At 34.1% G+C, this 71,319-nt stretch overlaps 6 protein-coding genes and 1 long non-coding RNA gene across 10 annotated transcripts; 4 read left to right on the top strand and 3 right to left on the bottom strand.

Annotated features, from left to right (window-relative positions):
- Nucleotides 1-11,745: 11,745 nt before the first annotated feature.
- Nucleotides 11,746-14,307, bottom strand: LOC126670511 (uncharacterized). The gene is made up of 3 exons (XR_007638743.2): nt 13,985-14,307; nt 13,796-13,882; nt 11,746-12,443 (listed from the first exon to the last, which is right to left on the bottom strand). It is a non-coding gene; the product is annotated as an uncharacterized LOC126670511 (long non-coding RNA).
- Nucleotides 14,308-35,803: 21,496 nt separating this feature from the next.
- Nucleotides 35,804-38,734, top strand: LOC126667153 (WAT1-related protein At4g28040-like). Its single transcript, XM_050360117.1, has 7 exons — nt 35,804-36,206; nt 36,310-36,378; nt 36,456-36,572; nt 36,661-36,862; nt 36,937-37,095; nt 37,858-38,006; nt 38,121-38,734. The coding sequence occupies exons 1-7, from the start codon at nt 36,025-36,027 to the stop codon at nt 38,341-38,343; spliced, it is 1,101 nt and encodes a 366-aa protein (XP_050216074.1). The 5' UTR covers nt 35,804-36,024; the 3' UTR covers nt 38,344-38,734.
- A 6,125-nt stretch (nt 38,735-44,859) lies between these two features.
- LOC126667156 (WAT1-related protein At4g30420-like) lies at nt 44,860-47,532 on the top strand. The gene is made up of 7 exons (XM_050360124.2): nt 44,860-45,228; nt 45,485-45,556; nt 45,638-45,754; nt 45,834-46,035; nt 46,121-46,279; nt 46,717-46,865; nt 46,943-47,532. Exons 1-7 carry the CDS (start codon nt 45,047-45,049, stop codon nt 47,118-47,120), a joined length of 1,059 nt encoding a protein of 352 aa, XP_050216081.1. The 5' UTR covers nt 44,860-45,046; the 3' UTR covers nt 47,121-47,532.
- A 1,249-nt stretch (nt 47,533-48,781) lies between these two features.
- On the top strand, nt 48,782-50,454 carry LOC126667155 (WAT1-related protein At4g28040-like). Its single transcript, XM_050360123.2, has 6 exons — nt 48,782-49,079; nt 49,160-49,276; nt 49,342-49,558; nt 49,628-49,786; nt 49,934-50,082; nt 50,161-50,454. Exons 1-6 carry the CDS (start codon nt 48,829-48,831, stop codon nt 50,324-50,326), a joined length of 1,059 nt encoding a protein of 352 aa, XP_050216080.1. The 5' UTR covers nt 48,782-48,828; the 3' UTR covers nt 50,327-50,454.
- Nucleotides 50,455-50,464: 10 nt separating this feature from the next.
- Nucleotides 50,465-53,777, bottom strand: LOC126667152 (WAT1-related protein At4g30420-like). Of its 2 annotated transcripts, XM_050360116.2 has the most exons (8): nt 53,430-53,777; nt 53,275-53,340; nt 52,869-52,985; nt 52,022-52,253; nt 51,761-51,919; nt 51,088-51,236; nt 50,834-50,954; nt 50,465-50,722 (listed from the first exon to the last, which is right to left on the bottom strand). In XM_050360116.2, exons 1-8 carry the CDS (start codon nt 53,615-53,617, stop codon nt 50,708-50,710), a joined length of 1,047 nt encoding a protein of 348 aa, XP_050216073.1. In that variant the 5' UTR covers nt 53,618-53,777; the 3' UTR covers nt 50,465-50,707. The 2 variants fall into 2 exon arrangements, with proteins under 2 accessions (XP_050216073.1, XP_050216072.1); XM_050360115.2 differs by having other exon boundaries at nt 50,465-50,954; nt 53,430-53,776.
- Nucleotides 53,778-57,604: 3,827 nt separating this feature from the next.
- LOC126667154 (WAT1-related protein At4g30420-like) lies at nt 57,605-60,066 on the top strand. 3 transcript variants are annotated; one of them, XM_050360120.2, is made up of 7 exons: nt 57,605-58,065; nt 58,143-58,202; nt 58,275-58,391; nt 58,899-59,115; nt 59,188-59,346; nt 59,427-59,575; nt 59,720-60,066. In XM_050360120.2, the coding sequence occupies exons 1-7, from the start codon at nt 57,884-57,886 to the stop codon at nt 59,916-59,918; spliced, it is 1,083 nt and encodes a 360-aa protein (XP_050216077.1). In that variant the 5' UTR covers nt 57,605-57,883; the 3' UTR covers nt 59,919-60,066. The 3 variants fall into 3 exon arrangements, with proteins under 3 accessions (XP_050216077.1, XP_050216079.1, XP_050216078.1); XM_050360122.2 differs by lacking the exon at nt 58,143-58,202; XM_050360121.2 differs by lacking the exon at nt 58,143-58,202 and having other exon boundaries at nt 58,257-58,391.
- Nucleotides 60,067-61,512: 1,446 nt separating this feature from the next.
- On the bottom strand, nt 61,513-63,576 carry LOC126669308 (tetraspanin-8-like). The gene is made up of 2 exons (XM_050362750.2): nt 63,012-63,576; nt 61,513-62,118 (listed from the first exon to the last, which is right to left on the bottom strand). The coding sequence occupies exons 1-2, from the start codon at nt 63,516-63,518 to the stop codon at nt 61,807-61,809; spliced, it is 819 nt and encodes a 272-aa protein (XP_050218707.1). The 5' UTR covers nt 63,519-63,576; the 3' UTR covers nt 61,513-61,806.
- Nucleotides 63,577-71,319: the final 7,743 nt, after the last annotated feature.

Below are 71,319 nucleotides of genomic sequence, written 5' to 3'. Positions count from 1 at the left end.
CAGCAGTCAAATTTAATAAATAAAAAATATATATTAAATTTTAGTGTGTGAAATTTATTAAGAATAATAAATATTTTAAAAAATAAATAGAATAACTAATGTATATAAGAAAAAGAAAAGAATGTATTATATATGAGAGAGAAAAATAATATGTAAGTATTATGTAAGAAAGAGAAAAACAATGTTGTGTAAGAGAGAAAATAAAGTAAGTATTATGTAAGAAAGAGAAAATAAATGTGTTGTGTGCTTAAAAAGTTAGGGGCCACAAATTGGACAAAAAGATAACTTTTCCCCTCACTTTTTTAGAAAACCGGATTCATCCGGTTTTGGTCAGAAACCGGATTTTTCCGGTTCAACCCGGTTTCTGACCGATTTTTTATTTACGGGATTTTTACCCATAACCGGACCGGACACCCGACCGGTTCCTGGTTAACCCGGTCCGACCGGCCGGTCCGGTCCGGTTTTAATAACATTGCATAAAAGAACTTTTATTTAAGTCCGGCATAAAAAAACGTTCATTTAAGTGATGTTTTTATACGGGAATTGGCGGGGCCAATCTTAGATGAAATGAGGTATAAGCAATTTTTAGAGAATTTGTGAAAAAAAAATATATTTTAACTTTATTTGCAAGAAATATTTTGGTTTTAAATTTTATTTTTTACTCATTTTTTTATATTTTTATTCGTACTCTCTAAATTTATAAAAAATACTTCCAGAACAAATAAAAAGTGATAAGGGACTGAAATGTCCGATGTTGATTTTTTGAGAAACTCGTCCGGTGACGAGCTAATGATCCACATGTTTGAATTCAAGCAAGCTAATTGAAGCGTAATTGACCGCAAATAGCCCATAAAAGTCCAAAGGGGTCACAAAAAGTCCAAGAAATTGGACTTCTTGCAATGCCTTGAAAATTTATGGGCCAATTTGTAGATTTGACGGATGAAATTGACCATACCCAAACTCTTATGGCTTAAGAAGTCCTTTTTGATACTTTTAAGCACCAAAATAGTTTTTTTGCCACCTTTTAATGGTATGCATAGATAAATACGAATTTAATCACTTAAATACCTAAGATAGACTTTTGACTGAACCCTAACATTTAATTACAAACTCCTAACTGAATTTAGACTATAGGAAACCTAACCTTAAACCCTAATCACTATATAAACTAACCTTAACATACTAATCAGAGGTGGCATAAGAGAATATAAATCAAACAAAATATCTAGCATAAACCCTAATTTTGCTAAGTGTTGGATGAACCACCCAAACCCCACACACATACACCACATTCGATCCCAGTCTAAATCAAGCTAATATGCTTGAATCGATCAAGAGCGAACTGTACTTTGATCCAGAGCTGAATTCTTCATCCGAATTGAAGACGAGCCAAGGAATCAAAACGGTATTTCTGAGGATCCAATACTCTTCTTTATCACTTTTTATTGTCATATGTCAATTGTATCTTAATTCTGTCTTCTAGGTTGCATTTAGCCGTTTTCAATAAAATTGCCATAAAATGCCACAACTGTTGTAATTGCCATGATTTGCCGTACTTTTGATACTAGAAATAAGATTTAGCATAGTTTTTATTGTTTTTATGTTCATATTTCGAACATATACTATTCCAGACCTTTAATTGCGCGTTTTGACTGTATTTGCATGTTTTTCGGACGAATCCTGAACCTTCTAACAAACTGCCTCGGACCAGCTTTTAGTGGCGCCTCCGCCACATTAATGTGTCGGCGCCGCCAGTCCTTTTGATGCTAGCGCTCTTTACTCCATACCTCTCCATATCATATATTTCCAGTTGTAATCAGTGTTTTTCTGTTTCTACGCTCATTTGAGCTTCGAATTGGGCCCCGTTTTTGAGCCCACATACTTGAAATAGTTGTAGGGTTTTATTTCTGTAACTTCCTAGACGCATCCCAATCAGCATCAGCCTGCCAAATCAAATCCAGTGGGCTGCCACATCATCATGGGCCTTGAAGCCCAAGTCCAATGAATCAGCAACTTCCAAACCTGATTCTGGGTTCATTCGGACTAGAAATTAACCTCGGTTTTGACCAGCATACTTGTATCGACAAGAGGAATAGCTTACATGTTCTTTCGGATCCCGAATCTGACCGCACAAACAAACAAACAGCAGACAACTGCTAGACACTTCAGATCTTCAAGGTTTAAAAATATTTCTTACCTTTTATGTATATCAACTGTATATGGGTATGTTTACATTGTTTATTGCTTTCCAAGAATATCCAGATCCACCATTTAACAAGGTTAATAAGAAAATCACGTTCTTAGCTTTAAATCCAGCAAACCGCCTAAAAAATCTTAGGACTGCGATGAAAGTGTAATTAGAGGTTGTATAAGCATTCAAGATGACAAAACTAAAATCAATCTCACATATATATCGGGTTTTGGCTTTGTGCATGCAAAATGAATAAAAACCACCTCTGACTGTTACGTGATAGAAACCCCAGGATTAGAAACTTGTTTTTGAGTATTTTCTACGTGCTCACATGCGAGTCCAGATCGAGTCATATGCATGTCATGTATGTTTTCCATTTTTTCCATTTTTAGTTTCCAGATTTGTTCACTTTCCAACATTTTATCCTATGGACTGTTATGCATGTTGAGATGAGATATTCTTTATATGTCATCTAAATCGATGTGATAAATAAGTCAAGTACAAGAGTGTTGGTAGTGTCCATTAACCCAAATTTTGGTCCAATGCACGATGATGTCACCCATAAGCGTGTGAGGTCGTCTAGTCGGTATACAAGACATTTCCTAACTAAGCTAGATGACGACTCCATTATTTTTAAATCCCACCAGATTCGAAGTCACCCATAAGACTGAGCGAGCGCCCCCGGTACCTGTTGGTCATTTATCAAAAGTGACAGTATCGCAACTTGTAGTATCCATAAGTACGGAGTCGAACCTACAAGCATGAGAGATTTGATGAGAATGATAACCGACTTTGAAACGCAATTCGTTTAGAAAACAAGCATTCAAATTCAATTAAATAACTAACAGAACAAGAATTTAGAAAATAAACAATTTAACTACTAACCAAGCAATTATCAAAGTAAAATAATCAACTATTAACCGGGTTAAACAAATGGGTAAAGAGATCTAGAGGTTGCTAAATCATTCCAAATGAATCCTAGGTAATTGGGTATGTTGAAAGTAGAAATGTAAATATGAAATTGTTGTGCATTTCTATTGATGATGAAGGTATATATATATATATACACACTAGGAGAAGTTTCTATTCTATTTTCTATTCTAGAGTCTTTTATTCTAGACTCTTCTATTCTCTAGATCTTCCCTCATTAATTACATTCTATCTTCAATTGATTACTTCATATTCTATATTATTCTAGATTTTTCTACAACACCCTTATTAATTATTACATTCTATATTTTTCTAGATTATTCTATAACACTCCCCCTCAAGCTGAAGCATAGATGTCAATCATACCTAGCCTATTACAGAAATACTCCACTCTAACTCCATTTAAAACTTTTGTAAATATGTCTGCTATCCGTTCTCCTGTCTTCACATAACTAGTAGTGATTAGACCATGTTGTAGCTTTTCACGAACAAAGTGACAATCAACCTCAATGTGTTTTGTTCGCTCATGAAATACTGGATTAGTAGCAATGTGAAGTGCAGCTTTATTATCACACCAAAGTCTTGTCGGGAAAGGCATATTTAGACCGATTTCCATCAAAAGTTGGTATATCCATATGATCTCACATGTTGCTTTTGCCATAGCTCTATATTCCAAATCCGCGCTTGATCGAGATACAACATGTTGCTTCTTGCTTTTCCATGAAACTAGATTCCCTCTAAGAAAAACACAGTAGCCTGTAGTTGACCTTCTGTCCATTTTAGAACCTGCCCAATCTGCATCCGAGAAGCATTTGATTTGAGTGTGCCCGTGATTTTGATAGAGAATTCCTCGTCCTGGGACTTCTTTTAGATAGCACAATATTTGTTCTATGCCTGCCCAATGATGAACTGTAGGAGCTGCCATAAATTGACTAACCACGCTTACTGAATAGGCAATATCGGGTCGAATTATTGTAAGATAATTCAACTTTCCAACTAGCCGTCTATATCTTTCAGGATGCTCAAACAATTCACCTATTGGTGCATTGCACGGTTTTGCCCCCAGTTTTCCCGTTTCCTGCAGTAAATCAAGGACATATTTACGTTGGGACAGAATAATACCTTTTTTGCTTCTCATTACCTCAATACCCAAAAAATATTTCAAATTTCCCATATCCTTCATATGAAACTGGGAATGAAGAAAGGACTTTAATGATGAAATGCCTGTAGAATCGCTCCCAGTAATGACAATATCGTCCACATATACCACTAACAAAATGATGCCAGATTTTGAATGTTTAAAGAAAACCGAGTGATCGGATTTGCATTTTCGCATCCCAAATGTCTCAACGGCTTCACTGAATTTTCCAAACCAAGCTCGCGGGCTTTGTTTTAACCCATATAATGATTTAAGAAGATGACATACCTTCCCAGACTCCCCCTGAGCAACAAATCCTGGTGGTTGCTCCATTGTAAACTTCTTCCTGAAGTTCACCATGAAGAAAGGCATTTTTAATGTCAAGTTGATGTAATGGCCAGCCATGTGTAGCGGCCAAGGAGATGAATATTCGAACAGATGCCATTTTAGCAACAGGAGAGAAAGTATCAGAATAATCCACTCCATAAGTTTGAGCATAGCCTTTAGCTACTAAACGGGCTTTAAGACGAGCCACCGACCCATCCGGATTAACTTTGATAGTAAATACCCATTTACATCCGATCCTTTTTCCCTGTAGGTAAATCAACCAATTGCCAAGTACCATTTGCATCTAATGCAGTCATTTCTTCTATCATGGCTTGACGCCAACCAGAATGAGATAAAGTCTCATGCACAGTTTTAGGAATGGTGATGGAATCAATAGAGGCAATAAAAGAATAGGAAGAAGGTGACAAATGATCATAAGATACAAAGGAAAAAATGGGGTAAGTACACTAACATTTACCTTTCTGAATAGAAATAGGAAGGTCTAAGTCGGGAGAAGAATCTGATGATGAAGAAGCCATAGGTACATGACATGAATCATTGGACACTCATCTTCTGGAATAGACATGGTGAATAGGTGGTCGCTGAATTAGTGGTGAGTGGACTCCGCGACTACTATACTGGTAGTCGTATAAATCAACCAATCATCATCCTCAGTCTGTTCTGAAGGAGATACAGGAAAAAAACGAGTATTTTCGAAAAATATAACATCGGTATATACCAAGTATCGATTAAGATCAGGACAATAGCAACGGTATCCTTTCTGAAGACGAGAATAACCAAGAAAGACGCATTTAAGAGACTTGGGATCCAGTTTTGTAACATGAGGACGAACATCTCTGACAAAACATGTACACCCAAAGATTCGTGGTTCGATAGGAAATAAAGGTTTGTTGGGAAATAGAATACTATAAGGAGGCTTACCATGAAGGATAGAAGACGGCATATGATTGATTAAGAAACAAGCGGTTGAAACCGCATCCGCCTAGAATGATTTAGGAACTTGCATCTGAAAGAGAAGAGCTCGAGCAGTTTCAAGGAGATGTCTATTCTTTCTTTCAGCTACACCATTCTGAGAAGGTGTATCAACACAAGAAGTTTGATGAAGTATACCGTTTTGAGTCATGTAAGTTGAAAAGAGTTGGATAAATATTCTTTTGCATTGTCACTTCTTAAGTTAAGCACAAAGCGATTAAATTGCGTCTTATTTTCCGCACAAAAATTAGTAAAATGTGAAAATAACTCGGAACGATTTTTCATTAAATAAAGCCAAGTAACACGAGAATGATCGTCAACAAAAGTGACAAAGTAACAAAATCCAGTTTTAGACACTACTGAATAAGGATCCCAAATGTCAGAATGAACTAACTCAAAAGGTCTACTAACCCGCTTATTGACTCTTGGACCTAGAAACACACGATGATGTTTGGCAAACTGACAAGACTCACAATCTAAAGTAGATATACTTGAGAATTTAGGATATAACTGTTTAAGTAGCGGAAGTGATGGATGACCTAATCGACAGTGAGCATCGAATGGACTGAGGGCGGTAGAACATGCAATTGGCTTAGGCACCTGAGTATCCAATATGTACAGTCCTCCCGATTCATGTCCTTTACCAATAGTCTTCTTCGTCATAAGATCATGAAAAAGACAATAGTCAGGAAAAAATGACATACAATAGTTTAATGCTCGGGTAAGTTTGCTAACAGAGATTAAGTTGAAGGAAAACTGTGGAAGATGTAAGACAGATGATAAGGAAAGGGATGGGGTGGCATTAATAGCGCCTGAGCCAATAACACGTGAGGATGATCCATCTGCTAAACTAACGGTGTTAGAAGAGGATTATGGTTGAAAAGAGGAAAATAGATTGAGGTTACCTGTCATATGATCTGTAGCACCAGAATCAATGACCCATTTTGATGAAGAGGAAAGAAGACATTGACTTGGATTACCTGAGCCAGCAATAGCAGTAATAGGCTGCGAGGGGGACCTTAATGTCTCTTGATACTGAGAGAACTTAGCATATTCATCTGCAGAAACCATAATTGTCTTATCATCCGGTTGAGTAGACGAAGTTGTAGTTGCAATATGCGCAGACGAATTACGTTGAAGCCTATTTTGCAGTTTCTTGCAAGCTCGTTTCGTATGTCCGGGCTTATGAAAATAGTAGCACACAACTCCCCCTTGTTCTTGTACCCGATTACTTGAACCTCCCCCTTTATTAATGTTTTTGCTGAAACGCCCGGAATCAGAATTTCGACTAATAAGGGCATTAGTTGGCTGAGATGGAGCTGTTGATGGGGTTGATTCATTGCGGACCACCCTACTAAAATTTTCCTTCAGCGTCAGAATTTGGGGACTGGAAAGAATTTGAGATTTTACTGACTCACGAAGATCGGAAAGAAAACTCATTACAATTATTTGTTCGTGTTGAGCATGTTGGACTGTCACGTCAGGACTAAAAGGCAATAAAACATTAAGCTCCTCGTAGGTACTCTTGAAATCCATAAAGTAAGCAGTGAGAGAAAGATCTTGCTGTTCAGTACGATGAAAACTTTGACACATATCATATATACGAGATATAATGCCTTTACCCGAATACATACAGTCTAGATAATCCATTAATTCCTTAACATACTTACAGTGATCAATGAGAGGAAGTGTTTCATTGTTAATTGAGTTCCTTAACTGCAAGAATATTCGGGTATCATCTGTAAACCAAGCTTCTTTGGTAATGTCATCCGGAGGATTATCTGTCAAGTGATAAGCCTTGTTGATACTTCGTAGATAAACACGTTGCTCCATCCACGAAAATTGGACTAATTTAATTTTTGATCCGTAATTTTCGTTGTTGCCGGGATGATATAAGTGGTGACAGAAACGGATTTGGAATCACTCATGATGCCAAAAGTATACAAATTTTTTTTTGAAAAAGATAGACTCGGAAAATGACGACTCAAGAAACCTTCAAAATCTGCTCACTAGGGCAGAACGAAACTTGAACAGATTGCTCACTGGGCAATTTCAAAATTTCAGTAGAAAAGAGGAAATTTAAAATTTTTCAGATTGCTTTGTTACCATGTTGAAAGTAGAAATGTAAATCTGAAATTGTTGTGCATTTCTATTGATGATGAAGATATATATATATATATATATATATATATATATATATATATATATATATATATATATATATATATATATATATATACGCACTAGGAGAAGTGTCTATTCTATTTTATATTCTAGACTCTTCTATTCTCTAGATCTTCCCTCATTAATTACATTCTATCTTCTATTGATTACTTCATATTCTATATTATTCTAGATTATTCTACAACACCCTTATTAATTATTACATTCTATATTTTTCTAGATTATTCTATAACAGGGTCAAAAAGCGATATTGGTTCGGGTCAAGCTATCCAAAGATGTCAATTCCGCCCTCTCGAGTCTAAAATTGAAAGAACTTAAACTTGACTAATACACTGAAATCTAAATCGCTCTTGCATAATTAGATTTCGAAAATACTAATCAAGTCGATTAATCCGCAAACATAACAACCACCTAAGCCTTAAACCGGTCTCACATGATTAAGTCCTAAGCTTGTGCTTAACTAGGTCCGTTTAATTAAATAACTCTCATTCAATTAATTAAACACAAAACATATATTAAGATATCACTTTAATCTAAGCATTAAGCCAAATAAACACAACAAACTCTAATCACATGTTAACCCTAATTACTTAATCAACAAAACATGGCAATCATTAGCAACCCCCTAAATAAGGGGGTTTAGCTACTAACAACAATAACTGAGCAAGAATGAAAAGTAAGCATAATATAGAGATTTGTTACCTTGTATTAATAAATGGAACCCACAAGCGTTGAATAAGAAGGAAGATAAGAGGATGACAAGAGGAATAATAATCTTCAATAATAATAATACTTCTTCAATAAATAATCATAACCTTGAATCCACAATAAAAACTATAAATGTCACTAAGGGCATAAAGAATAAAATCTGAGAATAAAAGTAATGGTGGCTACAAGTTTCTCAAAGTGAGTGCCAACCCTAAAATGGGAACAAAATGATCCTTTAATAGTTTAAGGACATAAAAGGAATACAAATACATCCTATTACAAGTATAAATGAAGCCACCAATGAGAATAGACCAAAGAGTTCTCCACATGTGCTATTTCAGCTTTTCATCACGTGTCAATGAGGTGTTTCTTTTGAAATAAGGGTGTTTCTTTCGAAATAGGCTTAATTAAATCAGCTCTTGATTGTCCGAATGCTGTCTCGATCGAGACAAGCTATTTTTAGGTGTGTCTTGAGCAAGACACACCCTGTCTCGAACGAAACAGGCTTCTTGCCTACACTTCTGCTTTTAACTTCAGCTTTTCCCTCGTTATTCCTCGATTTGCACCTGAAACACTTCGATACCAAAATAAGCAACATGTGACTCAAATTACAACCAAAGTTTCTATAAAACGCTTCAAATAGACTCGCAAAATAGGGATAAATCTACACTTATCAAACCTCCTCACACTTAAGTTTTGCTCGTCCTCGAGCAAGAAATGAATCTCGCTATAAGAACCTACTAGGAGACTTAAAATAACTGAAACACAAAACATATTTTTGATTCCCACAATCATAAGTAAATGAATGTTTCTTTCCGAATGCAACAACCGCTAAAAATGCACACCAATGACATCGCAATTGCAAAAGCATAATTTAAAGGACTAATTGATTAAAAAATTGCTTACTCGGCACCCGAGTCGCAATAAATCACACTCTTGCGGGACATGTTGGAAAAGTTGAGTTCTCACTACGCTGAATCAAGGCATCTCTTATGCGAAATTTTAACAAAAGGCCATAAATCCTCACAAGTTTACACTCTAACGCTAATGTGTTTAGGGGAGTGCAAAAACAAACTTTTAAGCTCACAAAATGCAACACATCAATTCAGCATAAGCTTGATTATAATTCGGGACTCCAGCACTTAGTTCGGTAATTAATTTAAATCAAAAGGACTTTCTTTCGGCTGTATTGGGGTTAAGGGTAGAGGTTAGGTATTAGGTTAATTAACTTGATGATTTACTTGATTAAACGTTTCTTTCTTAGGTGATTGACTAGCTTTCAATTTGGTGTTTGTTGAACTCTTTGATTTTCTCTACAATCCACAATGTCTTGTTTTTCTGTTTTCTTTTTATTCTTCAGTTTTCTCTTTTCTTTTGGCTTTTTTTTCTAAGACAAAGTGTTTCTTTAAGCTTTTTGGTTCAATCTTTCATTCCTTAGCTAGCAACATCAGCTTTGATTTCATTACATTTGTACAATCATTTAAACATTTCATCAAGTTAAGGGTAGAAAGACGTAAACATATAAAGGTAATGTGATTATAGTGGGTTTAAAAAAAAGGTTAAGGCTCAAATTTGTGAAATTAATGGAAATTGGGGTTCTTTTAAGTGGTTTTCAAGAACATGTATTATTCCTAATGCCATTATCATTTGTCAAAAACTCAAGAATATGATTTTGAACGGATACAAGTCAAGTTCTAGGAATTGAATATGTAAATGAATCACACAACAAAGAAATTTAGGCTCAAAACTCTTAAACAAAAAGTTGTGTAATGCCAAATGCTTTATCTCCACATAAGTAAACCAATCATGCCTAAGTTCGAACTTAATTCAAATATAAAAGCAACTTATCATGCATCCGCATCAAGGTAACCATCATGCAACTACGGTTTCGAGAGCCAAAAAAATTAATACGCTATAGTACTAGTTAAAGTATAACCCTACAATTTGCGCTTCATAAAATGAACATTATCAACTATTGTTACAAAAGGAAGTTGCATTCAAACAATTATGATACGGAATCGCAAAACATGAAATGTATTTCAACAACCAAGTTCACCAGCATGCTATTCAACAATTTTGAGCTCAAGGCTAAATGATACAAGGCATCCCAAAATCAAAATGACATCAACTAAACATAAACTAAACCATGGAAAAATAACAAAAACGAGCAATTACTAAAAGACTAAACCCGCTAAAACACTAACGAAATCAATTTACTACCCCCTCCTCGCACTATTTTATTTTATGTCCACATTACAATGAAATAAATAAAAGGAAAATCGCATTAGTTAGGGTTCAGAAAACAAATCTCGCTAATGAAAACCGGGGGCTCCGGTGATGGCTCGGGTGATGGGTATCGCTCTCCGCCCGAGGCATTGAAGTAGCGCCTCAGGTACTTATCCTTTTGATTCAGCTTTGCCTTCATCCTGTCCCGCTCGTATCAGATGCGAGCTAACCCTTTCCGCTGATCACTCTGAATCTCTGTCAGTAGTCACGTCTACTCTGCCCAACCCTCACGGTTTTGCCGTGCTAACTCATCAAACCTGTGGTCAAAACCGAACCACTGAGCACCTCCCTGCTCACCCAAATCAGCCTCATTTGCTTGAGTCGATGAAATGACCGTTTCCTTACCCTTTCGCCTCACTTGCTGCTTCTCAGGCATCTGCCTCACTAGTGGTTGCTCAGGCTCCTCCTCCTTTGACAACTTTGCTAATAAAGCTGCATTCGCACCATGCCCATTGATCTAGCTAGTTTTATGATAATATGGCACCATTGCACCGTCCTTAACCAGTACAGCGATAGACAAATGGGTCGTGTCGATCATCTTGGGAGCTGTATACTTCATCTCTGAGAACTCATCCCGTGTATATGCTGCAAACTCATTAGACATAAAGTATGTCATCCAACCTAAAACAATCTGATGCTTAGTACAGTTCACATCCCCTAGCAATTGAAGCATGTGATATGGCATGTTAGCTCGGTATTCACGGACGCGTGGATGCCCTAGGGAGTTCAGTGCCACCATTTCCTCCTGAGCTACTTTGCTATACTCATTTTTTCCATAAACAGTATGTGCATTGTCACGACCCAATTTCATGAATCGTGACCGGCGCTAGGGTATGGGTATGGTTGTACCAAAACCCGTAGCAAGCCTCGCGGAAATCAAATAAACATTTAAACCTGCAGAAAACTGCTCGGGGGCAACCGAGACTCCAGCCTAAGTCTAGCAATTTATATTACAGTTCTAATATAAATAACTTAAATATCTGAAATATTCCACAGCATGCTTTAAATATAATATAAAGTGTTCCAGAGTAAACATGCCAATAATAAATAGTCGATCAAATTCGACAATCCCAAAGTGTAATATTGAATGTAATATATAAACTAGTTCTACTGCGGTCTAAGAGTTCGAAAACAGTAACTAGTTTAAATAACATAAAAACCTCCGAGGGATCAAAAGAATCGGAGTGGACCAGCTTTCAAATCATAAACCTGGAAAATTTGGGAAATCAACGGGGTCAGATATACTGAGATGAGTTCGCAATACTATTTACATTTATTAAGTTTAAAAACCGTTAAATCAAAACATTTTTATACTAATATATTATGATTATGGAAAGCAGTATTGAAATGATCCCAGCGTAAGTATGACATAGCATACCGATAAACCCAGAGTGGACGGGAACAAATCCTCGTCATATAAATATACCAGCGTAAGCAAGACTTTAGTCTGCCGTTTCCCAGAGTACTTGCTGGTGCACACAGTCTCGATACAAGCCTATCGAGTAGCTCGTTTCAATCCAGTTCCATAATCCGTAAAAACAGTTCACAAACATTTATAATATTAAAATACGATGCGGTACTTAATAAAGCGGTAAATAGCACTACAAACTCACTGCTTGCTTATCCACGTGATCTTGGCAAACAGCTAACCCTGCGTAGACTCCGAAGCACGAGCAGTCGACGGGTCTAAAATAATAAATAGGTTAAAATCCGTACGACCCCTAACTCTAAGATCACTAGACACCGCGTAGGACTAGCACAATTAAATAACCAGATAAATCACAGAGAAACACAATTCTCAATAAATTGTAATGCCGTAATTAATTAAAGACTATTGAGTTCTCACTTAAATCCAATCCGAAAATATTATTAAAATAATATTTAATTGATAAATAAAATCAATTCCTCAAATAGTGGGTTAGCCGAGTTTTTCAAAAAAACTACCAAGCTAAATCCACATGTCGGTGACCCAAGTCCAAACCGACCCACTAATATTCCAGAGTTTATAAACCACAGTTTATAATTAATATTAAATAAAATATTAATTAATATCAAAATAGAACTCAATAGCTTGAAACTCAAGTAATTAAATATTACTGGCAATTATTTCAATTAATTAAATAACAAACAAAGCAAAAATATAAATTTAATTCCAAAGGTATTCTAAGCCATAAATATCAATTTAACAATTAAATAATAATTAATAATAATTATTAATTTAATTTTTAAATATTCAAATATTATTATATTTTTTTTTTGCCTTAAAAATAATATAATTAATTTGACAAACTTTTAAATAAAATAAAATCCCTAATACTTATTTAATATAGTCAATAAAAATTTCGTATAACCATAATAAATTTAATATTTAATTTAAACTTAAAATATTAATGCCCAGAGAAATTTCAAATTATAAATAATATTATTATTTAAAACTCTAATTAATAAGTCGAAAACAATTTCGTAAATTAAAATCAAAATCAATTAAAAGTAGTTAAAAGATAAGCTTAGGGATCAAAAGATTTAATACACAAAACATCAATGACTTAAGTCACCATTTAACCAAAAAGCAACTATTATAACCAATCAAATGAAGCCAAGTCCTCATCTTCTCCAATTTGTAACCAAACATCAAGTTAACATGTTTAACAGAGCTAAAACTCCATAACCGTGAAGCTCAACACCAAGATCGATCAAACTCAACAATTTCTCATGAAAACAAACAACCCGTAACTCAACAATCATGAACCTTAACACCAAACATAGACGAAACAAGGATTTACAAAGTTACCTCAAGAACATACGTTGCCGAAGTTCAAAAAATTCAAAACCGAACATAACCAAGAGACAAATCAAAACTCGGAGCTTAACCAAATCACCATTTAACATACTAGAGACTCACAATCATAATATAACAAAACCAAAGCCTACCATGAAAGAATGATTTCGGCAGTGATCAATATTTCACGTTTCAAGTTCAGTTTATAACCGAATAAAACGATGAGACGGCGGCGATTAATACGAGTTCGTTTACGTACCGTTTGACGAACGGAAGGTGTAGATACGTAGATGCGTGAGTCTACTTTCACGGGAAATAAACGGAATTGATTTCGACCTCCGAACGGCTGCCAAATGAATTGAAATTCCAAGAGATCAATTTAAAACTCAAAAACAGAATTTACATAAACGCGGCAACGGTTACAGCAATTACGAGAAGGATAACGTACCGTTGTGTGAAAACTAAGCTCGGACTTGTAGATGGTTGAGTCTACAATCTCAGGAATCAAACGGAATTCAATTTAGTTCTGTAACGAAGGAAATATCAACTATGAACGGAGATGCCGTATTTGAACAAAAACTGAAACTTTGAAACCAAAAGTTTATCGATGGCAGCAAGAGTTTGGGGATGATTCTCACTGTCTAATCTCAGATATTTTCGTGAAAGGATGGAGGCTAGGGTAGTATGTAGTGTGGTGAAGATTTTCGGTTTTCAAAACGTTTTAAAATAGAGGAAGGATCACGAGGAATCCGGGGCTGAAGTTGAGAGAATCGTGCCTCTGCACGTTAAGAGCTGGTCTCGTTCGAGACCAGCAAAATTTCACAGGTCTCGAACGAGACCTGTGAAAGGAAGCTTCGGTTTGGCCAATCAAAGGTCCAACCGAAAGAAAAAGGCCCTAGGCCAAATCAAACCCAAAAAAATACCCTAACCCAAATCAAACCAACGAATAATAAATACGTAACGACACAAAGTATTTTCGAAACTCGCAAATTAAATATTAAAATTTTACGGGTTATTACATTCTCCCCAACTTATTAAAAATTCGTCCTCGAATTTAACACAATAAACACATAGCACTTAAAATACACAAACACAAATAAAGCTCACAAAATTTCACACAGCAATTAATTTCGTACCTCAAGGGAAAAGAAAAGGATAGCGATTCCGCATATCCAACTCGGTCTCCCACGTGCACTCCTCAACAGAATGGTTCCGCCAAAGAACCTTGACCATCGGAATCTCCTTGTTCCGTAACTTACGAACCTGCGTATCAACAATCTCAACAGGCTGCTCCTCGTAAGATAGCTCATGGTCAATCTCAACATTCTGCGGTACTATCACGTGAGAAGGATCAGAAATACACTTCCTCAACATGGAAATGTGAAACACTGGGTGAACCAACGACATATCTGGTGGCAACGCTAACTTGTACGCCACTGCTCCAATACGCTCAATGATCTCATACGGACCAACATACCTCGGTGCTAACTTCCCCTTAACACCGAAACGCACAACGCCCTTCATAGGCGAAACCCGAAGGAACACGAAATCTCCAACCCGAAACTCCATGTCTTTCCTCTTCGGATCAGCATAACTCTTATGCCGACTAAAAGCTGTCTCCAGTCTCCGTTTGATCAATGGTACCTTCTCTGAGGTAATTTGAATAATCTCTGCTCCCGAAAGCTTGCGCTCGCCAACCTCCTCCCAGCAGATAGGAGATCGACACTTGCGCCCGTACAAAGCCTCATAAGGTGCCATCTCGATACTAGCGTGGTAACTGTTGTTGTAGGAAAACTCAATCAAAGGCAAATGAGTATCCCAGCTACCCTGAAAATCCAGAACACACATCCTGAGCATGTCCTCCAAAGTCTGAATAGTCCTCTCAGACTGACCATCAGTCTGAGGATGAAAAGCAGTACTGAAATCCAATCTCGTACCCAAAGATTCCTGCATCGCCTTCCAAAATCGAGACGTGAAAACTGAACCTCTGTCTGAAACTATCGACACTGGTACACCATGAAGACTCACAATCCGATCGATGTACAACTGTGCCAACTTCGAAGCCTGATAAGTAACCTTGATCGGTAAGAAGTGAGCTGACTTGGTCAAACGGTCAACTATCACCCAAATCGAATCATACCCATGTCGGGTACGTGGCAAACCAACCACAAAATCCATAGCGATTCGCTCCCATTTCCACTCTGGAATAGGTAGCGGTTGCAGATATCCAAACGGTCTCTGATGCTCTAACTTTACCTGCTGGCAAGTCAAACACTTAGACACAAACTCTGCAACATCCTTTTTCATTCCGCTCCACCAGTACGTACCCTTGAGATCATGGTACATCTTGGTAGAACCCGGATGAACACTATAAGATGACTTGTGCGCTTCCTCCAGAATCTGGTCTCTCAAACCATCCGAATCTGGAACACACAGTCGAGAACCGTACTTGAGAACTCCGTCCGCCAGAACAAACTCAGAATTCCCATCCAGATGGATCTCATCCATAATCCGTTTCAATTGTGGATCCTCATCTTGTGAAGCTTTTATCCTATCAATCAAAACCGGTTGCACTTGCAACTGTGCCAACAAACAACCTTTCTGCGAAACCTCAAACCTGTAACCCGAAGCTAACAAACTATGCCACTCGCGAACCATGGGTCTCCGCCCAACCTCAGAAATATGGGCCAAACTGCCCGAAGACTTGCGACTCAACGCATCGGCTACCACATTAGCCTTGCCCGGATGGTACTGAATAGAACAATCGTAGTCTTTCAGTAACTCCAACCATCTTCGCTGCCTCAGATTTAACTCACGCTGATCAAAGATGTACTTCAGACTCTTATGATCAGTAAAGATCTCGCAAGTCGCACCGGACAGATAGTGCCTCCAAATCTTGAGAGCAAAAACCACAACTGCTAACTCCAGATCATGAGTAGGATAATTCACCTCATGCTTCTTCAGCTGGCGAGAAGCATAGGCAATCACCTTACCATGTTGCATAAGAACGCAACCCAAACCGATACGGGAAGCATCACAATACACAGTGAACCCCTCAATGCCAGATGGCAAAGCTAACACAGGAGCTGTAGTCAGAATCTCTTTGAGCTTCTCAAAGCTCGCCTCACACTTGTCAGTCCACTCAAACTTAACACCTTTCTGTGTCAGTTTAGTCATCGGTGCAGATATTCTGGAGAAATCCTGCACGAACCGACGATAGTAGCCAGCTAACCCCAGAAAACTTCTGATCTCGGTAACTGACCTCGGCCTCTGCCAATCCATAACCGCCTCAATCTTCGTCGGGTCAACCTTGATCCCATCTTTTGACACCACGTGTCCTAAGAAGGTAACTTGATCCAGCCAGAATGTGCATACCACTTCAAAGCAACACAAAATGAAATATCTTTTATGGCGTTTACCTTTGACACCTCAACGTTGTAGAACTCCTCGTCCGACAAAGCTTTCCAAATCTCATGCTCATTCAACCCATTCGGAATGCATTTCAGCCCTTCATTCCGCCTTTGACCCCTTCTCGCCAAATCCTCCACACTAACCCGATATTCCTGATTCTTAAGACGGAAGATTATGTCTGTGCTTGCTTTCTTATGTTTAATGAGAAAAAATCATCCACTTTTTAGCCCCATTTTCAATTTCACTTTGATGTTGTAATTTTGTCGATTGCACCCACAGTCACACCTTTAGTCTTCAATTTCACCCTCAAAATCAAATTGGACTCTTTTCCACTCGGAAAATATTCATAAAACCCCTTATAAAGTATTTATTTGAACGGTTAATTCCATAAAAAAATCACGATCTTTACACGAAATTTCATTTTAATCGCAACCTTAAAAAGTTGACATTTAAAGGCACGACCTTTCATTTTGTTTCAAATCTATCACCAAAATAAAATTCGGTATATTTTTCTGAAAAAAAATTACTAGTCCTACATGCTCTAGCCGAAAGATAATAATATTTGGTGTCGATTTATAATTTGGATCTTTAATTATTGGTTTAATGATAGATTTGAAAAAAATAATGAAAGATCGTGTTTGTATTTGGCAACTTTTAAAGGTCGTGATTAAATGAAATTTCGTGTAAAGGTCGTGATTTTTTATGGAATTAACCCTTATTTGGACTCTTTTTCACTCAAAAAACTAAAGTGAATGACTAGTTTGAATATTTTCCGAATGGAAAAGAGATTAATTTAGTAATTGAGAATGGAATTGAAACTAAAAGTTGCGAGTTGATAGGAGTAGAATTACTCCTATTTCCGAGGACTTTTTAGTATGTTTATTATGCTTTTATTCTTGAATTCAAACTCGTTTTGGTACTTATTGCTGTGTTCGAGTATTGCAGGCGTATGCATGGAAATAAATGATTTCTGAACTTAACGAAGCACTTTTGGATGAATTGGAAGAGTCGTGAAGCATTACAGCGGTTTTGGAGCTATTTTGGAGTAAAAATCGATTTTGTAGCGTCGCTCCTCTCCTTGTAGCGTCGCTCCTCTTGGTGTCGCGTCGCTTCTCTTGCTAAAGCGTCGCTCTGAAGTCGATATGAAGTATTTCACGTTGGAGAAGAGACGAGTTGCGCGTCGCTCCTCTCCTTGTAGCGTCGCTCCACCTACGAATTCTGCATGCTGACTTGACAGTTTTATCCATTACGAGTTTGAGTTGAACTATTAAAGTCCCGGGGCATTCTAGACATTACATGGAGCTCGAAATTAGACTAAACCCTACTTGTCTAAAAGTATAAATAGGAAACAAAAACATCTTGTAAGGGGTCGCACAGTTTACATTAGACTAAAAAAACAATAGATTAGCTTTATTTCACGTATTAGTTCATCGTTCTTCGATTTGATTACTCTTTGAGCTGGATTTTATTCTTCGATACTATATTGGGATTTTTATGCAATTAAGGTACGATAATTCAGAGAGATCTTTATCATTGTTTATCTTATCAATTATGAATTCCATATATTACATTGTTGGTTTATCTTTGATCATGAGTAACTAAACCCATCGTCGGGGATTATTGATTGAATTTATGCTTTATTAATTAATTGGTTTAATGGGTTTTTGTTATAATTGCGTATCGATTACTGTTCTTAATGCTTAGTTTAATTTGATCACCTAAACCATTGGCTTGTGTTTTAATTGTAACTTGAGAGAGTTGAATTGAAATAGACCGTGTAATCGACAACACAGGAGTTAACAACACGAGAGTGAATTAGCGAATGTGTGTTCTTTAGGTTTGCTTAACAAACTTCAATCAATTAATTATTTAGGTTAATTATAACACGAGAGTGAGTAGTTGCCTATTAATTGTTTAATTGACTGTTTTTGCCTGTAGCGGCTTGAGAGAGAGCTATAGGTGCCTTAGATCAGCCTGAACCGCAATTTGATAACGAAATCCATAAACCATGAGATTAATGGCATAAAGTAGATTAATAATCCCTGATCTTTCATCAATATTGTTTAAATCCTATTTTATTTTCAGCCTTAGTTTACTTTTATCTTTAATTGTTTAATTTCAGCTTATTAAATTCAAGTTTTAGTCTATTTAGTTTAATTACATCATTCAAATTATCTTGCTAACTATCCGAATCGAGTCTCCTAATTGGTTGTCTTCAGTAACTTTCCTTGTGGGTACGATATCCGGACTTCACAGTTTGTATTACGAGTTGACACTGTACGCTTGCAGTATTTTGCCAACAAGTTTTTGTACGCTTGCAGTATGGAATTAACCCTTATTTGGACTCTTTTTCACTCAAAAAACTAAAGTGAATGACTAGTTTGAATATTTTCCGAATGGAAAAGAGATTAATTTAGTAATTGAGGATGGAATTGAAACTAAAAGTTGCGAGTGACGAAATTGCGATGTTAGGGTGAAATTGAAAAGGTGAGTGGTTGTTCGATCGATATGCCTTTTTATAAAAATCTTTTTTTTGGCTTTTAAAATTATTAGGCTGATGCCTGTAAATTTATAATTTTTCTTAATAATTACTTTTTTTATTTAATTTTTTTTAAGTAACCTTAGTTTATTATTAATAATATTATTGTATATATTAGAATTTTTTGAATGTTATTTTATAAATAAGTTGAAAGAATTGATATTTATATGATATGTTATTTATAGACATGTTACTATAAAGACTTCACACTACGAATATAAAAGTTTAAGGAAAGAAATTGTATATAAGGAACTATATGAATTTTTCAAAATAAAGAATACACTTTTAATAATTAAGCACACCAATGATTAAAGAAAAATAATTAAATGGTGAGATAACCATGACTCAAATATTGATATATGAATCATATAGTTAAAAAATGTAAAAAATATGAAAATTAATTTATTAAAATACAAAATAATTATTAATTTATGAAAATAAACACAAATAAAACTCAACAAATTTAACTTATATGGATAAAAACTCTTTAAATTTTATATCGATAATTTTTTAATTTTTTTTATAAATTTTAAGTTCAATCATTTAAATTAAAGTAAAACTTAAATAGTAATAACTTATTTTATTGTAATACCCCAAAATAATTAATTAGCTAATTGGACCACGTGTCCAGTTTTGAGTCGCAGAAGTGACGATATCGGAAAGTTTTCCGATAAATAAGTTTTAGCAGGTCGGTTTTAGAAAAGGTCATTACGGAAAAAATTTATATTATATTTCAATTCTAAAGTTGGGATTGGAATTTAATGGAAAAACGATGAGAAAAGTCCAAAGTAGGGCACGGGGACCAAAGTGGTAATTTAGCCACTTTGTGTCGAAAATAGAAATATTGGATTTTGACGGAAAAGTGTTATATCGAGTTTTGTATTGTTTATCGGATATAAATAATACGTATAAGTCGTAATAAAAGAGTTTAACGATTTAGCTATGGACTAAATCGTACGAAAGAAAAGTTTGAAAAATAAATGGTAACAAGGAAAGAAAGAAAGGATTAAAGTGAGCTTTTAACCTTAACATATAAGGTTTTAGAATTTGAATCAGAAAGAAGGAAGAAGGATCCAGAGAGAGCGAGAGAAATTCATTCGATTACGTCGTTTCGCCGCCGTTTCTCCGTTCGACGTCCGATTCAAGCGATTTTCGCGGCCATCTCTTCGGAATTCAATCCTCTACTGATCTTGAGCTTTATTTCAAGGTAAATCTTCGGATTTTTGGTGCTAAAAGCAAGTTTATAGGCTGTTTTAATGAGATTGTGATTTTGGGTTGAATTTGACGTTTTCGAGATTAGTATAGCGTTTTTGAAGAAACCGTGATATGGGTATTGAGCGTGGGTATGCTTAGCACGTCGGGGTTGTGGCGAAACCCCGGAAAATCTGATTTCCGGGGCTGTGCACGTGGTACACGACCGTGTACCACGGGTGCACGAACGTGTACTGATGTACACGAACGTGCACCTAGCAAGGTACACGATCGTGTACTGAAGTACACGAACGTGTACTTCTCATGGTACACGAACGTGTACAATAAGTACACGAACGTGTACCCCTGAGGTGCACGAACGTGTACTCAATTGCACGATCGTGCACCCACCAAAACGCACACCCGTGCACCCCAACTCGCCTCCACACGTATGCAAACCGAAATTAACCTAGGCATGCGATGTTTTGAGGAATTTGACTCTAAAGGACGGGTTTCGGACTTTGAGAATCATTAATCTCGAGATTAGTTCGACGTTTTAGATATATAATAATAATGGAAAACGTCAAGGACGTTAAGCAATTCTCCATTATGAGAAATAGTATTCGCTAAGTCGTTTATACGACTAAAGTTATTGAATACGTAATCAAATATAAAATGAAACTAAATCATAAAACTTAAAAGTATTATACGTATAAGAATGCGAGAATCACGTCTAACTAGTAACGATTTATCAGACGTGTCAGCAAGTAGTGGAGTCAGTAGAGGCGGACTAGCGAGAGCATACTATCAAATCGATCATATCATTTCTTGGATTGCGGTCACTGTGAGTTGTACTTTTACTTTCATGTATTATATATATATTAAAATTATGTTATGAAAATATATATATTGTTTTCACGCATCGCATCATATACAATTAGTTGAATGTTATATGTTTATTTAATTTCTATATACGAGAACTAGTATGCGATCCGATGAAACTAGCTACCTATTGGGTGTCAATAGGCTGTGTGATCACCAGTATCGAGTCAGTCTAGTATGTTTATATTGAAAAATGACTTGACACAGCTGGGAGCTGTTGATGAGTATGAAATTTACGATTGGGATATGATTTCGATACGAGAGTGAACTCGGCTACGGTGTAGCCTGGAAGTTCCCGTATCTAGTGGCTGGGCCACCAGCGAGTTGGACTCGCAAATGATATTTACGATTGAATTGAATGATATATGATTATTCGAGAGATGTGTCGCATGCTAGAATAATAGTTTCACACGGATCAAATACCTGTTTATGTCTTTTATATTAATATTTTCTTGACATGCGATGCTATGTTTTTTTTATATTAATACTGTTAGTAAATGTCAACTCACTCAGTATTTCCCCAAATACTGACCCCTCACCTTTGATGTCTTTCAGGTACTTAGTTTGTGGACCTAGCTAGAGGCCAATTTTGAAGTCCAGAAGTCATCGGTATATGTTAGTTATGACTTCTGTGAATGCTGCAGTAGTGGTCCTTTGTCAATAGTATTGTAGCCTAGTCAGCAGTTCATTTTGATTGTATATATATCCACTGCTGTTATTGTTGATATGCATTTTGATAGGCTACGTGTTTTGTATATGATCCACGGCCCCAGATGCCGGTGAGATGTTTGAAACACTAACTGATGTATATAGTACCGCGAGGCCAGTTCGTACAGGGTACGGTAACTAGAGCCCGCGAGGTTTTGAAACAGTTAGTGTACATATTTGGATATATGTTATATATATGTATATTTGCTTCCGTTGTTGTTGTTATTTGTTTATATTATATTTGCGAAAAATTAATTGTGATTTTAGGCTTGCTACGGGTTCCGGAGCTACCACTCCCGTTCCCTAGCGCCGGTTGCGGCTCAATAGTTTTGGGTCGTGACAATGTTGGTATCAGAGCAGTTTGGTCCAGTTACCACTGCAAGTTTGTTTCAATGCTTGTTTGAGAGCAGTTTGGTCCAGATACCACTGCTAGAGTTGTCTGATTGCTTGTTGACTGGGAGTATTTGTCAGTAAGTATACCTAGGAACTACTGCAGCAAGAGTCAGACCTTGGTTGTCTGTAATTGTGTTATGTGTGCATTAGTAGTACGTGGCATTATACGCGCGAACCAGGACTATTAAGTTAGTAAGTGAATAGTATCTGTTTATACGAATGACGAACACAACTAAGTATTTATTGCTTATACTAGGAAATAGAAAGTGGTTATGAATGATTGAGATGGTAAAGTATTTATTACTTGCGCTGAGGTTATTAAGTGGATATTTGTTGCGAATTACGTGCGACTGGATTAAATGCTAATTGTTTACAGCATTTATAAGCTGATTTTGGAATTGCGTGTGAAATGGGCTCAGATGGTCGCTTACGTTCGAAATTGTTTCTTTTCAGCATTTCTGGGCAAAACGGAGCTCAGTCGCATGCTGATGAAGAACGGGAGGAAGCGCCTCCTATATTTCAAAACGGGTTTCATAATGAAGTGGGCGAACCATCTGGGGTCCATCAGAATTGATTCCACGCAAATCATGGAGCATCGCCAGAAATATATCAGAATGGTTTTATGTCTGTGTCGGAGATAGGTAGTTCTTCCAGAAACAGAGTTAGAGAACATTCGCCGGAGATTGAATACAGCGAAGAAGAGGAAGAGGAACCGGAGGAAGATCCGGAAGAGGATCTTGAAGAAGACCCTGAGGAGGATCCTGAGGAGGATCCAGAAGAAGAATTAGAAGAAGAAGCAGAAGAGGAAAATCCTCAGGAAGAAGAGTATGAAGAAGAAGAAGAGTTAGATGAATTAGATGTCGAGGAATACAGAGGTGACTATTTTTGGTCAAGTGTGCGGAGATACCGCAATTTGAGGGAAGATGCGGACATAGCTAACGGTCAGGCGCAAATAGCTTTAAATCAAGTTAGAAGGCAGATGCGTTCTTTTTCTAGAGGGATGTTGACTGTAGGGGCGTACTCTACTGATTTTCTGCGGATGGCAGAGGGAGTCCCTAATCTGAACGAAGACAATAGGACTATTAATCGTAGATATATCAGGGGTTTAGGACCTCAGTTTGATGAGCTGTATGAGCACGTGGATGAACATTTCAGCACGCTTACTACAATGGCCCGTAGGATTGAAACAGAGCATGAATGGTCGGGTGATCCGATACGACCTTATTACTTTAGACGTGAGTACCACCCAGATTACGTCAGTACGTCCTCCAGAACTACAACCAACCCTTATTTTGTGCAAAGAGGTGGACGAAACTCAGGTAGAACAGTTAGGGGTCGACATACTGGCATAGTTATTAGGGAACCTAACGTTCCACACCAGGCACCTCCAGGTATTAGTGATTTACGTGCTTTAAGTAATTGTGTTTATGTGTTTGCATTATTGTGTTTATATAATTGCTGCATTGCATAGTAGAATATCAGTAATAGGTTTTGCCTTTAGGATAATACCTCAGAAAGTGAGAACCTATAGGAAGCGCTGTTATTAAATACGTGCCTAATGAAAGAAGATATATATAAATATAACTTACAGAAACAATAATATGATAAACATCACATCATATAATTATCGCAAACGTAATTCCTATATTACGTTTTAGTATTTGAAGAAAGAAATGGATTGCTTACAAGAAGTCGATGCGGAACATCGGCACTTGCGTTTGTATCTGACGTATTACAGAGTGTCGGAAAAGTGGATATGGTGATTACAGTAATAGGGAATTTTGAATTTAATTGAGTTATCGGAGATATGGAGAAAGAAGTGATGTGACAGACGAACAGTCTGTAAATGACAGAAAATAACAGCAATACAAAAATTTGACAGCAGTACAAAAATTTAAAATATACTCAATAAGTATAAAGAAAGCCGTTAATAGTCGCAGAGCGTATAATCCAGAGTAAGACTTACGATTTTATGAAGATTTTGAAAGTTTTTATGATTTTTCAAGGTACGATTGTGCTCAGACATCACATGTGACATTGCATAACCACGATAGAAATGCATAAAAGAATGATTTTCAAAATTTTAGATCATGCATCATATCTTCGTAATAGAAAAAGAAACATGCGAGATTCTTATGAGGTTATTAAAAATAGGGAATTGTGACATAAAGGAGAGACATTTTTGACTGACAAGTCAATTAATGACTCGAGGGGATCTTTAAGGACTAATTAGAGAAAGTCAAGAAGATAAAAATACGGATAGTATCGGTCAACGAAGACGATCGTATAAGCTATACGGTTAAAGTCAACACAAAGAAAAGTACATATAGCAATGGGGAATGTACGAAGGATCACGATCAATAGAATAACATAAAATTCACAATAACTTAAACAAAGCAAGGAAAAATTGAAAGAAGCAAAGGAAGTATCAATCTCAACTACGTTGAGAAATAACAAGAACTAGCCAAGAAAGGAAAATGATAATTATAGACGATAGGAAAGATCATAACTGCAAGTTATAATTACAAGAGAAAATATTCATAGGAATATGTATAAAGTAAGTACGTTATTAAAGATGGAATCGACACATCGTAACCATTCACGTATAAGGAGTCGAGTAGCAATCTTATGGTTACTAAAGATGAAAGTAATGAAACGAGGGAACATTAGATTATAATTAGTGCCAACTAGGCAGCGATGATGCAAGGACTATAATATCAAGACTACGTCCAAGGATCATACTGTTTCGGGAAAGATAATAGATACGGCGAAGGTACCAGTAAGAGAATTCTCGACGAGGTGATAGCAAGTAATTATACCAAAACTGAAAATTATGAGAAGATGAGCAAAAGTTAAAGTACAAGAAGGGATACAACTAATATGTATTAATGGACGCTAAGGAAACTGTAAGAATAAGTTAAGATCCCAACAAGATTTATGAAAATTCGAGGACGAATTTTTTTTAAGGGGGGAAGAATGTAATACCCCAAAATAATTAATTAGCTAATTGGACCACGTGTCCAGTTTTGAGTCGCAGAAGTGACGATATCGGAAAGTTTTCCGATAAATAAGTTTTAGCAGGTCGGTTTTAGAAAAGGTCATTACGGAGAAATTTTTTATTATATTTCAATTCTAAAGTTGGGATTGGAATTTAATGGAAAAACGATGAGAAAAGTCCAAAGTAGGGCACGGGGACCAAAGTGGTAATTTAGCCACTTTGTGTCGAAAATAGAAATATTGGATTTTGACGGAAAAGTGTTATATCGAGTTTTGTATTGTTTATCGGATATAAATAATACGTATAAGTCGTAATAAAAGAGTTTAACGATTTAGCTATGGACTAAATCGTACGAAAGAAAAGTTTGAAAAATAAATGGTAACAAGGAAAGAAAGAAAGGATTAAAGTGAGCTTTTAACCTTAACATATAAGGTTTTAGAATTTGAATCAGAAAGAAGGAAGAAGGATCCAGAGAGAGCGAGAGAAATTCATTCGATTACGTCGTTTTGCCGCCGTTTCTCCGTTCGACGTCCGATTCAAGCGGTTTTCGCGGCCATCTCTCCGGAATTCAATCCTCTACTGATCTTGAGCTTTATTTCAAGGTAAATCTTCGGATTTTTGGTGCTAAAAGCAAGTTTATAGGCTGTTTTAATGAGATTGTGATTTTGGGTTGAATTTGACGTTTTCGAGATTAGTATAGCGTTTTTGAAGAAACCGTGATATGGGTATTGAGCGTGGGTATGCTTAGCACGTCGGGGTTGTGGCGAAACCCCGGAAAATCTGATTTCCGGGGCTGTGCACGTGGTACACGACCGTGTACCACGGGTGCACGAACGTGTACTGATGTACACGAACGTGCACCTAGCAAGGTACACGATCGTGTACTGAAGTACACGAACGTGTACTTCTCATGGTACACGAACGTGTACAATAAGTACACGAACGTGTACCCCTGAGGTGCACGAACGTGTACTCAATTGCACGATCGTGCACCCACCAAAACGCACACCCGTGCACCCCAACTCGCCTCCACACGTATGCAAACCGAAATTAACCTAGGCATGCGATGTTTTGAGGAATTTGACTCTAAAGGACGGGTTTCGGACTTTGAGAATCATTAATCTCGAGATTAGTTCGACGTTTTAGATATATAATAATAATGGAAAACGTCAAGGACGTTAAGCAATTCTCCATTATGAGAAATAGTATTCGCTAAGTCGTTTATACGACTAAAGTTATTGAATACGTAATCAAATATAAAATGAAACTAAATCATAAAACTTAAAAGTATTATACGTATAAGAATGCGAGAATCACGTCTAACTAGTAACGATTTATCAGACGTGTCAGCAAGTAGTGGAGTCAGTAGAGGCGGACTAGCGAGAGCATACTATCAAATCGATCATATCATTTCTTGGATTGCGGTCACTGTGAGTTGTACTTTTACTTTCATGTATTATATATATATTAAAATTATGTTATGAAAATATATATATTGTTTTCACGCATCGCATCATATACAATTGGTTGAATGTTATATGTTTATTTAATTTCTATATACGAGAACTAGTATGCGATCCGATGAAACTAGCTACCTATTGGGTGTCAATAGGCTGTGTGATCACCAGTATCGAGTCAGTCTAGTATGTTTATATTGAAAAATGACTTGACACAGCTGGGAGCTGTTGATGAGTATGAAATTTACGATTGGGATATGATTTCGATACGAGAGTGAACTCGGCTACGGTGTAGCCTGGAAGTCCCCGTATCTAGTGGCTGGGCCACCAGCGAGTTGGACTCGCAAATGATATTTACGATTGAATTGAATGATATATGATTATTCGAGAGATGTGTCGCATGCTAGAATAATAGTTTCACACGGATCAAATACCTGTTTATGTCTTTTATATTAATATTTTCTTGACATGCGATGCTATGTTTTTTTTATATTAATACTGTTAGTAAATGTCAACTCACTCAGTATTTCCCCAAATACTGACCCCTCACCTTTGATGTCTTTCAGGTACTTAGTTTGTGGACCTAGCTAGAGGCCAATTTTGAAGTCTAGAAGTCATCGGTATATGTTAGTTATGACTTCTGTGAATGCTGCAGTAGTGGTCCTTTGTCAATAGTATTGTAGCCTAGTCAGCAGTTCATTTTGATTGTATATATATCCACTGCTGTTATTGTTGATATGCATTTTGATAGGCTACGTGTTTTGTATATGATCCACGGCCCCAGATGCCGGTGAGATGTTTGAAACACTAACTGATGTATATAGTACCGCGAGGCCAGTTCGTACAGGGTACGGTAACTAGAGCCCGCGAGGTTTTGAAACAGCTAGTGTACATATTTGGATATATGTTATATATATGTATATTTGCTTCCGTTGTTGTTGTTATTTGTTTATATTATATTTGCGAAAAATTAATTGTGATTTTAGGCTTGCTACGGGTTCCGGAGCTACCACTCCCGTTCCCTAGCGCCGGTTGCGGCTCAATAGTTTTGGGTCGTGACATTTATGATATTAGAAACCAAGCTAAAAACATGCATTTGTTGCTTTTACAATCTACACGAGTTTTTTTTAAAGAATATTGTGCAAAAAATGCATCTCTAACAATGTTCAAATCAAGAATTTTTTGTAAAATTTAAAAAATTCATTTACATTACCAATTCATTCAAAGACCTTTTATGACATAGCAAACTATGCGACATATACGCTTATTAATGATGTCCAATAACATGATTTTAAAAGCAAGAATATTAAACCAAGTACTCCGCTTGAACCGTGGATAAATCATCAACATTACTTCTAATAGTTATATTTCTTGCAAAGAGCATAAAATAACTGAATTATAAGCAAACATTTTTCACGTATCCTTAAGAAACAATTTCTTTATCCACTACCCAAAATCAATTAACATGATTTAGCTTCAACAAATGATTCAAAAACTTTACCTTAACAACTTCTTCATTTGCACTCTCAGGAGTCCCAAGTTGAGCGCAAGCTCGATCCAACGTTGAAATTTCCAATTAACATGCATATAAATTATAGTTTAAGAAGACTATTGAATGCAAAATAACCTTTTTTTTTATCTCTAGTTCAATTTGATGCTTATGTCATTACAGAACATGTTGAGCTTACAATTTATAGAGTAATACAAGTCCAATTGTGCTTGTGATGAATTAACATTCACATAGAAGTCAAGTAGAGCGTCTTGTTTTTTGTTTCCAGCATAGAGGAAACCCTCATTATCCCATAGTCTCCATAGACCGTACAAACTTCAAGAGCATAAAAATATGAAAGACGAAAAGAAGCATAACAACAGTATAGATTGACATTTTATGTAATTAACAATTGATGAACAATGGAAAATATTGAAGGAAGTATAAAAGGAAGAGTTTAAAGGTAACAGTTTGATGGAAGGAAGAGCTAAAGGCAGAGATAAAACGTAGAACTGGAGGATTTAAAGTTTCGTAACAGTCCAATGAAAGTTTGAATATTTGAAGCTATTTTTGGTCCAAGAAAAGGTTGAGGAAACGAAAAACTGAAAGACATTGATGATTAAAAATTAGAGATAATTATACATTTGAGAGATGTTAAATCAAATGGAAAAGAATGGAAAACAATTGTCCATTTGGCTGATATAGGAGAGTCCAAATAGCTGAATATTAGCTAATACAAAATTGTAGCTTAGCTTTATAATATAGTATAGATTGTAGTCTAAGTGGATACCCAACTCATACTTAATCTATCATAGACAAAAAAATGAATATGAAATGAGTAAGTAAAAAGGATTCTAATGATATCCCTAAACTTTTATAATAAATACATTTGACTTTTATCAGAATTACTAAGTTGGAATTTTAAAATTTAATTGTCAAATTTTCACTTGAATCCATTGATAAATCATGAGTATGGCTGGTGATCAGAGGTGAAGTTAGAAATTATTTAAAAAGGAGACAAATATAAATATCGTTAGCTGTCATTAAAAATATAAGGTGGACAACTTACTAATTCAGCTTAATCATTACAAAATATTTTATATATTTTATTTTCGTTTTAAATTCAAACTTTCAAAATTTTAATTTTATTCTATTTTTCATTTTTCAGCTGCATATTATACCCATTTATTTAAATGGAAATAAAAAAAGGTTCAAAGTTACCTTCATGTTGGAATTCTTGATAGTTAAAAGGCATGACAGAAATATTTAAACTTTTTTCTACTCCAATTTGAACAAATGACTACAATTAGGGCTGAGCAGAAACCGTACCAGACCAAAAAATTGGACCGAACCGAACCTAAGTTCAAAGTTTGGGGCGGTTTTTCGGTTGAAATGGTTTGGTTTGATTGTAAATATTAAAAAGCATAGAGTGTGGTGTTTGGTTTGGATTTGATGGTTTAGGAACCGAACCGACCGAAAAACCGATGTAACCGAAGTTACAAAACGGTGTCGTTTTGGTAGGCACGTGTGGTATGTGTGGAGTACCTCTAACCCTAAGTGCATTTGACACCGTTTTATAAGGCTTTATAAACTCCTTTAAGTTTTTTTAACCTAATTTCCTAACCCTAAACAATCACCTCTCTTTAAGAATTTACTTCACTCCTCTCTCTGACCCTCTCTCTCATCAAAAACCTCTACCCTCTCTCTAAAACTGCAGCCGTTCTTCGCTTAAATCCTAATTTATGTACTCTTTCTTTCTGATTTACTCTAGATTATACTATAACTAAGCCATAAATGATTTTCCTTACTCAGTTTAGCCCTCTGAATATGAATCGATATAGATCCAACCTTTCGTTTGATGTTAGTCATGCGATTAAATGCTCAACTTCCTTTGTAATTCGTGAGTTTGGTTCCTTTTCTCTGCTTTCCATCTTTTATGAGTTATGTGGTTGTATTATTTTTGTTTGATGTTGGTTTTTCTACCTTTCATGTGTTCTCTGTGTTTAAAAATGGAGGCTTATGGAAGAGGTGAAAGCCTGATTTGATTTCTGAAAAGGTAAGAATAAAGGGTTTTTCGATCTATTTATTGTTTATGTGTTATGATTTCTATCCTTTCGTTTCGTATTCTTATTTTTCCTTCTATGTTTGATGGGTTTTTTTCCTCCTTTTTATGGTTTACCTTTGCAAATGGAGGCTTGGTGGAAGCCCTAAACTGGATCTCTATCATTCGAGGTGAATATTGTGTCCTTCATTTTTGTGTTCTGATTCTTTGTTTCTTTATTTACTTTCTGTGTTTGATGGTTTGTTGGTTCTGCTTTTCATGCTTGGTGTGTTAGACTGGAAGCCCTAAACATGATCTTTAAGATTCATAATCATTTAAATAAGGTAATACGGATCTCTAAACTTTCTCTGTTTTATTGATGGTCTTTGTGACTGAGTCTGTGATTCTGTGAGTTTGTGACTCTATTTGTATGGCAACCTGATCACGAATGTATGTTTTTTTGTCATGTATCATTTGGTTGGAGAAGATTCACAGTCTCTATGGATCATTGGTGTTCATTTATTTTGATTTGAGAACCACTAATCTGCTTTTTCTTTTAGAAGTTTGCTGCATCCTTTCCCTTGGTAAGTTCCTTTTCCTTGTGTTTGTAGTTTGTGTTTAGTTCATTAGTTCATTGAGTAGCATTTGATCCTGTTTTGTTGTGTCCTACACTTTGCAGATGTCTGACTCTGGACAATTTGGTGTTGCTGCGACTGGTGCTGATGATCCACTTATTGGCCTGCTTGATCCATTGCCCTTCCCTAGTGAGCAACAACCTGTTGTTGTTGATGATGATGAGGGCTCACCTCTGTCAAGTCTGCAGCAGGAGAAGGATGCAGCTGTGACTGGCAATAAGCCAGTGGATAAAAAATGAAAGCAGATTGTGGTAAGATCAAAGGTATGGGAGCATTATGAGCGTATTGTTGATGAATCAACTGGAAAATTGCTTATGTCTAAGTGTTTATACTGTGCTAGAGTATATCATTCTGACACTAAAATTAATGGAACTTCAACACTTAGAGCACATAATGTTGCATGTCTTAAAAATCCACATAGTAAAGAAACTAGCCAAGCTTTACTTACTTTACAACATGTGATAAAATGTGAGGAGGGGGTGAGGGAAAGGGGAAGTTGGGAACATGGAAATTTTCACAAGCGAATGTTAGAAATGCACTTGCTTATATGATTATAATTGATGAACTTCCATTTAGATTTGTAGAAGGAAAGGGTTTTAAAATACTGATGAATGTGGCTTGCCCTAGATTTAACATCCCCTCTAGATGGATTGTTAACAGAGACTGTTACCAAATGTATCTACATGAAAGGTTAAAGCTAAAAACTTTTTAAATAAATCAAAGCCAAAGGGTATGCATAACCATTGATACTTGGACCAGTATTCAAAGGGTCAATTATATATGTGTAACCTGTCATTGGACCGACAATGAGTGGAAGCTACATAAGAGAATTTTGTCCCTTGTTCTTGTTTGTGGTCACAAAAGTGATTATATTAGCAAAACTTTAGAAAATTGTTTGCTTGCTTGGGGTTTAAATAATATTTTTACTGTGACTATGGATAATGCTGGAAATAACAATACTGCCATTGCTGCATTTAAGTAAAAAATGATTTCATGGGGCACTGATGTTTCTAAGTGTCAGTATTTGCATATGAGGTGTATTGCTCATGTAATTAATTTGGTAGTTTCTGATGGATTGAAAGAAATGAGTTCTTCTATAAAAAAAAGATTAGGGACTGCATAAGATATATAAGAAACAGTCCATCTAGGCTTAAACAATTTAAAGATCTTGCTTTATAGGGTAAACTTAGAACCAAAAAATTTCTTTGTCGTGATGTTGCTACTAGATGGAATTCCACCTATCTTATGTTGGATAATGCCTGTTTATTCAAGTCTGTGTTTGATTCATATGCGGAAGTAAATGAGAATTTTAGGAATGACATGGTAGATAACATTCCTAACATTCTTGATTGGCAAATTGCAAAGAAGTTTGCCACTTGCTTATCTTATTTTTACATCACTACTCTGCGGATGTCTTGATGTTTATATGTTACCTCTAACATGCATTATTTGGAGATTTGTGGCATGTCTATTATGTTTGATGAAATGATTGCTAGTGAGGATGTGGAGATTAAACAGATGGGTAAGAAAATGAGAGAAAAGTTTAACAAGTACTAGGGTGATCCTTTAAAAATGAATAAATTGAGTTTCTTCTTTCATATTTTTGATACTACTTTTAAACTCAATGTTCTTTTGTTTTCTTTATGCAATCTATTTGGTAAGGAGCATGCTTCTGGGTTGTTTGATAATGTTAAGTTTGAGCTGAATATGTTGTTTGATGAGTTCTAAAGTGCATATTTGAGTGGGTTATCTGGAAGTGGAAGTTTTCAGCTCAGCTCCAGTCAACCTGAGGGGATTGTTTCTAATCATGTGTCAATCCTATCTGTGCCTCCTGCTGCTAAGAGGCATACATCATTGATGAAAGCCAAATTTGCTGAGCACAATAAAGAGCAAGAAGAAACTGGGCCAAGGAAATCTAAGCTGGAAACATATTTGAGTGAGGCATGTGTCGAGAATGATGATGCCTTTGATATATTAAAATGGTGGGAGCTCAATTGTGCAAGATTTCCAATCCTTTCAAGGATGGCTCGTGATATCCTTGCAGTCCCAATTTCTACAGTTGCTTCTGAATCTGCTTTCAGTACCTCAGGCAAAGTGCATGATTGTTTCAGGAGTTCTTTAACTCCAAAAATTATGGAAGCTTTGGTGTGCACTCAGGATTGGCTCAGAGCAGAAACCAGCCCTCTTGTGGTTGAGGAATGCCTTGATGAGCTAGAACCTTTTGAGCAAGGTTATACCCTCTACTCTGTTCTTTAATTTTTGATATTTTCAGTTGTTTAGCTTGTGTTTGTGTGGCTGCTAATCTGTATCTATTTTTTGATCCAGACTTGCCAAATTGAAGAAGTCTCTTAGACTCTTCATGAGTTCCATTTTGGTTTTGATAGTGGAAGCAAATGATCATTTGTGCATGTGCTGCTTTGGCCTTTCTGAAGTATCTTTTTCCCTTCTGAATTCTTTGTCCCTTTTGAAGTATCATTTTAAGAAGCTACTGGCAAACTGAAAAAGGTGGAAACTAAAATCTTTTCTATTCCTACTCTTTTTATTCAATCTTTTTACCTTAGCTTTTTTCCCGTTTTAATAGATCATTAAAACTTTTAATAGCTACTTTTCAATCATTTTCAAACTTCTGTTTATTCTGATTTCTTTAATACTTCATTCAAACATTTCATTGCTGCTTTTAATTCTGGTTGGTTTTAATCATCATTAAAAACTTCATGTTGCTGTTTTTAATTCAGTTTGAAACTCATTGCTTGCTTTGCTATTTATCCTCTGCAATTTTTTTTCCAATTTGAACAGCTTCATTTCAATTTTAACATCTCCTTTTCAGTTTTAAGATCTTTTTTTGGGCTATGATGATGCTTCCACCTTAACTAGCACATAAAGCCTTTTGATTTGCATGGTGAGGCTAATCGCAACCGTGCGAATCAGATCGCCTTATATTGATTAGAAAAAACTATACCTGAGCCCCATTTTTCAAAAACCTTTAGTGGTAAATAGTAAAACATAGTAGATATTAAACCTGAAAAGGGACTTGTTTAAATTTCAGGACTTAAGTCTTGTATTTAGCTACTGCTGATGGTTGCCTAATGCTTACATTTTGGATGGAAATACTTGATTTCTGCAAGCACTAAAACTGCTGGACATTTTAGTATTCAATTTTAGTATTTTATTTTGCATATAAGTTAACTTATTAACTTGTAAAGTTCAGGACACAAATTGTATGTAATAGTAATTATATGTTATTATTTTTTGCATACAAGTTCATTTTTGAGACTTGTATTCATTTGCTTCTTCATGTCTGTAATTTGTTAACAGATATTCTGATTAGATAATATTACTATTATTTAATTACTCAAGTCAAGTCTGTAATTTATTAAGTAACAGGTTTATACTTGTTATATTTAGTGTATCATATTGTTTTTATATACTCAATTCAAGTTGATTATAAAATCTTAAAAGGATTTTTTTATAATTTGGGATTTTATAAAATGGGTTCGGTATAAGCCCAAACCGAGATAAAAAAACCGACACCGAACCGAAAAATTATTTCGGTGAAAATTATTTTTGGTTTTTGGTCAATTTTAAAACGGTTTGGTTTCAAATATAATATAGTATGGCACCGAGGTTTTTGGACTTTTGAAAACCGAACCGAACCGACCGATGCTCTCCCCTAACTACAATTAAAACAGAAAATTGAGAAATAAAATAAAATTGACGATTTTGAAAGTTTGACCCATAAACAAAAAGTCGAAAAGATAGGATGTTTTTGGATGATTGTGCCTATAATTAATATTGTTTAATTATGTCTGTAACACGTTCTACTTTTTTTTTTAGTTCGGCTATCCGATTTTGAGGGCTTCGCCCTAACTAATCCGGATCCAACCCTCGTCGCGCACCTGGCATGGTGGATGAGTCTGCCAGTGGGGATTTTCTGCATTCACAAGACTCGAATCCGAGACCTTACTTAAGCGATATGAAGCCGCTTCCTATTTGGATCAACCCCCATTGGTCGTAACACGGTCTATTTAATAACAATCTTAGGAATTATTTTGACTTTAATAAATAGGCTTAATCACAGGAAAACCCCCCACCTTTTAGCCCCTTTTCAAATGCACCCTAACGTTGTAATTTGTCAGCTGCACCCTAATTCGCACCTTTGGTTTTCAATTCCACCCTCAAGTACTAAATTGATCTCTTCTCCATTTGGAAAATGTTAAAATAAATCATCAATTTTTAACTTTTTATGTGGAAAAGAGTTCAACGAGTACTTTATAAGCGTTTTTATGAATTTTTTCCGAATGAAAAAAAGTCGAATTTAATTTTGAGGGTGGAATTGAAACCCAAAGGTGCGAATTAGGGTGCAACTGACAAAATTGCAACGTCAGGGTGCAACTAAAAAGGGACTAAAAGGTGGAGTTTTTTTTGTTATTAAGCTTAATAAATATGACACCGGGTGCCATGTGTGCTATTATACTGAAAATTAAATCAACAACTAAGTATATACACACAGAATATATCGATTTGATCTCATGTAAGATTCTAAACGACTATATATAAATAATAGACAAATTATTTAATGAACGATTCTAAAACAGAAAGAAATCATCCGAAAAAACAGATTTTGATGAAGTTTGGTAGGAATTCCAGAGGTGGCTCCCATCAACTTCTACAATAGCTTTATATATTGGGATTAGCAGATTGTTTTGGTACCAATTCAAGAAAGTTATAGCAATTAAGTGTAAGAATGGATGCTCTAGAAACATACAAGCCAGCAATAACTATGATATTCTTACAATTTGTATATGCAGCTCTCAATCTGTTTAGTAAAGCAGTGTTCTTACAAGGAATGAGTCCTAGGGTTTTCGTTGTTTACAGGCATGGGATTGGAACTTTGATCATGGCTTCTCTATCATTTCTTGATAGAAGGTATGTATACTAATTAATCAGAGGCAGAGCAAGGGGCGAGATTCGGCGACCAACGACTCGCTTTTCTCTCCAAATAATCTCCAACTTTTCTCTGTTTTGGCAGGAGAAGTTCTTGCAAGCCTTCTTTGGGATTAAACGGATTTGCTTGGATTTTTCTTGCCTCGCTTTTCGGGTATTTTAATCACTAATTTAGTTACAGTCGTTGAGTTTTATGTTTATGTTCTGATTTGGGGTTGATGTAAATTGCAGGATAGTTCTGTACCAAAATGCGTACTTTGAAGGACTAAATATGGCATCTTCTACTGCAGCTAGTGCAATTCCTAATATAACTCCGGCCATCACATTTCTATTGTCAGCCATGTTAAGGTAATTAAACTCACTAATACATGAACTTCAAAATCATTAAAATAGATTTAATGTAATCACAATTTGTGTGTGATATTGACATTATTAGGTTGGAGAAAGTAAATATAAGAAGTTTGAGAAGTATAGCAAAAATTAGTGGTACAATTTTATGTATATGTGGAGCCATCTGCATGGCACTACTCAGAGGCCCTAAACTGCTAAATTCAGAATCTGGAGGTGATAACTGGCTCTTGGGATGTTTACTTCTCATCGGAGGCGCTTGTTTCTGGTCGCTTTGGCTTGTAATTCAAGTAATTAAACTAAATTTTTATACTAATTTATATTTTTATTAATTTTTTTGTTGTGACTATAATTTTTTTAGCAGGTATCAGTTTCAGCAAGTTGTCCTGATCCTCTGTATTCATCTGCTTGGTTGGGTTTTTTGGGTACAATAGAATGTGCAGCGGTTACTGTTTGTGTAGAAAAAGATGCTGCAGTTTGGAAATTGAATTCATATCTTGAAATGGGATTTTGTTTATTTGGGGTAAGCAACTATAAATACTTGCATCTTTAGATTTATGATTTTTTTTTTCTACTAAACACATATTGCACATAAATGAATGTTGAAATATAAAAAATAGGCCGGTGAGCTCTAGCCTAGTTAGCTAAGTTTCATTGTGCATCGCTCAGAGGTCTGGGTTCTACCCAAGTCTCTAATCAGTGGGCTGATTTAAAGTGTATTTTTTTAACTAATTATTTCCCGCTAACCCCGCTAATCATATTTCTGTTAAAAGAATGGATAATTGATTCTAAAAGTACCCAAAGTGTCATGCTTTTACAATTTTATGACTAAATTTTGATTTGTGTTATTTTAGTTATTAAACTTTAACTTTATCTCAATGAGTGGTTTTCTGGCCAACGGTACATAAGTAGCAGCTCTATTTCACTTTTTAATTTGAAACTTGCCGTGTATACATAATTTGACCTAAAACTTTCCAATATGAAATTATGCGTATATGATAAATTTTCAAAATAAATTAACTAGCAAATTGCGATTGCTACGTGTTAAAATCCAACAACCACGTATATATTTTGGCCGGAAAAATCATATTTAAAATAAAATCAAAGCTTAGTAAATAAAATGAAACAAATTAAAGTCAAGTCACTAGATCGGAGTAATATTCTCTTCAATAATAGATAATTACAAATATAAAATTTTAGAATTTGATTAGTAAATTTTTGTGCAACATAGCTAAACAGTACGTAAGTTCTGTATAATATGAGTAGTTTGTGATGTTTTGCGCAGGGAACAGCAGTTGCTATATCATTCTTTCTCCAGACATGGTGCATTTCTAAAAGAGGTCCTCTCTATTCTGCAATGTTCAATCCTTTGTGCACTGTTATAGTAGTCATCTCAGCTGCTATATTTCTTCATGAGCAGACGTATTTGGGGAGGTAATTAGTAATTAATAATAGTTTATGGACTATATCTAGCATTTATACCATTAGTTTACAACATTTTCTTTTAATAAAATTTTTCTTTATGTTTATTAATTTTGTGTTTCGCAGCCTCGTTGGTGCTTTAGTTGTGATAATTGGTCTATATATTGTTCTATGGGGTAGATCCAAAGACTCCGAGGAAATTCCGAAGAATAAGCATTTGAAGCAGCAAATTGATGAGTCAACAATTGTACAAGTGATCGTTGATGATTCTCTACACAGGAAAAATCAAAAAGCTGAATTGCATGAATCACTTCTTTCACAGAATCTGGCTGGTATTGATCAAGAATAATTAATGGGGCAAAGTATCATATTTTCCGCTGACGTTTGAGTTAGGGATCACCTATACCCCATGGTTCGGAAAGGTGCAAAACGGCCACTAATGTTTCTAAATGGCTTCTTTAGGCCACTAACTTTTTTAGAAAAGGGTCATATACGCACCTAATAGTATTCAGTATGGATGCCTAAAGGATCCTATTTAAAAAGTTAGTAGTCTGTTTGCACCTTTAGGAAACCACGAGAGCATATGTGATCTTTTGCCTAAATGTTAGGGGCAATATTTGACCCTTATCCCTAATTTATATGGTAACTGCTATGATTGTTTACCTAAAGCGTTTGGTAATTAATATTGACTGTTGATCAATAAAACTATTTGTTCAATGACATTGAGAAATATTATATCATCTCATATAGTATAATTAAAGGAAAAAGTAATATGAAAAGAATAAGCGAAATGATTTTATATACATAACTTTGACCATTTTACTAAATATATTCCTAAAAAGATTTTTGTTTTCTGGTTTGTCAATTTGGTATGTTTAAACTTAATTTAGAAATATATTTGTCAAAATAGTCAACATTATAGACATTAAATTTGGATAATTAATCTTGTGGATATCCAAACTATTATTTCTTTATCTTCGTGATCAAACTTTTTTTTTATGATGGTTACTAAATTTTAATTTTATTTTAGATGAGGTTTTCCAGCTATAAAGGTTACGCGGCACTGAGGCAGCCATATTTTAACTGAATTTTGTTAGTTTTATCTTGAAATCTTATCATATATGTATAAGTTTACCTTAAAAGAAAGTTTTTAAGTTAGATTATGCACACATGGAAACTTTTCAAATAAAAAAAAATCTAACTATCACATAATCATTTTTTGCTGAATAACCTCTCGTTAAAATAAAATTAAAGTCCTAAAATGTCATAGCTTTCACTTTTTGCAATGACTGAGCCTTCTGCTCTGCATTTGCAAAAGGACCAAAGAGAATCCCCCAGCATATGATAGATCAACCAAAAAAGCCAGATTAAAGGATGAAAAAATTCCATATTTCAAACCAGATAATTCTATGCCTGGAATTTCTTTTAAAGATAAGCTTTTACACTCAGCTTGAGTACGTGAAGAATCCTTAGACGACATTTATAAAGATTTTGATTTGGAAGAGGAAGATGTCAATATAGCTATCAATGATGGCCTTCCTTCTATTGCGTTTTCTCCAAGAATTCAGACCGCTATTCAAACCGTGGCTCTCTTCGATTCTCCTCGGAAGGAAAATTGGGTATAGAAATCTATGCGATCGCCTAGATGGTTGTGGTCATTTACTCAAGGTTTCGAAGTTATTGATTTAGATAAGGATTTCTTTCTAACCAAATTCAAAAGCAATTATGATGTCGAAGCAGTATTTACGGGAGGACCATGAATTATTTTAGGTAATTACCTCTCAACTCAATTATAGAGTCTTGCTTTTGATCGTATGAATGAAAACATTCAAATAATAATAGAAGCCACAAGATCAATTATAAAATGAAATCTTTGCCAAAAGGTATAATGTGTTAGAAATTACTTTACTTTCGGATTAAACCACAATTAAAAGGAATTATCGCTAATTTGGCACATATCAAATAAATGATGGATCAAACGGACAAAATTTTAAAATCATGGTAAATTTGGCAAATAGACTATAGTTATGAGTATATAAGAACATTTTACCTATTTACTTTAATCCTCCACTCTCACACAAACCTCTGCACTGCTACTACTGCCTCAACTATCACCGTCTCTGTGCCGCAGCTCGATCTGCTTTAGCATCAACAATATGCTTTTCTGTCGCTGATTAGCCAGAATCTGCTTCCGACAGCTGTTTCCACTTAATTCCAATCGCCATATTTTATTTATTTTGAGATATTGATGTAAATTCTCAAATTTTATATATTAAATTTTAGATATGTGAATTTATTGTGATTTTTAATTCTGCAAATTTTGATATTTTATTTATCTAATTTGATATTGAAATTTTTCTTTATCTAATTTTTTGTTTAATTTGGACTTATTGTGATTTTTAAATTTGATGTTTTGCTTATGCGATTTGAAATCTGTTTATTGTAATTTTAATATTTAAAATATACTTTAATCTAATTTATTGACCAGAATTCAATAGTGAAAAATCTGCGGCGGCAGAAAGGGGGCGATCGAATTAACTGAAGTGGCGGTAGGGTTAGGCATTAGTAGATTGGTGTCAAATTGAGATTTAAGAGAGAAGATGAGAGATAATATGAGATGAGTAAAGAAGTAAAAATAAAATTTTAATATCTTATAATTTAGTACGTGAAATAAAAAAAATTATATGACATGTTAACTGTTTATATTATATAATAAACCATTTCAAAAATTAAATAAATGTTTAAATATCTACAATTTTGAATATTTTGTCAATATATCGCTAAATATATAATTTAAATATTTTGCTCCATCAATATTGCAAATTGGGGCAAAATATTGAACCCTCACTTTCAATCTATTTTTGGACGGACACATAATTCTAATTTTATACTCAAATAATCCTTCTTAAACTGAAATTAAAAGTCAATTGTATAAAATATTATTTATAATAAAAATTTATCAAAATAGATTTTGAAAATAAGCATAGTTTGGAGTTAAGATATATTTGTTCCAATTTATGAAATTAATGAATCAAAATGTCTAAATTAAATTTATGGATCTACTTAACAAGATGAATAAAATTGTGAATATATAAAATTATTTTTCTAGATAAATTAGTCATTTAGCCATATACCTAATTAAATAGGCTATTCACTCATATCCCATATGGGCAAAAATTAATAAAATTAGTAAAAATAGATGATAGAGATGATTATATTATAAATTTGAAGTTTAGGGATGTTAGATTCGTTTTGAACTTTGGTAAAAGAGAGTCGTCCAGTATTATTCGTTTTGATTAATGGCTCGCCGTATGGGTTTTTGAAACCGGAGAGAGGGCTCTGTCAGGGTGACCCACTGTCGCCATACTTATTCATGTTCTGTATGGAAAGTTTTTCAGCGCTTCTTCGCCAAGGGGTTCAAACCAGAGCTATTACAGGTAGTCGGATTTACAGGGGCTCTCCAAAAACCAACCATCTTTTCTTTGCGGATAACAGTGTTCTTTTCGCTCAAGCAACATCTAGGGAATGCCATGCCATTAAGAGAATTATTTGCTCATTTTAAGCTACATCCGGCGAGGTGGTGAATTTTGACAAATCTGAACTTCTTTTTAGTGCTGGAGTTAGCCAAGGAAATCGCCACTCTATCCAGCAGACATTGGGTATCCAGGTTATGGAATACTTTAAGAAGTATCTGGGCATGCCAGCTATGATAGGTCGATCAAGAAAATCCATCTTTGCCTTTCTCAGAGACCGCCTGCATAAGCGTGTGCTAGGATGGAAGGAGCGCTTTCTGTCAAAAGCATGTAAACCGGTATTGATTAAATCCGTAGCTCAATCTATACCGACGTATATTATGAGTTGTTTTACCTTGCCTGCTTCTTTTTGTTCTAAGATGCGGAGAATTATTTCCAAGTATTGGTGGAGCGGAACGGATGATAAACGGAAAATCTCATGGATTAGTTGGAGTACAATCTGCAAGTCGAAAAAAATTGGAGGTCTTGGCTTCAAGAACTTTCGTGCGTTCAATCTTGCTATGTTAGCTAAACAGGCGTGGCGCTTGATCCAGAATCCAGCCTCTCTTTGCGCTAAAGTTTTTAAAGCTAAATATCACCCTAATGATGATTTTCTTCGAGCAACACCTAGGCGGGGTGATAGTTTTGTTTGGAAAAGCATAATGGAAGGGGAAGAAGATCATAGATTCGGGGATAGCTTGGAGGATTGGAGATGGGAAGCTAGAGGATGTGAGGAGGGACAATTGGATCTCTACTTCGAGTTATATCAAGCCGATTGGTTAGCTGAATATTGTGACGGGTTGCTTGGTTAGCTATTTTATTGATGCTCCATCTCGCTGTTGGGACCGGGATAAAGTGTTATCAGCTTTCTCGCCTTCAGAGGAAAATGATATTCTGAAAATCCCTATAAGCTATAGACTCCCTCCAAATAAACTGTTTTGGCCTTTGAATAAAAGTGGGTTTTATTAGGTCAAGTCTGGGTATTATTTGGCTTGCAGGATCGTTAACAGAGGGGCTGCCAGTTTTTCGAAGGATAATGATTTAAAAGGGTTTTGGTCTAAAGTGTGGAAGTGCTCGATACAACCAAAAATTCGTCATTTTGTTTGGCGGATTTGTCATAATTCTCAACCATGCAACGATAATTTGGTGAAGAAAGATGTCCCGGTCCTTAATCTCTGTCCTAGATGTGGATCTAATGTTGAGACAGATTTACATGCATTGAAAGATTGTGAGGAAGTGAAGGGTTTTTGGCTCTTATCTCCGTTAGGGCTGCGAGACGGTATTCAGGCTACTTTGATGGTCGACTGGTTGCTGAGTATATTTTCTGCTTTTAGACCTGATGAAGTCCAAGTGTTTTTGACCAGTCTTTGGGTTATTTGGAATGACCGTAATAATATTGTCTTTGAGAATTTTAGGGTGCCGTCCCAGCTGTTATTCCGGAACGTCAATGCTCTTTTTGACCATGCTTCTGTCCAGCAGGTCCATCTTCCTCGAGCAAACAATTTGTTGGTGTGGCAAGCTCCCCCTCCTAATTCTTTTAAGATAAACTCTAATGCCGCCATCTCAGTTAGGAAGAATTTGTCTGTCATTTCTGCGATCTGCAGATCGGAGTCTGGGTTAGTGGTGAATTGTGGTGTGGCTGTTTTACATGGGGTCGCTGATGTTGAGTTAGTTGAAGCGTACGCAGTTCGGTTTGGTCTTCAAATGTGTGATGCAGTCCCAGGGAACCGCTGGTTTGTAGAATCTGATGCTCAATCTGTTGTTGCAAGGCTACAGAACCCGTCTAGAGCTATGAACTCAGTTCAGCTTATTGTAGAGGATTGCTTGAAGTTAGTCGAGGATCGCAACGTTGTTTTTCAACATCTTCGTTGTGAGTGCAACCAAGTTGCTCATGCTCTTGCTAAATGGGGTGTTTTTTATGGAAAAGATTGTATATTTGACGGTGAAATTCCTTTTCCGGTCAATGAACTTATTGTTTCGGTTTGATTTCTAATAAAATCATCTTTTCCTCTCAAAAAAAGTATTATTAGAAAATGAAGTATAGTAACTTCAAAACACAGGTAAATTGGTAAGACGCTCTCTTATTTAAGTGAGGTTTTGAATTTAAATCATATTCAAATATGCATCTGTTTAAAATTTCCAGACAGAGTTTGCTTCTCGTAAGAAACTTATACGGCTCGAGCAAAAACTAGTATAAATGTGAAACGCTCAAACAGTATAAGCAATAATTATATAAAAAAAAAAAATGTGAAACGCTTAAGAATATTGTTTTATAATTACAATCTGTTTAAAAAACTTTATGTATTATGCATTAAAAAATAAATTGAAGTGTAATCCTTCAATCACAAATTTTAATATATTTTATATCTGATAAATGGGAAATGATATATGTACACACTCTCGCCTATGGAATTTCCAAATTGTTTAATTTATTCTCGAAATGTTAGACTTTAACGCAGATCGCGAAACACGTGATTTCCTTTGTAAATGCGAGTTGCTTGTTTACATTTTTTTATTACTTTATTTTATTTAGATTTAGTCAGATACTATCGCATCCGAATCCCGATCCTAACAGCTTGCACCGCATTTATTAATAATTTATTTTTTCTTATATTAAAACTTAAAAGTTTAATGCTCCTGTGTTCTTCCCGGCTAGAAATTTTAATTAATTAGTGTTAATATATATTATTATTTGAATATGAAATTATTAAGCAAAAGGAATTCTAAATGCTCCTCCAAACTTCTATATAGGGAATAAAAATTAAAATTATATATTATTAAATATATCATAGTCATTTAAACCTTTTATTTTTTTTCAAATCTATCACCAAATTATTTTCTGTTGTATTTTTACTGATTTGGCCACCGGAATCCGACAGATTTGAAAAAAATGGAAGGTCAAAATACACCGAAAAATATGGACGTGGTAAATTTAAAAAAAAAAGGTCATGGTTTTACGTGGAAACTTTTGAAAGTCGTGGTTAAAATGAAATTTCATATAAAGGTCGTGATTTTTTATGGAATGAATTTTATTTAGTTTCATAATAGTCAATGTATTGCTCAAAACTTTCTTCCTTTTTTCCATTATAAATCCATCAAAATAATATAAATAAATAAAGATTTTAACGAAAATTATTGTCCATTTGGTAATTTATATTTGTTGACATTCAAAATTAATTATCATGTATATTCAAAATGGTAAAATAATTAACATTTGTAGAAATTAGCATTTATATCAATTATAAGGAATTAGCGTAATTAGCTTAGTTATATACAAAATTAATTACTACCATTTATATTCAAAATTGGTAAGGTAATTACATTGTAGGAATTAGCATTTATACCAACCAATGTCAACCAATGGGAAAAAAATATTCTCCTGTATATATATCCATATAAGATATTATTAGATTCATATAAGAGATATAGTAGATTGTTATGATACAAATTCAAGAAAGCTATAGTAATCAAGAATAAATTTTTGATGAATATCAAAGTATATATTTGAAATATATATTTGCAGAGAGTAAAAGTGTAAGAATGGATGTGGTAGAAGCAAACAAGCCAGTGATTACAATGATTTTCTTACAATTTGTATATGCAGCGCTCAATTTCTTTAGTGAAGTAGTCTTCTTACAAGGAATGAGTCCAAGGGTGTTTATTGTTTACAGACATGGAATTGGAACTCTCATCATGGCTTCTCTATCATTTCTTTCAACAAGGTACTCTCTCTCGCTCTCGCTCTCTTATTTATCAGAGGAGCCGTGCGCCCGTCCTGGTCGAGTTGTTCGGAGACTCAAACTTTTTAAGAGAAAAAAGTTCTGATTTTAAGCTCCGCTTAAGTTGGTATGAAGAAATCGTCAATTAAAATTTCTTCTCTTACAGTTCGCCCTTCGGGCTAAATTTTCTAGTTACGCCAGTATATACATATATATTCTATTTCAAATTAATCTCTAGTTATTTTCTATTTTGGCGCAGGAGAACTTCTGGTAAAGTACATTCTTTGGATTTAAAGGGATTTGCTTGGATTTTTCTTGCCTCGCTTTTCGGGTATTTTAATGACTAATTCTGTTACTTACAATCACTGAGTTCTATATATATGTTGTGATTTAGGGTTGATGTAAATTGCAGGATAGCTCTGTATCAAAATGCATATTTTGAAGGACTAAATATGGCCTCTGCCACTGCAGCTAGTGCAATTATCAATCTAACCCCTGCCATCACATTTCTATTATCAGCCATATTAAGGTAAACTGTATCTTCATTTAGGTCAATCAGAAACAAAACTTTGTATACTAAAATCACAATCTGTGTCTAAATTTATTAGGTTGGAGAAAATAAATATGAAAAGCTTGAGAAGTATAGCAAAAATTAGTGGTACAATTTTATGTATATGTGGAGCCATCTGCATGGCATTACTCAAAGGCCCTAAACTGCTAAATTCAGAATCTGGAGGTGATAATTGGGTGTTGGGATGTCTACTTCTCGTTGGAGGCGCTTGTTTCTGGTCGTTTTGGCTTATTATTCAGGTAATTAAATTGAATTCTTATTTTAAATTTCACCCAGCTTATTATTTTTTTTCTCAGTATTGCTGATTGTAAATTTTTTTAGCAGGTCCCAATCTCAGTAAGCTGCCCGGATCACTTGTATTCGTCTACATGGACGTGTTTTTTGGGCACGATAGAATGTGCAGTAGTTACTCTTTTTGTAGAGAAAGATTCTGCAGTTTGGAAATTGAACTCATATCTTGAAATGGGTTTTTGTTTGTTTGGGGTACGTATGCAATTATATAGAACACTGAGTAATTATTTCATGCAACATTATGTCACGTTATTCGTACAAGTCAATGAGTGTTTGTGATATTGAAATCTTCAATTATTTTTTATTATTAGATATTCTAATATTACAAACTTCTCATTGATTTGTTGCATGATTAACACAACTGTTTTGGTGAATAATTATTCTAAAGTCTTTAGATTTATGCTTTTTCATGCCGATACATTTATTTGCACGGAAACAAAAGGAAAACAACAAAACCATATTTTCTTTAACCCATATTTTCTTTATAAATAGATTATAAGTATAAATTTTCAGAGTTTAAAAAATATTTTCAAAGAAAGTTAACATAAAACTCGTCAAGTTTCCGTACAAGCTAATGCGGTATATATGGATTTGATAGAATTGATGTAATTTTTCATGTCGTTACGCAGGGAACAGTAGTAGCGGTGTCGTACTTTCTTCAAGCATGGTGCATTTCTAAAAGAGGTCCACTCTTTTGTGCAATGTTTGATCCTGTGTGCACTATCATAGTAATGATCTCAGCTGCTATATTTCTTCATGAGGAGACATATTTGGGCAGGTAATTCGTAGTTGCATGACTTCATTGAAAAATTAATGGAGATTTGTAGTTAAGTTTGTTTATTTTGTTTTCCTCAGCTTGATTGGTGCTTTTGTTGTGATAATTGGTCTATATGTTGTGCTATGGGCTAAAGCCGAAGACGCTGAGGAAATGCCGAAACCGTATGATGAGTCGAGAATAGTACAAGTAATTGTCGATCATTCTCTACGAAACAAGAATCAAAAAGCCGGATTGCAAGAACCGCTCCTTTCATAGAAATCGTCTGATGTTCATCAGTATCAATATAAAGTGCTGATATAAATATAAATTGTTAAGTTTGAGGATAAATATAAATCTAAATTGCTGATATGCATGGATTGCGGAAAATGAGGCGATAGTCTCTGAATCGTTTGCTCGTCGGATTTATAATAATCTGATGACCTGGAATGAAATGGAGCCGTCACACAACTGTGCTATGACTTCCTTCTATACCGACATAGAATGTGTTACTCGCTTACGGATGCATAGGATATCAGGAATTAGATCAAAAGATACTAGGTCCTGTAACATATTTAACTCAAGGTATTTGCCATTATTATTAAATGTATCAATTTATCATAATACCTCAAATATTAATTATCATGTTATGCAAACACAAATATTAATTAATCATATTTTTTTCCATTAATTGCCGGTTTTCTTGGCATAATTTGGTACTTGCTGCTCAAGCTTTATAATATGTATCTTGTTCCTCTCGTCGTGTATTCTTTGATTATTGGAGTTTCCTTTAATGGTATTGTACTTTATGACACAATATGGTTTTTCCAAATTTGGGAACTATCAAAAAAAATTTGTGTCGCTTATCAGTTTTGCGAAAATTTAATTAACGACGGATTGACCCGTTGCTAAACCTAATTAGCGACGTAATATAGGTGATTGGCGATGGAAATATTCATCACTGATCACCTGTTTTCCAGTAGTGGAGCTTCTCGGAGAAAGAGCAGTAGCTTGCTCCTTCATCTGCTGCTCCTTCATCAGATTAGGAGCTAATCCATTGGAGAAGGGACAACAACTCCTTCTCCGATTCGCTGCAATGGTTAAAAAAAAAGCGATTATAGTTTGATTTTGATTTTATCATATTGAAAGATTTTTAATTTTTTAAAAAGTTATTAATAATTAATATAAGTTAAACAAAAAATTGTTTTTATTTATAGAATTGTGTGAGGAAGAAGATTTTTTTGTATTATTAATAACATTAATGTTAAATTAAAATATAGGATAAAAATGAAGGATTATCTTAAACTTTTTTCCAAATAAAAAAGGTCAATTTAATATTTTATATACAACTGAAACACAAAAAGACAAATTAGCATAAAATTAAAAAATTCTTAAGTCACGGTGCAATTGCAAAAAAAAAAGGCTACAGGAAGGGGAGTTTAGTGATTAGGCCAACTAATTTTGGACACAACTAAAACTCTTTTTGTTTTCAAAATAGAACAAATAGCCCTTTTTGTTTATCAAAAACACCTATCAATTGCTTATATGTCTCCCATAATCATATAAAAAAAAATTCAAAAATAATTTTAATGTTTAAAATGCACCAATAACTTGAGAGGCTGAGTGTCGAAAAAGTAAATTAAAAAGACTTAAATGCTTTTCCCAAAAGAAATGGAGGACCTTTTTGCACAATTTAAAAGTATTGAGGACTTAAAAAGCCTAATAATAACTTAAAAAGCTTATGTGTTCTTTTTAAATAATTAAAAGGGTTTTTTTGTATCTTTTAAATAGTAATAATAATAATAATAATATATTCAACACATGTACAGTACTGGAGATTTCACAGAATATTTTTAAATGGTGGGTACGAATTCTAGAGGTGGGTCCATCAGCTTCTACAATACAATTTTATATTGGGACTAATATAAATATTTAGTTGAATTATGAACAATATGAATTGATCAAAAATATCAATAGAAGTGTAAGAATGGACATGGTAGAAGCATACAAGCCAGCAATTACTATGATTTTCTTACAATTCGTATACGCAGCTCTGAATCTGTTCGGTAAAGTAGTGTTCTTACAAGGAATGAGTCCAAGGGTGTTGGTCGTTTACAAGCATGCAATTGCAACTTTGACCATGGCTTCCCTGTCATTTCTTTCAACAAGGGGCAATTCTGCTAAGCCTACCCTCGGATTAAAGGGATTTGCCTGGACTTTTCTTGCCTCTCTTATTGGGTATTCTAATCACTAATTTTTAAAAAATTTACTTAGTTTTTTTTATTAGTGTTCTGATTTAGGATTCATGTAAATTGCAGGATAACTCTGTACCAAAATGCGTATTTTGAAGGACTAAATCTGGCCTCTCCTACTGCAGCCAGTGCAATTCCTAATATAATCCCTGCCATCACATTCCTATTCTCAGCCATACTAAGGTGAGCTTCATTTAGGCGGATCGGATTAATTTCAAACATGTGTGTGATGGAGTTGACATTATTAGGTTGGAGAAGGTAGATATAAGAAGTTTGAGAAGTATAGCCAAGATTGGTGGTACCATCTTGTGTATAAGTGGAGCCATTTGCATGGCTTTACTCAAAGGTCCGAAACTGTTAAACTCGGAACTAGTCTTATCGCGTTCTGAGGGCGGAAATTGGGTGTTGGGATGTCTACTTCTCACCGGAGCTTGTTGTTTGTGGCCACTTTGGCTTATTATTCAAGTAATTATACTAAATTCTTGCTTTCAGATATTCTTTTTTTTATGTTTCTGATTATAATTGTTTATGTAGGTGCCGGTTTCAGTAAACTGTCCTGATCACTTGTATTCAACTGCCTGGATGTGTTTTTTCGGTACAATAGAGTGTGCAGTATTTGCTCTGGTAGTAGAGAAAGATGCTGCAGTTTGGAAATTGAAATCATATCTTGAAATGGGCTTTTGTTTGTTAGGGGTAAGAAATTATAGATACTAAGATCTTTACATTTGTGCCTTTTAAAATACTATACTGCGCGGAAACGGAAACAAAAAAACAGAAAACAAGACGTCGAACTATATAAGTTTCCGTAAAATGCGTGTAATTTGTGATGTTTTTGAGCAGGGAACAGTAGTGGCGTTGTCATTGTTTCTTCAAACATGGTGCATTTCTAAAAGAGGTCCACTCTTTACTGCAATGTTCAATCCTTTGTGCACTGTTATAGTAGTCATCTCAGCTGCTATATTTCTTCACGAGGAGACGTATTTGGGGAGGTAATTACTAATACTATGACTTCATTTCAATATTAATGGAAATTTGTAATTAAGTTTGCCTTATTTTGTTTTGCTCAGCTTGCTTGGTGCTTTAGTTGTCATAATTGGTCTTTACATTGTGCTATGGGCTAAAGCCGAAGAGGCCGAAGAAATTCGGAAACCAAAAGATGAGTCCAGAATTGTACAAGTGATCGTCGATCACTCTCTACGTAAAGCTGAATTGGAAGAACCACTCCTTTCCTAGAAATCGGCATGTTGATCAAGAATATAATACTTGGCTTGGATGTTTGGTTTAGTTGTTTCAAAATCAAATATAAATTGTTCGACTCCCAGCTGCTAATTTATAAAATCAGCAGTCATTATTTTTTTTAACACTCCTAAGTAAGCTCAAACTTTTCCGCATCTGATTCAGAACTATTAATTACAAATTTTGGGAATGGACAATTATACAAACCTATAATGGATACAAATGGTACAAGTTATAACAAATTACAATAGAATGTCTGAGTAATCCTTGGTCGTTTTGTTCTTCCATGTATGAACGGATCTGTTTTGTTGTAAATGCTACCCGAGGTTAGTACAGTGCGTCTAAAAGGAAGCATGCCCGAAAACAGGTTCTCCTCACTCACAATAGTTTTACCTGTAGAAAATATCATTCCGCAACATTAGCAGATTTGTGAGGAATAAGTGGCTCTTCCAAACCGATTGTAGAATTATTCTTCTCTATAGATTCATCTACTAATAGTCGTACAATGCTTAAATCGTCATTCTGCAGTTCCAAGTGCATATTGTTTTTACTTTCTTGCAGGTCGTCGGCTTTACCCCATAGCACCATATACAGACCAATAATCACAGCAAAAGCACCAATCAAGCTGGCAAAGAAAACATTAAAAGTTAAATGTATCATCAAAACAAATTACTAACAAGTTGATATAATGTTAAAACAATTTCACTGCCATCAGAATTTCATCATTTCGGTTAAGAAACAGAAGTCGATTTGTTTACCTCCCAAGGTAAGTCTCTTCATGTAGAAAAATAGCAGCTATAACAGTCACTATTACTGTGGATAAAGGATTGAACATTGCAGTAAAGAGAGGGCCTCTTTGTGAAATGCACCATGCTTGAATATAGAAGGCCAGAGCTTGCACAATTCCCTGATTCCAAAAAGTAATTTAAAGAAAAAACATTGTCCAGATCACATATTAGATTTTCCAAATGCTCGTATTAGACTTCAGTCTTATGTGTTGTACGGAAACGAAAGCGCTGAAACTTGAACTGGAACGAAAAAACAGCGAAACTGTTTTCTACAAGAATAAGTTATAACTTATAAATAAAAAATTTAGGAATTTTAGAAGCGTTGCCATTTATGTAAACGGATATACAACACCTAAACGTAGGACTCGATAAGTTTCCGTGCAACATAGGGCTTCAATTAGATAGCATTTGAAATTGATACGACTATCAAAAAAAAAACTCATAAACACCAGCATGATGTCAAATTCAAATATCTAAATCCTGATTCATGGAAATGACCGGCAACATAGGGCTTCACTTAGATAGCATTTCAAACTGATATAACTATCAAGAAAAAAACCATAAACAACATCATTATGTCAATTCAAATTCTAAATCCTGATTCATGGAAATTTATTCTTCAAAGATTAAGTATTTTGCGTACCCCGTATAAGCAAGAACCAATTTGAAGATAAGAAGTCAAATTCCAAGCTGCGTAATCTTTAGTTACAAGAAGCGTAATTGCTGCTGACTCAATTGTAGCCAATATACTCATCCAAGCAGATGAGTACAAGTAATCGGGACAACTTGCCGAAATAGGAACCTGTTATTCAAAAAAGAGATCATTCGTCAATGTATCATGAGCTAAAGAGTACTCAATTGAAAGGGTATATATGGTTTATAACTAAAAGGAGAATACATATACCTGCAAAATGATCCAAAGTGAATAGAAGCAACTGCTTGCAAAAAGAAATATGCATCCCAATAACCAATAATCGTCAACTTGAAGACTGATGAAAAGTTTTGGCTGTTGCAATTCTGTGTTTAGCGTCTGGTTACCTTTGAGAAATGCCATGGTAATGGCTCCGCTTACACAGAAAATTGTACCAATAATCTTGGCCAGGCTTCTCAAGCTTCCAACTTTTAGTTTTTCCATCCTAATCAAGTAACATAATTTCAGCTTCATACATGATTTTTGTTTCCTCTTTCTTAAATTTTTTCAATTTCTCTTTTAAAAACTAGTACTTTTATACATTTTGATTTTCCTAAACATAAATTATATTTACAATAAATAAAAGATACTAATTTTGGCAGCTTTTCTATTTAACACTCAAGCTAATTACTGTCCTCTATCTATTCAGAAAACTTTTCTGCATTTGTTTTTGTTTTCATCACCTTAGCTAACTACTAAAGCTGAAATCACAACCCATAAACATGATGTGTAACTTAGTTCTAATAATCTATGTTGCCTAGCACCGAATATGCTGAAAGGGAAATGACGAAACGGATAACAAGAAAACAATAAAAGAATATGTTATCAGAATAGACTTTTCGAGTTTCATAATCGTATCTAAAATGAAAACATAAACGAAACGCTGAAATTTAGGATTTGAAAAGATGCCGAGCAACTTAGCTAAGAATCATGGTATTCGGGTTTCACATAAAACAAACAACAATTACTAAACAGGGTTTAATGAGTGAAATTAACTAAAAAATCAATAATTTTGAATATGGTTTCTAATTTACTTTTTGATTATGTTCAATGCTTGTACCCCAAAATGGTAGCCATAACAAATGTGATCGCAGGGATGAGATTATTCATTGCACTTCCTACCGTTGAAGACGACAAGTATAGTCCTTCAAAATAGAGAGTCTGATTGGCAGTTAGCCTGCAAGTCAAATACATATAACAAAAGGAGAAGTTATCAGCAGAAAGAAAGCAACAACTGAATTATTAATGCTTAATAATCAAATAAATAATCTCAAGTTCAATAATCACTATCTATGTAGCACGGACACAGATACCAGAAACAAGACACAGACACGAAAAAACAGTGTTATTTTGAGGTTTTCTATACTAAAAATGAAGTCTCGTGTCCGAAACGCCAAGTTTCCGCCACGATAAAAATGAAACTAATAAATTTAAAATACTATTGTTAAAAATTAATAAGGGCATACCCAAGAGAAGCAAGAAAAATCCATGAAAAGCTCTTCAATTTCAAGGGAAACCTGCAAGAATTTCTCCTGCAAATCCAACATTAGAAAATATTTAGAGCATGAAATCAAATAGAAAAACAAACCCAGAGAGTGAATTTGGAATTAGGTTAAAAAACCTAGTTGACAGGTAAGAAAGCGGAGCTAAAATGAAAGCTGCAATGGCGTGGCGGTAGACAACGAAGACCATGGAGCTCAATCCTTGTAAGAGAGCAGCTCTGATGAAGATGGCGATCCCTGCATTCATCAACTGTAATCCGATTAAACCCGTTACGGGTTTGTAATTGTTTCCATCAAACCCGCCCATTTTTCAGTTTTTCTTTTTCTTCTTCTTCTTCTTCTTCTTCTTCTTCTTCTTCTTCTTCTTCTTTGTGCTATGGAGATTTCATTGATATGTTGTTGTTGAGAGTTGAACTAATTTGGATTGAAAAAAAACATGATAGAGATGTTAATGGTTATATCTCAATTTGATTTAAAGGCTGCATATTTAAATGAGCTTTTTATATAAAATACAGGATTTGGGCTAATCTTTACTTTTATACGGCCCAATCTATATCTTTACTTTTCACACCATCAATTTTATAAAACCTAACCTTTTCTTTTGGATTTCTTTTTTTTTTACCGTTTTCTTATTTTCCTTCTCAATTGGCGGTTTCTCCATTCTTCTCCGCCATTTTCGCTTCTCTTCTCCACGATTTTACTGTGTGTTATCTCCATTACTGCACGACTCCTCTTGTTTCTCTCATTTTCATCATTATCTCAACCGTTCTTGCTTATATAACAGTAAATTCTTTTGAGCTGTGAAAAAAAATTCACGATTTCTACTCCTTCGCTTCCGCCGTTCCGCCTCCGCCGTTTTGCCTCCATCGTTCCGCCTTTGTAAGAAATTTTAGATCTGAAATTTCTTATTCTTTTTTTTATTTTCAGATCTATAATATGTTTATCTTTTACTGTTGATTCACCATTAAACATGTATAAAGAGTATTTTTAAACAAACTAATACTTATTTCATGTTATATAAAATAATTTTGTGATTTTATATAATAAAATTCTGTTATTTCTGCATTTTTTTGTGTTTTGTTGTATTTATGCGTTTTTTTATTCTGCAGAACGATTTGTTGATGATGATTGATTGCTGAATTATTGTAATATTACAGTGTTGTTGATTTTATGTTGACTTTATGTTGATATTATGTTGATATCTACTGATTCTTTTTATTTGAACATTGACAAATAAGATAATATTGTCTGTGAAATAAACTTTCGTTGGATGAAATTAAACTGTATCGTAACTGTCTTTGTCGAAATTTAGTTAGGTATGAGAGGTGGAATGCAAAACAATTATACAAGTGCTTTTGAAGAAAGTGAGCAGCTGCAAAGAGAATTGAGGAAAAAAAATATTTTGAAATAGATTTTTTTAATTTGTGAACTGTTGTGTTGGTGTATATTTAATATAATTTTATTTTTATATGTAAGAATAATTTTATTTTTTCATTTGAATTATTGTTGTTGTTTTTTCATATTGTTTTGATTACTTACTCTGCTAATATTTTTATCTGATTCATTTATTTTAAACATTTTGTACCTTTGTTGTTCTTTAGTAGAATTACTACTATCATATTAACAAGTTATCAACATAATGTCAACATGATATCAACAATAAATGCTAATTTAGTCAAGATGTTTGTAAAATGAGAACATCGATTGATTTAAGCCAAAAACAATCAACATATTATCAAAAACATGTCAATAGCTCATCAATACAGCAATTTAAGACTAACTTTACTTTTCTTTTAATGATTGAAAAATCAACATGTTATCAACAGCATATCAACAACATATCAACATAAAATTGAAAATCAAAAAAAGTTGAAATATTTATCAACATAATGTCAACAATAAATCAACAGTGAATCAACAATTAATGCTAATTTAGTCAAGATGTTTGTAAAATGAAAACATTGATTGATTTAAGTTAAAAACAATCAACATATTATCAAAAACATATCAATAGTTCATTAATATATCAATTTAAGACTAACTTTATTTTTCTTTCAATGACTGAAAAATCAACATGTTATCAACAGTATATCAACAACATGTCAACATAAAATTGAAAATCAAAAAAAGTTGAAATACATATTAACATAATGTCAACAATAAATCAACAACGAATAAACATAAGGAATAAAATAAAACATAATTTTTTAAAAAATTGTGATAATCGATAAAATATCAACAAGAAATCAACAACATGTCAACATGATAATGCTAACATATCCTTATCTAATCTCATTATAATTTTATTTTTTTTAGTTTATTTCACGCACAAAATTATCTAATTTGTTAATATTTTTTTTTAGAATAAATTTTTTCAATGTTAAAATTAAGGAAATACGAACTGATTATCAACACAAAATCAACATAAAATCAACAACACTGTAATATTATAATATTTCAGCAATCAACCATCATCAATAAATCGAATTGCAGAGTAAAAAAACACAAAAATACAACTAAACACAAAAAAATGCAGAAATAACAAAAATTTATTCCATATAACCATAAATTTATATTACATAACATGAAATTAGCATTGTATTCTTAAAATATAATCTCTATACATGTTTAATGGTGAAAAAACAGTAAAAAAAATTGTAGATCTGAAAATAAAAAAGAAGAAGAAGAAGAAGAAGAAGAAGAACAATGAGTAAATTATAGATCTGAAATCAAATAGATGACGACGATGAGTAGAGGAGATGATGGCGTTGACGAAGATGACAACGGAGACGATGATGAGAACGATGACGGAGGAGCGGAGAAACAGAGGACGGCTCAGCGGAAGACGGCGAACGGTAAAAAAAGAGAGAGAAAGATGAACTGAGAGGAAGAGAGAATTGAATGATGAGAAGAGAGAAAATAAATGAAATTATGATTTGTATGCTGTTAGGGTTTAATATATAGAGTCCGTATAAAAGTTATAATTCAGCCCGCACATGGTAGTTTAGAAAACCCAAACCTGCATCCGTATAAAAGTTAAAAATTTGACAAAGTAGGTTGTTTGTGTAAAAAGCCCTATTTAAATATGTTTTTTGATTAAAATAAGGCCTAATCATCGAAAATATTTTGACTTTTCGCCCTTTTATGTTATGTTATGATATTAAACTTTTAAAATTTTCAGCTCGTTTTTCATTTTTAATTTTAATTATAGTCATGTATTTAAAATAAAATGTAAAAAAATTAAATATACTCATTATATCATTTTACATTTAAAAAATTTGATAATAAAAAGATAAATATAACAATATAAAAAGTATATTAATTTTTGTTATTTTAATTTGAATGAACGGTTATAATTAATACTAAAAATAAGTAAATTAATGATTTATAATTTGAATCGTAAAAAAAGCCAAAGAGTTAGGTCTATTTTTAAATGATTAAGTAATAAAATAATATTAATATTTAGTAATATTGATAGATTAACAGATTATATCTTACCGTCGTAGTACATCGTAGATCAAAATAATAAAAATAAAAACAACTGAAACCCTATATCGATCTACAAAAAGAAACGAAACAAAAATAGAAATTTAAAGATACAAATTTAACAGGTGACTAAAAAGAGGATGAATTCTAGTGTGAAGAATTCCCTAGCACCGATTGTATCCCATAACTTCTATTAGCCACTTATTCCGCCGGTAAGATACTTCAAACGATGAAAAGAAAGTCTTGAATCTTTAGAAACGTGAAGCTGAAGTTTGAACAAACACTGAAAAATTTTGAACGAATTAAGAATCTACAGGAAACCACGAACAAAACATACAAAAACACACCAAAACTCCAAAAACAGGAGTAATTTATTCAAACAAACAACAAAACGTTGAAAGAAACGAGTTAAGATACGATGATATCCGGCTAAAAACCGAAGATCACCGTCCCTTACGCTCGAAATCGAAGAAAATCGAACTTTCGCTCTTTAGAATATATTAGATTTTCTTTTACGAGAGAAATATTTATTAGATAGCATCTTAAAAGAAATTAACATAAAATATTGTAACTTGTGTAAGCAAGTATACCAAATTTGGCGTCCCTTCAACTCTAACAAAATCAATTTATATGGACCCACTAAATTAATTCACTGCTCAAATCAGTTCAACTATGATGTAATTAGTTCAATGATATTCAACTACCGATTTCAACATAGATCTATTAAATAATTACTTCACTTTTTTTATGCTTTAAAAATATAAATAAATATGCAAAATCAACATAAATAACAACTAGAAAATATAAGTATTTTTACTTCTATCAGAAATTCAATCGAACTCGACTCAAATTTTCCAAACCGATTTTGAATTCTTTTCGAATTAATCTGGAGCAAGTCGCGAGTACCTTTTCACCTCTAATTTTAACCAACCCATCTTACTTTGTGGTTTTCGGCGGCCATAATTTATGGCTCGTACGGTGCTAGACCACAGAGACAGAGCATCCCAAACTTAAATACTTGTACCGACAATTATTCCTACACATATATCTTGTTCAAATCCCAAGAATTCATCTAGAAGCAAAAATAATGGATATGGTAGAAGCATACAAGCCAGTAATAACTATGATTTTCGTACAATCTGTATATGCAGCGCTCAATCTCTTCAGTAAAGCTGTGTTCTTACAAGGACTGAGTCCAAAGGTGTTTGTTGTTTACAAGCATGCAATTGCAACTTTGCTCATGGCTTCTCTCTCGTTTCTTTCAGCAAGGTACTCTACTCACTAACACAATTTCTCTCTCTAATCTCTCTCTAAAATTCTCTAGATTTTCTCTGTTTTTTTGGCAGGAGAAGTTCTTCTTTGGGATTGAAGGGTTTTTCTTGGATTTTTCTTGCCTCTCTTTTTGGGTATTTTTCTTATGTTAATTACTGACTGTTTTTTTTATTAATGTTCTGATTTAGGGTCGATGTAAATTGCAGGATAGCAGTGTACCAAAATGCCTATTTTGAAGGACTAAATCTGGCCTCTCCTACTGCAGCTGGTGCAATTCCTAATATAACCCCTGCCATCACATTCCTTTTGTCAGCCATATTAAGGTAAATTGTATAAAGATATTAGTATTATTACTTCATTTAGGTCAAGCAGATTATTAGTTTCAAGAAATCACAGTTTGTGTAACATTCCACATGAAAGAAAATGCGAACAGTATGGATGGTTTATAATGTTTAGAATTTAATTATTAGACTAAAGCTAGCTAGTGGTTTGAATATGAAAGTTAATTAGATCAGTTGAATCCGGAATGTTACACATGGTATCAAAGCGGATTAGGTGCTAGTGTTGAGCCGGGTCTGAGGAAAAGTGGGCGCGGGTGAACCATAATACACGAGTGGTTTGGACTTGAGACCTATCACAACGAGAACATTGCGAATTTAAAGGGAGTAAGTAGTAATGTAGTATATCTCACATTGAAAATGTGATTTATAATGTTTAGAACTTAACTAACAAATTAATTTGGGTTAACTAGTGATTTCAATCTGAAAATTAATGGCACCAGTTGGATCGAGGTTGCGACAGTCTGTGTCTGATCGAGTTGATATTATTAGGCTGGAGAAAGTAAATATCAGAAGCTTAAGAAGTATAGCGAAGATTAGTGGTACAATCTTGTGTATAAGTGGAGCCATTTGCATGGCTTTACTCAAAGGCCCTGAACTGTTAAATTCAGAATTACTGTTAATCAATCCTGAAGGTAGCAATTGGGTGTTGGGATGCCTACTTCTCACTGGAGGCTGTTGTTTCTGGTCGCTTTGGCTTATTATTCAAGTAATTAAAACTAAATTCTTGTTTTAATTAATCCTTTTTTTTTCGTTTTGCTGATTAAATTTTTTGAAGCAGGTCCCGATTTCAGTCATCTGTCATGATCACTTGTATTCAACTGCCTGGATGTGTTTTTTGGGTACAATAGAATGTGCAGCATTTACTCTTTTTGTGGAGAAAGATGCTGCAGTTTGGAATTTGAATTCATATCTTGAAATGGGTGTTTGTTTATTTGGGGTAAGCAATTATCAATACTAAGATCTTCAGATTCATTTGCGTTGTATAGAATTCGGTCAATTTGTCGTCTTTTCGAGCAGGGAGTAGCAGTGGCTGTGTCATTTTTCCTTCAAACATGGTGCATTTCTAAAAGAGGGCCTCTCTTTTCTGCAATGTTCAATCCTTTGTGCACTGTTATAGTAGCAATATCATCTGCTATATTTCTTCATGAGCAGACATATTTGGGGAGGTAATTAGTAATAGTACGTCTTCATACTCGCATTCATAGAGTTTAACTGATTTTTTTTTCATTTAGTTTCTGCTACGTCTAATATCACGACGATATGTTCTAATGAAAAGTTATAATTATGTGTGTTTATTTTGTTTTGCTCAGCTTGATTGGTGCATTAGCTGTGATAATTGGTTTATATGTTGTGCTATGGGGTAAAGCGAAAGACCATGAAGAAATTCAGAAGAATATGCTTGTGAAGCAACAAAATGATGAGTCGAGAATCGTACGAGCGATTGTCGATGATTCTCTACAAAAGAAGAAGAATCATAATGCCGAATTGGAAGAACTACTTCTTTCATAGAACTCATGTTGATCAAGAATGTAATACCATCCCTTAAGTGTAATTAAGAATACAATAAAACATACCACACAATGTTCTTCTAGATAAAAAAGGAAAAGAAATATGTTTTGAAAAAAATGTTATTCATGAGATTTTTATTTTGGCCAAACAGACCATAAAGAACTTTACTGATATGAAAACAATGCAGAAACACTCATAAGAAAGCTCAAGCTTTTCTTGTACCGGAACACTGTAATCATACAGAGGAGAGGGCTGGAGTTGAGTCAAAGTTAGGGGTGTGCTTAAACTGAATCAAATCGAGCCGAAATTATTATAATTTTGAAAACCGAGCCGTCCTTCCCTAAAATGAAACTTTTATACAATCATACTGGAGCAAGGACTAGCATGAAAGTCGATCTATTACGACCAGCATAGTTGTTCGTATTTCATTTTCTTTTTCCAAGCCAGACCCTTTTTAGAAAACAAACCAATTTGAGAAAAAATAACTTTTCGTGTTGAACGAAACCAGTCGGTTTTTGTTGGTTCGGATCAGTTTACACTAAAACATGACTGAATTTTTTATTATGCTCCAAATTAAATTGAAAATGAGAATTTATTTTACAATATCAATTCAAACTGAACCAAATTTGTCGGTTTGATTTGTTTTTTCGGTTTCTGCTCACTCTTAGTTGAGTAGGGACTTCGAAAAATAATATTTTCAAAAATAAAGGACACAAAATGTGGAAGAAATGTATAAATAATAAAAATATAAAGATAATTTTATAAATACTAAAATTATAATGAAATAAATTATTTTAGAAAAAATTACATTAATAGTGTTTGAATTTTTTGCAATTTTCAATTTTGGTGTTTTTTTTTTGTGACGAGGACTCACTCTACTGAGCCGAAACTTAATATCATTGTCAAACCCCGGGATGTGGACCGCCCGCAAGCCAACATAATATATTTTGAAAATTTAAAACATTCAGATAATATGTTTTGAAAAGTTTAAACACTCAAAATTTAAATTCTAAAGAAATAATTTAACTATCTATAAATTTAAATTCGACATCCATAATTAACCAACCATCTAGAATTTTTCACCAACAGAAGTTCAAATATGAAATCATCCTTGGGGAGATTTTTTTGCAAGTGAATTGTCCCCTTATCTTCTCAGTTCTCACCTACAATCAACCACTCAATTAAGTTCCTCTTCAGATTTTGGCCACTATAATTCACATCACACCTAACACATGGCATATATGTGAAAATAAAGCAATGGGACCAAGCTTTATCATTTTGTCCTACCCATAATTACTCACCTTCAACTATTTTATTCGGCAATGTTTTTCTTGTTAAATGTTCTATTTTAATTGACCATTTTTGTTTAGAGTATTTTACTTTTTTTTAATCTGTTTATACATAGCTTTTTAGTGATAGATAAAAATAAATATACTTATCAAACAAAAGAAAAATAAAATATTCCTTCCTTTCAAAAATAATTGACACTTTACCACTTTTACATAATTTAAAAAACACGATTAACATTCTAAATATTTTACAGATTTATTTTCATTTTTCATATCATGCAAAATATAATATAAAAGATAAATAATTTAAAGCTGAAACCCCTGACCAAGCCATAATTAAGAAATCAGGCACACAGGAGATAAATAATAAATCCAGGGTGTTCTAACTTCTAATAAGAAGTTAAAAAAAATAAACCACATATAGAATGCTATACAAGAGAATAAAAAAAAACAGAACATAAAAGCAGAATGTGCAGCAAATAAACAGAAGCTGCCTAACTACTTAAATCCTACTACATAATAATAGTACATGAACATAATACCAATTCATGCTATAGCTACTGAACTAATATAACAATATCTCTGACTCGATCCGCCTCTCAAGGGTGATTCTTCCATCCGGAAGAGTAACTGTTGTCCCTTCGGTTATTCCTAAACGCGCAGCATCCAATGGAGTAGACGACGATGAGGAAGATTAAGAAGATAATGTTGACAACAGCAACTTTCTTCCAGTCTCTCTTGAGGTTGTCGAGAAGTCCGGCCTTGCATGAATCGCAGTTAAAGCAAAGAGTTTTCGGTTCATTGTTCCATAGAGCACAGTCCGGATTTGTTGAATTTGTAGTTTTTGGTGTCCAGTTTGATGGACTTACATAATCATATCCACACTCATCTGCTGGCTTACAGCAACCAGACTGCATTCAAAACAGATCAATTTATCAGAATCCAGCACTGTAAATTCATGTTAGTTAACATTACTACATTCAGCCACAAAATGTAAGAAACCCTATCTTGTGAAGTTTAAACAATGCGAAATCAGTTTGTTTGAATAGAAAAATCATCCATTTTTTGAAAATTTTGCTAGTTTTAGTAACTGAAACGCTGAACAAATATGGCTAAAACAAGAATGAATTATAAATATATTCTCTAGATCTCATAATAAATGTTTCCAGAAACAGAATCAAAATTTGGAAACAATTGGCATGATTATACAAATGATTAACAAATAAACTTAATTTCAGTTCCTCATCATCCAATGACCATAAAAATATTGATTATCCAATATTCTTTTTTCCTTGCATAATTATTTTCCAACAGGCCATTAAAAGTTGCAAGAATATGTAAAAGTAAATACCAGAAAACAAAATCCTCAAATTCAAAGCCTTTATGAAAAAATCTAACAAAAAAACTATGCCCTACACTTTAAAAAGATTAAAAGTTGGCTGAATCAGTGTGCACACTTATTTGAATCATACTGTTCATAAATTCCAATAGCCCACAATCATTCAAGCAAAAGAAAATATCAGATTCCAAATAAAAAAAAGTCAGTTATTTAAATTAAAAAGTTGTTTTCCTTTTCAAAATTCAAACCAAAGAAAACCACCGCAATAAATCTATTAAATTTTGAATTCAAATAAAAAAATCACAGATCTCAAATCAACTAAAAGAACCCAACAAAACCCATAATTCAATTTCCCAGAAAAAAAACCAACAAAAAATCAAATTCAAGGTCAAATAGTAAAAAAATGATTCAATTTTTAAAAAAAAATTAAGAAACTTGAATTAAAAAGAGAGAACATTTACAAACCTGAATAGCAGACAAGTGCCTCCCATAAAACACATTAACAGTATCATTCAAATACTTCTGATTAAAATCCGAACAAATTTTCCCATCAGCCAAACAACTCCTAATCTTATTCCAATTCTTACCATCCCCAACTCTCTTCTGCAACCAGTTCGAATAATCCCCCAATCTATACTCCTTATACCCCCGGTCCGACAGAACCTTACCCGCCCCTTTATTCGTCACAACAAAGGCAAAGATCGTGAAGCAAAACAGCAACACAATCAACAGAAACATAACCAGTAAGTAAAACCATAGCAGCCACGAAACCCGACAACACGCGCCTATCAACCCGGCTAGCGAAACCAGCATCAAGAACACGCCCAGTACGATGATCGGCGTGTCGAGAAACTTCTCGCATTCGGAAGTTCCGTGGTTGCGTAACCAGATTCCGCCGCCGAGGATTGGGATTGAGAGGAGGAAGGTGACGAAGTTTAGGATGCCGACTAGGTTATTGCTTAAACGGAACATTTTCTTTTTGGTGTTTGGATGATTAGAAAATTTGGAAAAGTGATATGGGAGAGAGGAGTTGGAGTGTTTATATAGGAGCGGATGGTAAGGAAGTAGTAGGACTATGCGGTTAGTGCTGAGAAGTTTCTTTTTGGTTTAAGTGCTGATTTGTACTTCGGATTTGTTGTTATTTCTATTTGGTACTTGATGTTTTGAATTTTTGAGTCGACTAACTTTTATTCAAATTATTTATGTTTTTATGGTAGATATAAATTTAAAATTATTTAAATTCAAGTTTATTGAGAATATATATTAAGAGAAATCTAGAATTATATTTAAATTTTACGCTTAAATTGCATTTGACTGATGTCTACAAATTCGTGATAAATCAGAGAATTACTGATATAATATTTTGAGATAATAATAGTTGAAAGCCGGACGATCAGTTTCTAAACACTACTTAGAAAACTACAAATTAGCGACGGACAATAATTTTGTAATTAGTGACGAAATTCATCGGTAATTGAGGCGCCAACATTTTTCGCCGAAAATAGAATTGAAAATGGTTATATAGTTTGGTTTGAAACATAAAGATTATAGTGTTTGATTTAAATCGGGTGTTCGATTTGTTCAAATTTATGAAAATCTAGTGACCTGAACGTTTCAGGTTCTTAATCGTTTTTCTTGATGTTCGAAAAGAGAGAGTTTATAATCGTATAAATAAATAAAATATTCAATTTATTTATATATTTTAAAGGGTTAAATGCAAATTCATACACCAACTTTGACCTAATTTGCAATTACAACATAAACTTTTAAACTTGGCAATGTCGGTAATGAACCTTGCACTTTTGGCAAATCGATACACCGATATTCTTCCGGGACATTTCAGCTGAGTTGGAAGTCGAAATTGCCACGTAGGCTGACAAGTTAGACAATAAACGGTGTTTCAATTTGCCAAAAAATAAAAATTGATGCTTGTTTTTGTTAAAACTTTAAAATTAGTGTTGCAATTGCAAATTACGCTAAAGTTTGTGATTTCATTTGCAAACGTGCCAAATTACGTGGTAAATACTGAAATCCATTGTGTCAGTATACGTGTTCTTTCCGGCTTCCAACTCAGCAAAATTGTCCTGGAAAATAATCGGTGAATCGATTTGCCAAAAGGGTAAAGTTCATTACTGACATTGCCAAGTTTAAAAGTTTATGTTGTAATTGCAAATTAGGTCAAAGTTGGTGTATAAATTTGCATTTAACCCTATTTTAAATTATATTCTATATAAATGAAACATGTAATTTTTCAGTTGTAATTGATTATGTATTTATGAGGTGGAAATTTTTGATAAATTAGATTTAACTATAAATTAAGAATGATATATAAATGATTCATGCTTATTTAAATTTAAAATGTTTTCTCGATTGATAAATTATTGCGAACGTATTCCCTTCAAAAGTATGAAAAATACCAACTATTTGAGTAAAATTTGCAAGAGTTGAGCACTATAAGTACTAAATATACATTTTATTAAAATTTGGAGGATGTTTTTTTTTGTGGTTTGTTCCTCTATTTCATGAGTAAGATGCAGAACGCGCATTGGGTAAGAGGTGGTTGATTAAACGTGGCGTTTTTATTGTGAGTAACGGCTACAGTCAACACAAACGCCAACTTGGACGCGTAGCAATTTTAAAATTTTCACTGTAATATAACAAATTACTTAGAAATTAAGAAAAATAAACATTTCAAATTAATTTTAAATTTTGAAAATTATTATTTTTATATTTAATTTTTTTGAACATGTATGCCAGTAAAATGCTCGTAATCAAGATAAAATATACATCAGTCAGTAAATTAAAATAAACATTGTATACTATATATTGACATTTATGTAATTAATGAGAATGATTTCATCAAAAATAAATATTTGGTACTAAATATTTTAATTAATTTATATAAATTCATTTTCAAATATTTTTTAAAAATTATAAATTATGTAATTTGTTTTTCTATTTATTTTAGTACTGTTTTTCTATTTATAGTTATATGTTAGTATGTAGTATTAAGATCTTTTAGTTATATATGGTTATTGTATTAATTAGATCTTGATTGATTTTATGCTGAGATTGGTAAGAGGAAAAGGACCATGCATTTGGCCGTTATAAAACAATTATTTCCAACAATAAAATTAAAAATTATGTCCTTCAATCTGAAATATTTTTTGTGTGTGTTATATAATTATTTAGTATTATTTTATGAAAAGGATTTATACTAATCCATTTATTATATAGTGACTACTCTTTCCATCACATGTGTGTCGCATTTCTTACTTTTTGATGCAAAATGTTAATTTTTTGTTATTGTGAGCTAAACGGATTTTGAGGACCGTTCGCCCAGATTTATGACAGATTTCTATTATAAAAAGCTTTGAAAAATATGGAGTTTGTCACCTAATTCGGCTAGGAAATATCTTTTCTATCGACTGGATAACCTCATTCGGTTATGAGTGAGATTATCGTACACCGGATCGAAAGATTGGGTTTGTGAACATTCTACCGAAACTCGTGTACTTGACTTATCGATTGCGTTGTTCTTTAATAGACATATGCTCATCTCGGTATATATGCAGTTAATGATATAACTTACAGAAAATTAAACACGAACGAAAGCGGCAAAGGGGCCCATATAGACACACATATGACTCAATTTGACATGTGAGATAAGTAGCAAGTACTCCTAAACATACATCTAACTCTGGTGGTTTTTATCATGTAATAGACAATAGCTAGTCTGGCTCGTTTTACATACACAAAGCCTAAAACTAGATTTTTAGGTGTAATTATTTTTATTTTTATTATATCCTATACAACCTCTATTTATTTTCGTGGCAATCCTATGATTTCTAGGTGATTTACTAGATTTGTTTGGATTTGATTACTAAATTAACATAATTAGTCCTTTAGCCTGTTGATGATTGGATTTGTCATGCTTTTGAAAAGTTTTTAAACACTATCAGCATACACACTACGCAGGGATATACATATAAGGTTATAATACTTTTAAACCTTGTAGATTAGAGTGTCTGGCACTCTATGCGGTTTAGCCATCGAGGTGGTTGGAGTCGAAACTCGATAAAAACACAAAAGTTCTTTGTGTCGTCAATACGGATCCACTGGTTCAAACCGGGGTCGATTTGAAGTTTAACAAACTCGAAATAAATTTTGGAAGTTACTGGTTTTGTCGGTTATGTGCTTTAGGGCCCGGTTGGCTTGACATATTACAAGTTTGGGCTTTGAGACCCGAAATAAATTGGGACATGCCCATTACAACACATATATCAATTATACAACTAATTATGTACATGTGGGCTCAAACGGACCTAATTCCGAGTTCAAATGAATCCGAAAACATGAAAATGAGTTCTAACTAGAGTTTGAGATCTAGGAGTCAATTCTGGTTCAGGAATTAAGATGCACCACGGCGCCACTGGGAGTGACGCCCGCACCACTCCACAATGGCGGCGGCGGCGGCTGTATGTTCATCGGCAGCGTCGATTCTCGGGGGAGTTGCAGTTCGTCGTTTGGCTCGAGATTTCATGCAAAAACACTCCGAAACACATCAAAACAAACAAAAAAGAACATTGGCATGCACTACAATTAATATACAGCTAGTAAAACATCCTAAATCAGCTAAAGGATATGTCTTTTATGGGAAATCATAGCAATTTGAACAAGAGAACGTTCATGGCAATAAAAATATAAACACATCCTATCATGCGTTTTAAGTATCGAGATTGAAACTGAAACAGGATATTGGTTTACAAAACACATTAAAACGGACTAATAACATGTTTCTAATCAGTTTTTCATGGCATCATGGAAAGAATGATGAACTAAACAATTATGGCAGTTTGTGGCAGTTTTAGCAGTTTCTCGCAAAAATGGACAGAATAAGCTAAACATGCATCCTAATATACACAAATTAACAGTTATAATTTACAAAAGCATTAGAAGTGATAATAGGAGTATTATGGGTCCTCAGAAGTACCGTGATGAGTCCTTCACTCGTGTTCTAATGATCCGTATGTGGAATCCAACTTCGAATTAGTGCGTTGCAGGGCATTCTTGAGTGATTGAAGCATTTCTAGCCTGTTTGAATGACTAGTTTGTTTTTGTGTGTGTGTGCGTTTGTGTGGTGTGTGGTTCGGCAAACACTATGTGTTTTTAGGATTTATGTGCTTTTCTAGGATGATTAATTGTCGACCTCTGGCTAAACTGTCTTAAGAGTCTATTTATAGTGATTAGAGGTAGCTTAGGGTTAGCTAGTTGTTGATTTACACAAGATTTCTGCAAGTGGGTGAGATGGTAGGATTAGGAGTGTGAGGTGATAGACCTATTAGGACTAGGATTAAGCTAAATTATTATCTTTTAATCATTCGTATTTATTCTTGTAGGCTAAGTAAACTATGATTAAAAGTTATTTTTGGTGTTCAAAAGTGTTGACGAAAGCTTTTGGGACCCTGTAGGTTTGGTATGGCAATTTTAGTCCATCAAATTTACAAATTAGCGCATAAATTTATAAGATACTGCAATTAGTCCAATTTCTTAGACTTAGACTACAATTTTTTTGGATTTTTATATGCTATTTAAAGGTTAATTATATTTTAAACCCTCAAGTTCAGAGTTGTGCACTGACCACGCTTGCTTGAATTCAAACAAACGAATCGATAGCTCGTCACCCAGACGAATTTCTCTGAAAATCATCATTGTACGCTTCAGTCCTTTATCACTTTTTACCTGTCCGGAAAATAGGTGTCTACAGTTTGCCCCTCTTTAACGGAAATTGACAGAGTATATATGTCAATTCTTGTTAAAGAAGTAACTCATTATTTGACAAGCAACAAAGATATTGTCCACCATTGAAGGTGCTCGCTCGCCGGTGGTTTGGTAATGCTCTAGTCTGAGCTTTACCAGTCGTGGTGCATGACTTTGGCTTCATGGCCCTCTCTTTCTGGTCTATTCTATATCTGACCGAAAGTAGGTATTCTCAGTTGTCCTGAAGGTCATCGGCAGGGTTCAGACTGCCTGATGCGTGCTCCGTGAAATGAAACTATAAACTCTTAGTCATCCTGAGAGTGATTCAATGGCTTGGACGCCCGATATGTGCTCTGTGGAATGAGGCTATAAACTCTCAGTTGTTCTGAAATATCCAACCTAAACCCCTGATAATTATTTTGTCTGGTACTTTCTAGGTTTATATAAGGGGCAGCACTTTCTTAGTCGTCCCAAGGGCCACTCTACTGCATATTTTACAATTTTAATATAGATTTTTTTTATAATTTAATACATGAATTGTCATTCTTTTTTATTTTGTAATTTCAAACACTCGGCAATTTTTAATTAAAAATACTGATTTATATATTGAAATAAACACTGTTCAAGTATATTCGATATTCAAAATTGTAAAAATATAAAAATTAATGTCCAATACTATTAAAATTAGAAGTCGTTCATACTACAAAATACATTAAAATTTGTCTAGTTTTCGAATAATTAAATCTAAATTTTAATCCTGAAAAAGCTATCAATCCAACCCAAATAATGCCTAAACAAAAATGCTGCTCCACGGGGACGCCCAAATATCGTGCAATTATTAGTAATTTATTGCGTGTCCAACATGCTCGAGTTTCTGAGTAAATGACAAAAGTTTGACAGGTCAACATGATGTGCCCAATTTGACTTCTTCTTTTTGGTTTCCTCCCAAATACTTACAACAATGTTATTTAACGCACTATCAATGAAATTAGTCTAAATGATAAGCGGTTTGATACTGGTTAAGCAAAATTTCGGATATAAGTCTTTGTGAATGCAGAAAATTTTCACTGATAGACTCACCCACCATACCAAATATACGACACAGATCGAATCCGAATTAATAAGGACGAAATTTTAAAGACCGGATGAGACCTAAAAAAAGTTATTTAACGCACTTTTTTAACTTTTCTTTTTTATTATATTTATTGACATGGTAACATATGATTTTAAAAATTAAAAAAGGTGATTTTTCTATTTGGCCAAAATATTTTAAAAAAACCTCTAGTCCCATGCGGTGCTCAACTGAAGATGGTTTGGTCGAGAATTGAAAAGAGAAAAAGAGAAGAATTAACTCTCACCTTTTAATCCCTTTTCAGTTGCACTCTGACGTTGCAATTTTATCACACCCTAATTCGCACCTTTGAGTTTCAATTCCACCCTCAAAATCAAATTGGACTTTTTTCACTTTGGAAAAATTCATAAAAAAATCCTTACAAAATACTCGTTTGAACTCTTTTCCACATAAAAAGTTAAAAAAGGATGACTTATTTTAACTTATTTCAAATGAAAAAGAGATCAATTTATTACTTGAGGGTGGAATTGAAAACCAAAGGTGCGAATTAGGGTGCAACTGATAAAATTGCAACGTTATGGTGCATTTGAAAATGGGTTAAAAGGTGGGTTTTTTTTTGATTAAGCCTTAATAGAACTATGATCTTACAATTAGTTTAAAAATAATTCAGTTTCAAAAAATTAATAAAAAAATTCAAGTTGATTCTTTTAGCACCCCATTACAGATTAAATTACAATTAAAAATTATCACAAAATGTTGTCAATTCAATCATTTTATAAATAATTTAAATATTATTTATATAAAAAAAATACATTGATTTGTCAATGCATGATGTATACACAATCTGTTTCTATTAATGAAACATATTACTATTTTGAAAAGATAGTACTATATAAAATTTAAGATAAATTTAACTATAAAAAAATCTAATTTATCTATATTTAACTTCTAAAGGAGAAGCAACTTTGGAACAGTTGTTGCTTCTCCTTCCAAAAATACCCTTATACTTTTTAGAGAAGGAGATAATTGACCGTGGGCTTCTTGACACCTGTCTCAGTTAAGGTGATAGTGTTTCCAGTTGTTTAAGAGCTTATGTGGCTTATTTTTATCCACATCTCCTATTAGATAATTTGTTCATAGCTAAGGACCTGAGATCTGTAAAATAAGCCTCATGTGGGAGATGAGATGCATAACATTGCCGGCTTCCTTCGCCTGCTCCCACTTTCAAAACATTAAGCTCAGCTTTACATATCACATTCACTACACTAAATTTTTAAATCCATTTTCTGCATATACATTCAAACCCTAAACTACAGTTCTGAGTCTATAAACTAATCTTCAAAATCGCCGATCATCGGAAACAATGGCTTCTTTTCTTGATAGTGACAATGCTAAAGCAGAGAAAGCTGCTATGAGACGATATAAAAGACAAAATCTTAACACTCTCTTTAAACTCGATCCTTCATCACTTCCTTTTGCTTCACGGCGTGCCGTCATCATTTAACGTTTCCGTTTTAAACAAATGAGTCTGAAAAAAGAGACGAACCTCAACTTTTGTGATACAATCTTCTAAAATTAGGTTGATATTTATACTACAATCATTTATATTAGTTTTGTTCTTCATATTAATAGTGTTGTTAATGTAGTTTCAGGCTTTGCAGGTGCACCCAAAACAAAATAAAGGTTTGTTTTCTCATTTATTTTTATACTTACTCGCTCTTTATTCTGTTTTGAATGAAGCAGATCAATTTACAGAAACCATCGCAAAGAACCAGAACAACAACAAGAAGAAAGGTATGACTAAATAGCCTAAAAGTGAAATGATCAGCAATAGTAATAATCAGATTGTTGTTTACAAACAGAAAAACTTAAAGTTTTTAAAAATTCATTTGGTAGATCGTCTTCTCAGAGATACTTTTAAGTATCAATTTATCTTTGTTT

This window comes from Mercurialis annua, linkage group LG2 (assembly GCF_937616625.2).
Source record: "Mercurialis annua linkage group LG2, ddMerAnnu1.2, whole genome shotgun sequence".
NCBI lineage: Eukaryota > Viridiplantae > Streptophyta > Magnoliopsida > Malpighiales > Euphorbiaceae > Mercurialis > Mercurialis annua.
Note: the sequence above shows the minus strand (reverse complement) of the source record. Positions and strands in the feature narration are given on the sequence as shown.

Coding starts and splice junctions, on each gene's coding strand:
- LOC126667156 (XM_050360124.2), top strand. CDS start 45,047: ATGGATGTGGTAGAAGCAAACAAGCCAGTGATTACAATGATTTTCTTA. Junction 45,229..45,484: donor CTATCATTTCTTTCAACAAG/GTACTCTCTCTC, acceptor ATTTTGGCGCAG/GAGAACTTCTGGTAAAGTAC. Junction 46,866..46,942: donor GAGGAGACATATTTGGGCAG/GTAATTCGTAGT, acceptor TGTTTTCCTCAG/CTTGATTGGTGCTTTTGTTG.
- LOC126667154 (XM_050360120.2), top strand. CDS start 57,884: ATGGATATGGTAGAAGCATACAAGCCAGTAATAACTATGATTTTCGTA. Junction 58,066..58,142: donor CTCTCGTTTCTTTCAGCAAG/GTACTCTACTCA, acceptor TTTTTTTGGCAG/GAGAAGTTCTTCTTTGGGAT. Junction 59,347..59,426: donor TGGGTGTTTGTTTATTTGGG/GTAAGCAATTAT, acceptor CTTTTCGAGCAG/GGAGTAGCAGTGGCTGTGTC.
- LOC126667155 (XM_050360123.2), top strand. CDS start 48,829: ATGGACATGGTAGAAGCATACAAGCCAGCAATTACTATGATTTTCTTA. Junction 49,559..49,627: donor CACTTTGGCTTATTATTCAA/GTAATTATACTA, acceptor TTGTTTATGTAG/GTGCCGGTTTCAGTAAACTG. Junction 49,787..49,933: donor TGGGCTTTTGTTTGTTAGGG/GTAAGAAATTAT, acceptor GTTTTTGAGCAG/GGAACAGTAGTGGCGTTGTC.
- LOC126667152 (XM_050360115.2), bottom strand. CDS start 53,617: ATGGGCGGGTTTGATGGAAACAATTACAAACCCGTAACGGGTTTAATC. Junction 52,986..53,274: donor ATTTTTCTTGCTTCTCTTGG/GTATGCCCTTAT, acceptor TTTGACTTGCAG/GCTAACTGCCAATCAGACTC. Junction 51,920..52,021: donor CACTTTGGATCATTTTGCAG/GTATATGTATTC, acceptor TTTGAATAACAG/GTTCCTATTTCGGCAAGTTG.
- LOC126667153 (XM_050360117.1), top strand. CDS start 36,025: ATGGATGCTCTAGAAACATACAAGCCAGCAATAACTATGATATTCTTA. Junction 36,863..36,936: donor CGCTTTGGCTTGTAATTCAA/GTAATTAAACTA, acceptor TTTTTTTAGCAG/GTATCAGTTTCAGCAAGTTG. Junction 37,096..37,857: donor TGGGATTTTGTTTATTTGGG/GTAAGCAACTAT, acceptor TGTTTTGCGCAG/GGAACAGCAGTTGCTATATC.
- LOC126669308 (XM_050362750.2), bottom strand. CDS start 63,518: ATGTTCCGTTTAAGCAATAACCTAGTCGGCATCCTAAACTTCGTCACC. Junction 62,119..63,011: donor GGCACTTGTCTGCTATTCAG/GTTTGTAAATGT, acceptor TTTTGAATGCAG/TCTGGTTGCTGTAAGCCAGC.